The 70264-nt window shown below is 49.3% G+C and overlaps 2 protein-coding genes and 1 long non-coding RNA gene across 3 annotated transcripts; 2 read left to right on the forward strand and 1 right to left on the reverse strand.

Moving 5' to 3' along the window:
- Positions 1–13991: 13991 nt before the first annotated feature.
- LOC123394379 (ubiquitin D-like) lies at positions 13992–16240 on the forward strand. The gene is made up of 2 exons (XM_045088378.1): positions 13992–14034; positions 15280–16240. Exons 1-2 carry the CDS (start codon positions 14008–14010, stop codon positions 15748–15750), a joined length of 498 nt encoding a protein of 165 aa, XP_044944313.1. The 5' UTR covers positions 13992–14007; the 3' UTR covers positions 15751–16240.
- A 1143-nt stretch (positions 16241–17383) lies between these two features.
- Positions 17384–22050, reverse strand: LOC123394388 (putative olfactory receptor 2I1). The gene is given in 5 exon segments (XM_045088421.1): positions 17384–17996; positions 17998–18204; positions 18207–18401; positions 20863–21007; positions 21884–22050. Coding segments are annotated over 5 exon segments (1293 nt in total). The 3' UTR covers positions 17384–17417.
- Positions 22051–31787: 9737 nt separating this feature from the next.
- Positions 31788–33599, forward strand: LOC123394458. The gene is made up of 3 exons (XR_006609237.1): positions 31788–31892; positions 32806–33006; positions 33207–33599. It is a non-coding gene; the product is annotated as an uncharacterized LOC123394458 (long non-coding RNA).
- Positions 33600–70264: the final 36665 nt, after the last annotated feature.

Genomic DNA, 70264 nt, shown 5'->3' on the forward strand with positions numbered 1-70264 from the left:
CCGCCTGCACTCCCATATCTGGCGTTAGGACCAGTCTGGAGGTTGCACAGATGTCGAGTCCTGCAGATCCTGCAGTTGCTCGCCTTGGTCTGTTGGGGGGTAAAGTTGCCGCGCCATCTGGGGCAGAGTCATGACCGCCCCGTACATTCGATTCGGGCCTCGGGGATGGGCCCGGCCGTCCGTTTTTTGACTCGCCCCAATTATTAGAGGGTAATGGGTTGCCTTCTGTATCAACCACAGAACGGTATTCACTAGCCAAGTGGTTTCCTTTTCTGCACCTTGGGCATAAGTTGGGTTTAGGATATCCTGGAGATTTACCACTAGCTGCTTCACCAGGCTTCACAAACGTAACTGTTTTTATCTGCCCTTGACCTTGATATTGCATTTTTCTTTGAGGGCAGTCCCTCTTGAGGTGGCCTTCTTGGCCCCACAGGAAGCATCCTTTGGGTCTTGCTCTTGTGTCTTGTAAGGCTTGCGCAAACGCAGCAGCCATAACCTGTCCTTGAATGACTTGCCCTGAAATGTCTCGGCAAACTTTAATATAAACAGATAAATCCTTAGCCTTCCATGGCCTAATAGCTTCTCTATACCACTTATTTGCATTTTCGAAAGCCAATTGTTTAACCAGAGGCATGGCAGTATCCACGTCCCCAAATACTCTCCCTGCTGTTTGCATTAACCTATCTACAAAATCTGTGTAAGGCTCATTTAGCACCTGCAATACTTTGGACAGTTGCCCTTGCAAGTCTCCCGCCCCCCACAAGGTTCTCCAAGCTCTAGTCGCCGCTGTAGCTATTTGATGGTAAACTCCAGGTGGGTATCGACTTTGCGCTTGGGATCCCAGATAAAGCCCAGTGCCAGTTAACATATCTAAATTCCACTGAGGATTTCCTGCTGCTGCATTCCTCCTTGCTGTCTCCTGACAGTTATCTTGATTTTGTATTTTCCATTCCAAATACTGTCCCCCTGATCGTACAGCTTTAGCTAAATTTCCCCAATCTTCAGGAGTGAGGTAAAGGCTCCCCACAGCTTCCACCAAGGAAATGGTGAAAGCAGCCTGTGGCCCGTATTGCATAACCGCCTCCTTAAGTTGCTTCACCAATTTGAAGTCTAAGGGCGGAGGATACCTCTGCTGGTTCTGATCTTCCATAACAGGAAAAAACCCTTTTCCGGGACCGAGTACCTCCCTCCCATTTTCCGCTGTGCAAGCGGGACATCGACAGGCCCCCGAACAGGCGGGCCTGTAAGGGGTGGCCATTCATAAGGTGGGGCTGTAGGGCCAGGAGATGGCGCCGTGGTATCAGGTTTATTCCCTACTTCCTCTTTTAACTGCGCCATAACCTTTTCTAACTCCTCCTTCTTCTCTCAGTTGAGCCAGAACCTTCCTCACTTCTCCCTCTTTTAAAGTTTCTTCTCCCTTCACCTTCTCCTGCGTGGCTATGTCTTCGAGCTCGTCCTCAGAGAGCCCTTCGGGGCTTTCACTATCAGTATTAGAGCTTCGGAGCGGCTCTCTACGAGATTCCTCTTTCACTTGCTCTAAAACCTCTTCCCCCTGATTTATGACTTCCCGCACTGGCCCCCGCTCTGACTGCAGGCATAGTTTTACTGAAGACCACACGGCAAGGCGGCCAGCGCTGACTTCCGGATCACGCCTAAGGTCTTTTCCCAAATGCTCCCACTGGGGTATATTCAGGAGTCCTTCCTCCAGAAACCAGGGCGCTCCTCTCTCAACCTCTTTTAAAAAGGCACGGGCTGTTTTCGCCTTTAAGGGGGTGCCGTTAGCTTTAAGCAGCTCCCGCAAAGGTCCCTCCATCCTAAGTCTAGATACCTCGTTTCCCATTTTGGAAAGCTTTTCTCGGGGGCACCTGGGTGGCTCAGTGGGTTAAGCCGCTGCCTTCGGCTCAGGTCATGATCTCAGGGTCCTGGGATCGAGTCCCGCATCGGGCTCTCTGCTCAGCGGGGAGCCTGCTTCCCTCTCTCTCTCTGCCTGCCTCTCTGTCTACTTGTGATTTCTCTCTGTCAAATAAATAAATCTTTAAAAAAAAAAAAAAAAGGAAAGCTTTTCTCTCCTACTTATGGAACTTCCCTGTCAAAAGACAGACTCTGGGTGCACACGGACCTTCTCGTTGTCAATCCCCTGTCTCCTATACCGAATTTTGAGGTTCCCGGGTTTTGGCGCCACTTGTCGCTCTTGCCAGCAAGAATGACCAGGAGACACGGAGTGACAAGCTTGTGAATCTTTATTGTTCTCCCCTTACCCGGATGTTTACCCCTATTTATATCCCCTCTCCTCCAATCAGCAGGCTGTGCACGTGAAAGGGAGCGTGATCAACACTTAGCATGACAGACAGCACGCAGTGTCCACGGGCTTCCTGTTCTGCGCATAGCCAATCATCTTTCAGGTGGTGCGCAGGTCCTCTGCCTGGCCGCAGGCGCAAGCGCCATGTTGCGTATTATGTACGTAGCTGCCCGTGACATCTGTTGGCCATTGGATGTATTTTTTGGAGAAAGTTTGTTTATGCCTTCTGCCCATTTTGTGACTGGATCATTTACTCTTTGGGTGTTGAATATGCATTCTTTTTAGATTTTGGATACCAGCCCTTTATCTGATATGTCATTTGCAAATATTTTTTCCCTTTCCTTGGGTTGCCTTTTGGTTTTGACAACTGTTCTTTGCTGTGCAGAAGCTTTTTATCTTGAGGAAGTCCCAATAGTTCATTTTTGCTTTTGTTTCCCTTGCCTTTGGAGACATGTCTAGCAAGAAATTGCTGCAGCCAATGTTGAAGAGGTTGCTGCCTGAGTTCTCCTCTAGGATTTTGATGGAGTCTTGTTTCACATTGAGGTCTTTCATCTATTTTGAGTATATTTTTGTGTGTGGTGTAAGGAAATGATCCAGTTTCATTCTTCTGCATGTGGCTGTCCAATTTTTCCCAAAACCATATATTGAAGAGACTATCTTCTTTCCATTGGATCTTCTTTCCTGTTTCATTGAAGATTAGTTGACCATCCACTTCTGGGGTTTCTATTCTGTTCCATTGATCTATATATCTGTTTTTGTGCCAGTACCATATTGCCTTGATGATTACAGCTTTGTAATAGAGCTTAAAGTCCAGAACTGTGATGCCACCAGCTCAGATTTTCTTTTTCAACATTTCTTTGGCTATTCGGGGTCTTTTCTGGTTCCATACAAGTTTTAGGATTGTTTATTCCAGCCCTGTGAAAAATGTCGATGGTATTTTGATAGGGATTATACTGAATGTGTACATTGCTCTGGGTAGCATAGACATTTTTAAAGATTGTATTTATTTGTTTGACAGAGATCACAAGTAGGCAGAGAGGTAGGCAGAGAGGAGGAAGCAGGCTCCCTGCTGAGCAGAGAGCCTGATGCAGGGCTTGATCCCAGGACCCTGGGATCATGTCCCGAGCCGAAGGCAGAGGCTTTAAACCACTGAGCCACCCAGGCACCCCTAGCATAGACATTTTATCAGTATTTGTTCTTCCAATTCATGAGCATGGAATGTTTTTCCATTTCCTTGTATCTTCCACATTTATTTCATGAGTATTCTATAGTTTTTTGAGTACAAATCCTTTGCCTCTTTGGTTAGGTATATTCCAAAGTATCTTATGGCTTGGGTGCAATTGTAAATGGGATCGACTCCTTAATTTCTTTTCTTGTGTCTCATTGTTGGTGTATAGAAATGCAACTTATTTCTGTGTATTGATTTTATATCCTGCCACTTTGCTGAATTGCTGTATGAGTTCTAGTCACTTAGGGGTGGCATTTTGGGGTTTTCCACATAGAGTATGATGTCATTTGCAAAGAAAGGGTTTGGCTTCATCTTTGCTGATTCAGATGCCTTTTATTTCTTTTTGTTGTCTGATTGGTGAGGCTAGGACTTTTAGTACTACGGTGAATAGCAGCGATGATAGGGGACGTCCCTGCCGTGTTCCTGACCTTAAGGGAAAAGCTCTCTTTCTTTTCCCGTTGAGAATGATAGTCACTGTGGACTTTTGTAGATGGCTTTTGTGATACTGAGGTATGTTCCCTCTATCCCTACACTGTGAAGGGTTTTAATCAACAAAGTATACTGTATGGGGTGCCTGGGTTGCTCAGTGGGTTAAAGCCCCTGTTTTCAGCTCAGGTCATGATCCCAGGGTCTTGGGATCAAGCTCTGCATCAAGCTCTCTGCTTAGCGGGGAGCCTGCTTCCTCTCTCTCTCTCTCTGCCTGCCTCTCTGCCTACTTGTGATCTCTGTCAAATAAATAAATAAAATCTTTAGAGATAGGATGCTGTATTTGATCAAATGCTTTTTCTGCATCAATTGAAAGGGTCATATGGTTCTTGTCCTTTCTTTTATACATGTATTGTATCACCCTGATTGATTTGCAGATGTAGAACCAGACTTGGAGCTCAGGCATGAATCCCATTTCGCCATGGTGAATAATCCTTTTTATGTACTGTTGGATCCTTTTGGCTAATATTTTGGTGAGAATATTTGGATCCATGTTCATCAGGGATATTGGTCTGTAATTCTTCTTTGTGGTGGGGTCTTTGTCTGGTTTGGGGTCAATGTAGTGCTAGCCTCATAGGATGAGTTTAGAAGTTTTCCTTCCAAAAAGCTTCAGAAGAGTAGGTATTATTTCTTCTTTAAATGTTTGGTAGAATTCCCCTGGGAAGCCATCTGGCCCTGGACTCTTGTGTGTTGGGAAATCTTTGATGACTATTTCAATTTCCTTGTTGGTTATGGGTCTGTTTAAGTTTTTTTTTTTTTATTTCTTCCAGTTTCATTCTTGTTGTTTATACATGTCTAAGAATGCATTCATCTCTTCCAGATTCCTATTTTTTGGGAGGGATGTATTAGCTCCTAATGTGTTATTATACTTGTCTCTATTTCCTTGGTGTTGGTCATGATCTCTCCCCTTTCTTTCATGGTTTTATTAATTTGTGTCATCTTCCCTTTACTTTTGGATAAGCCTGGCCAGAGGTTTTTCAATCTTATAAATTCTTTCAAAGAACCACCTTCTAGTTTTATTGATCTGTTCCCCTGTTCTTCTGGTCTCTATTTCATTGATTTCTGTTTTTTTAAAAAATATTTTTATTTATTTATTTGACAGATCACAAGTAGGCAGAGAGGCAGGCAGAGAGAGAGGAGGAAGCAGGCTCCCCACTGAGCAGAGAGACCGATGCAGGGCTCGATCACAGGACCCTGGGATCATGACCTGAGCTGAAGGCAGAGGCTTTAACCCACTGAGCCACCCAGGCGCCCCTGATTTCTGTTTTAATCTTTATTATTTCTCATCTCCTGTTGGGTTTAGGCTTCATTTGCTGTTCTTTCACCAGATCATTTAGATGTATGGTTAGCTTGTGTATTTGGGATTTTTCTAATTTTCTTCAGAGTCTTGTAATGTTATGTACTTCCCTCTAAGGACCACCTTTGCTGTTTTGAACTAATGCATTTTCATTCTCATTGGTTTCAGTGAATTGTTTAAGTTCCTTAATTTCCTGGTTGACCCCTTCATTTTTTTGCAGGATGCTCTTTAACCTCCAAGTGTTTGTGTTCCTTTCAAATTTCCTCTTGTGATTGAGTTCCAAAGCACTGTGGTATGAAAATATGCAGGGGACAATCTCAGTCTTTTGGTACTGGTTGTGACCTGATTTGTGACCTGGTGTGGGATCTGTTTCGGAGAATGTCTCCTGTACACTTGAGAAGAATGAGAGTTTTCTGTTGTTTTAGGATGGAGTAGCCTGTATATATCTACAAAGTGTATCTGGTCCAATGTGTCATTCAGAGCTCTTGTTTCTTTTTGATCTTCTGTCTCATGATCTATTCATTGCTGTGAGTGGAATACTGAGGTCTCCTCGTATTAATGTATTATTATCTTCATGTTACTTTATTTTGGGTATTCATTGTTTTATATAATTGGCTGCTCCCACTTTGGGGGGGCAGAGATATTTACAATTGTTAGATCTTCTTGTTGGGTAGACCCTTTAAGCATAATATAGTGTCTCTTTACATCTCTTACAACAGTATTTGGTTTAAAATCTAATTTATCTGATACGATGTTTCGCTACCCCAGCTTTCTTTTGAGGTTCCTTGTGTGGTAAATGGTTCTCCATCCCCTCACTTTCCATCTGGAGGTGTCCTTAGTTTCAAAACGAGTCTTTTATAGACAGCACATGGATGGTTCTTGCTCTTTTATCCAATCTGATACCCTGTGTTTTTTGATTGGAGTATTTAGCCCATTTACATTCATGCAACTATTGAAAGATACAAATTTACTGGCATTGTGTTTCCTGTAAAGTCCTTGTTTCTGTAGATTATATGTTTCTTTCTGGTCTCTGTGACTCTTGGGGTCTCTCTTCACTTACAGTATCCCCCTTAATATTTCTTTTTTTTATTATTTATTTGACAGAGAGAGATCACAAGTAGATGGAGAGGCAGGCAGAGAGAGAGAGAGAGAGAGAGAGAGAGAGAGAGAAGCAGGCTCCCTGCTGAGCAGAGAGCCCGATGTGGGACTCGATCCCAGGACCCTGAGATCATGACCTGAGCCGAAGGCAGCGGCTTAACCCACTGAGCCACCCAGGCGCCCCCCCCTTAATATTTCTTGAAGGACTGGTTTGGTGTTCTGATATTTGTTCAGTTTCTGTCTGTTCTGGAAGCTCTTTATCTCTCCTCCATTCTGAATGGGAACCTTGCTGGCTAACGTATTCTTGGCTGCACATTTTTTTCATTCAGTACCCTGAATATGTCTTGCCAGCCCTTTCTGGCTTGCCTGGTTTCTGTGGACAGGCGTGATAGTATTCTGGTGCTCTTCTCTCCATATGTAAGAAACCTCCTCTCCCTAGTTGTTCTCAGGATAACGTTTTTTCTCTAATATTTTCAAACTTTACTATTACATGTCAGGGTGTTGATCTTTTATCTTTTTTTAAACAGTGGTTCCTAATTTTTTTCTTTTTTCTTTTTAAAAAAATTTTTAAAAATTATTTATTTATTTATTTATTTATTATTAATTTCTTTTCAGTGAAACAGAATTCATTTTTTATGCACCACACCCAATGCTCCATGCAATATGTGCCCTCCATAATACCCACCACCAGGCTCCCCCACCTCCCAACCATCGCCCCGGTGTTGACCTATTTTTATTGATTTTGGGAAGTTCTTCTTGCCACTTGGACATGAATGCTTGTTCTCTTCCCCAGATTATGGAAATTCGCAGCCATGCTTTGCTCCAATGTACCTTCTAGCCTCTCTCTCTATCTCTACACTTACTCTGGGATCCCATTAATTCTGACATTGGTTCCTTACAAGGCATCGTTAAATTCTGGAAGCCTTTCTTTATGGACTATTGGCTGTCTTTCTCTTTTCTTCCCCTTTCTTCCTTCCAGTCAGCCTGTCCTCTAGATCACTTGTTCTCTTTTCTGCGTCATTGACCCTAGCTGTTATAGCATCGGTTTAGACTGCATCTCATTCATATTATTTTAAATTTCAACATGATTCAATCTCATTTCTACCCTTAGATTCTGTACTGTCATTTATGCTTTTTTCAAGCCTGTCTATTAACAAGCCTATCTATTAATTACTACTGAATTCCATCTCTGATACCTTACCTATATCCATAACGATTAGCTCTGTATCAGGGAATATTGCCTCTAATTCCTCCTTTTGTTGTGAATTACACCTTCTGGTTATTTTGCCCAGAGAAGGATGGGTGAGCGAATGAGCAGAGTCCAAAATATCAACCATGACCCGAGGAAAATATACCCTAGAAAAGTCTGAAGCCACAACAGAAAAGCAAACACTACCAAAATGAAACAAAACCTAAGAAAGGGTGGGGGGAGATTATAACCTCCCAGGGTGGACAAAGCAGGGTGACCCACTTGTTCCTGATTGAATTTTGGTCTCTGTGTTAGAAGACTCCACCTCCCCAAACTGCAAATAACACAAAGCAATAACACAAAGCAATATATATATTATATAATTGAATGAAGGGAACAAAGAACTAAAATGAAGCATATACCTATAAAATGTAAAAGTAAAAATTGAAAGTTAAAAAGAGACTTAAAAACATAAGTTGGTAAAATAAATATCTAATTGAAATGCAGAAAAGCTAAAAAAAAAAAAAAAAAAAGAAATGGAAACCTTTAGACTGAAAGTTGAATGGGTTGTGAGAAAACACCTGGAGCTCAGTGTACTAGTTTCCCCCGGTGCTGGAGGTGTACAGTCTTGTGGATCCATGAAGTCCTAGTCCACCTGTTCTTCCAGCCTGTCTTCTGGGGGGGGGATATGCTGTGCTGCTTCTCAGGGGTCTTTGCATCCATGGGTTTGCCCTGCCCCTTGTCAAGGGGCTGGGCTCAGTGTAAGCTGGTTCTCTGTGTGGTTTTTGTTCCCTGGAGGCTTTCTGTACCACATCAGAGGGTCAGAGCAACAAGGGCTGTGCCTGGATTTCTGACCTAGAACTGAAAAATTGTGGCCCCCCCTCCTTCGATCAACTCTCTGGGACAAAGAGTCTTCACTTTCATTGGTGCCAAACTTCATAGACTCTTGTGGCGCATGCCCACTACAGTCTCCTGGTGGGAGTCCCAGGGACCCGAGAGTGCCAGTGCCCTTTGTGTACTTGGGTCTGCTAGCTATTGCCAGCTCACGAATACACCCTGCTCCTCTGCTCCTGGGTCACAGCTGGGTGCGGTCCTTTCCAGGGCCACCCCCACCCTGAGAGCTGTTGCCGCTCATGGCCACAGCTGTTTGACCCCTCCCAGGGGATGGTAAATGGCCTGCAAGTTCTAGTCCTTTTCAGGATGCTCAGGGAAAGAGTGGTCACCCAACTGGTCCAGCTCACAGTTTATGGTGAGCCAAGCTGAGAGTCCCTCTTGGGCTTGGTGACCGTAACCAGTTTCCCTGCTCCACTGCTTGGTAACTCTACTGGCTCAGGCACCCCCATTCCTTCTGTGTCTCCTGGGATCCTGAAACCACAATGACTCAATAGAATTCTGCCCTTTTCATCCCCTGAGCGCCTTTCAGAAAGGGATGTCTCTCATTGGAGCAGTTTCTAAGGGTTCTGATTTTGTGCTTCTGATGTTCTGTCACTTTCCAGGAGCCAGCTTATGGAGGCTCCCTCCCTGCTCCGTTGATCTTCTGGTGACTCCTCACAGATTCAGGACTCTGCACGTCCTACCTTGTAAAAAGCAGTCACTGTTCTAGTTGTGGAGATCCAGATATATTTTCTACATCTCAGGCTGGATTCATGGTCATTCAGAATGGTTTAATATATATCCAGCTAAATTCAAGGAGCCAGATGTAATTAGGTCCCTACTCTTCTGCCATCTTGCCTTGTCTTAAAAAGATAGTCTTTTAAAAAATTGTCCTGTTACAATCAGAGATCAACATACACCAACACCAAGAAGTATTTTCATCTGGATCTCCTTATCTCATATTATACACTCAAAAGGGATCTCAGACCTAACTGCTAAACTCTAAGGACTCTAGAAGAAAATTTAAAATTGGGTATTTTAAAAAAGTGGGTATTCTCCAATTTCTCTATAGATAGAGAAATTTAAAAAGCAGGATCCTGTTTTGTTTTGTTTTTAGAAATTGACTAGCTAATCTTAAAACTTTAATGGGAATACAAGGGACTGAGAATAGCTAAAACAGATTTGTTAAAAAAATGTTAAAATTATATACTCTGATTTCAAAACTCATTATGACCTTGAGAGACAAAAACAGTGTCGTAGTGATGTAAGGATAGACAAATAGAGTGATGGAATATAATGGAAATATCCACAAATAAAGACTTATATTTATAAGTTTTTCCAAATTGACCTTTAAGAGTGGTTGAATATTTTTTCACCAATCATCAATAAAGGAAAAGTCACAGTGGTTTTTGAGTGAGTTTGGGTTACATTTCTGAAGCAATATTCTAGATGTCAAAGCAGTTTTACAAGCACCTTCCTGGGGACCATTAAAGACACAGGACAGAGGCCTCTTCTCCAGGAAGGATTCAGCAGAGAAATGACCAGCCCAAGACTGCGCATCAGCGAGGGAGTCACACGGGGAGGTCTGAGATGTGTGTATCTGAGTGTGTATCTAAGATGTTTGTTTTGTGTCCTTGTGAGGTCTTCATGACCTTTTACCTTGGCTGGTTTCCTGAATTTGTCGAAGGGCAGATGGAAAGCGATCCTCCCACCTCTGAAAACATTTACTGTGGCACAGAGGGAAAAACGCCGGACTGACAGTGTGCTAGGAAGCAGGGTGGAGGTCAGGTGGTGGGGAGAAGTCCTAGCTGTGACTCAGCGGGGGACAGCCCTCGCCGCGCCCCTTGGCGTGGAAAGGAACTGCACAGGGAAGGGAGGAGAGGGAAAGAGAGAGGTCAATGTCTAGGCTTGTTATTCTGATTCCTCGAAGGGACAGTGTTTCTCAGAATCCAGATCTGGCTGGGTAGGGAAGCCCCTGAATCACTGACTCCTGGGAGCATCTGAGGCTGGCCCTTGAGGTAGCTCCCTGCTGGAGATCCCTGTGGCTGAGGCGAGTGACACAGTGGCACCGTTAACCCTCCCCGTCCTGGGCGGGCTGCCATCCTCCCCCAGCCTCTGCCTGCTGCACTCACAGGCTCTTTGCCCGTGGCTGCCCTGTGGTCTAGGCAGGTCCCCCCACCAGGGAGGCTCCTACCCGCATATGGGCCCAGACTCTCCTTGCTCATTCCTCACAAGGCTCCTCAAAGGCTCTGCTTTCCTTGGTCTGTCTGTACCCCTTCCCTGATGTGTGCCCTTCCTGTAACGCAAAGCTGCGCATGTCAAGCCCCCCTTCCTTTCCACTGGGAGGAGATGAGCAGAAGGACAGCCGTCGAGATATGCACCTGAAGACTTGCTCACCTGCTGCTCCCGATGTGATTGTGGGTGAGCTCACTGCGTGCTGCGCAGTGGGGAAACGGACACTTACCTCATGAGAAAGCTAGAACAGTGCATCAGGGGCCATTCACGAACACCTTGTGCAGCTCCTGAACTCTAGCAAGTACTCGTTAAGTGTTATTTTCCAATTTCTTAATTTACTTACTTACTCTTTTTTTTTTTTTTTTTTAGTTCATTCATGCATTCGGTAAATGCTAAGTATTTCATGTACCAGACAGTATGCCTGGGAAGTGCTAGAGATCCAAGTTAGTCAAGACACAATCATGGACCCCCTGCCCCAGGTCTCCAGTGTTTCATGGGGGCAAGTAGACAAATAAGCAGATGATCTTCCTGCTGGAGACACTTGCTCTGAGGGGCTTGGGGAGGGTGAACAATTGGACAGAGGATGGCACATGACCCAGACTGGGACAGGAGCTAGGGAAGGCTTCCTGGAGGAGGCACAGCTTACATCTTGTATCTGTGTAATCCCTGACCCTGGGTAGAGCTGGAAGGAGATGCATGCTTTGTGACCTGGTGGCAGGAAACTTGGAACCATGCACACAAGCTGCTAGACTTGCAGATCTGCCGCTCGGATCAGGGCTGCGGGTACAGCTCTGACAGACACCATCCTGAGAAACGTGGCTCCTGGGCTCTCCGGGCAGGAGCTTCTCTCGAGGTTCCCTGCTTGCCCAGAAAAGAGATCATTGCCCCAAGATGGTGTAGGCTGCCCAGGCAGGAAGACTAGAAGGGGGAGGAGGAGCAGAATGACTTCATGCTAAGCAGCTCTAGATGCCTCCTCTCGGCTTCCCTTTCCAGGAAGGAGGCAAAGGCCCCAGAAGGTAACGGGCACAGATGAAATGTGGAGTGAGGAGCCTGGGCTCGTGAGCTTCCCCTCTCTTCCTGCTGTGGACCTGCTCCCTGCTGCCGTCCACCTGCTCTGACCTTTTCTGCTCGGTTACTGGTGATGTTTCAGAATCCGCAGATCCCATTGGGCGCTGCATGCGTGGTGGGGGGCACCAGCTGCAGATCCAAGATCACAGTCTTGGTTTCTGCACAGAGAGGCTGGTAGGAGCCTGGAGAGGCCTTGAAGGGAGACTGGCAGGGGCCGCGGTTTCCTGTCTGTTGCATCAGACACTCTTCTCCCTCCCTACTCATCCTATGTGTTTGAAGGAGCGTTTATCCCAAGGTACACTCAAATACAAATTTTCCAAGTTTATGGGCATCTGATAAGAGCTTCAAATAGGAGAACCTGATTTGTGTTGAGTTTTTTGAAAGCCTGGTCTGGTTCTTGGATCCCATTACTCTACATAGGCACTTCTAGAAACCCACGTTCTCCAGGATGGAAAGTCCTGCAGTAAAATGGGATCATTTGACATCTACCGGTGCTGAAGATACAGTAAATGGCCGCTAAGGACACAGCAAAGAAGATAGTGTCATTTTAAAAAAATTTTTTATTTTTTATAAACATATATTTTTATCCCCAGGGGTACAGGTCTGTGAATCACCAGGTTTACACACTTCACAGCACTCACCAAAGCACATACCCTCCCCAATGTTCATAATCCCACCCCCTTCTCCCAAACCCCCTCCCCCCAGCAACCCTCAGTTTGTTTTGTGAGATTAAGATAGTGTCATTTTTATGGGATTTTTTTACTTTGAAAAAATTGGGAGTTCCTTTCATAAAGGCTTTCTTGGAGAATGTGTTTTGTGGCACTGTCCTGGGAGTTTGGGGGAGGACAGGGATTCCTCTGGAATGTTAGGAGGATCAGAGTAGTAAATAAATTCTCTGAGGGCACACGGCCTGTGCCCTCCCTCTTGTCTGACCCAAACCTCCAGAGCCAGGGAGGAAGGAGCAGCATGGGTGTGTGTGAGATCAGAGAGCACAGGGAGTATGGAGTGTCCAGCAGTAAAGGCGGGGAAACAGAGTCACCGCAGTGTGAGAGCCGATGCGTATTCTGCTTCATGGGAGGTGGGCTTGGCCCTTGACTGTTGGGCCAGGATTGTTCTAAGTACTGGATCTGGGCTGCCAGTTCTGGGCCAGGAATGGAAGTGTGCTAGAGAGCTCAAGACCCAGGGATGTAAGGGCCGTTTTACAAGCTGTGTTCTGAATTCTCATCAGTCATTTCATGTTCGCTGGAAAACAAACATCTCAGGTGGTGAACAGACTTGCCCAAGTTAAGGGAGCAAGTGGCACCCCGGGAATGAGATTCCTGTCTCCTCTCAGAGTAGGCTGTGTATCCTGTGTGATCTGGAGGCATGCCTCCCACTCTGCCCAGCTGGTGTGAACAGTCTGGTCACGGTGTCATCACTCCTCATGTACTCCCACCTCCTCTCCCGAGCCTCACACTCTGCCCGGCTGGTGTGAACGGGCTAATCATGGTCTCATGACTCCTCACAGACTGTACATCTTCTCCAGGGCTGCCCACTCTCCCCAGCTGGCATGAACAGGTGATCACGGTCTGATCAACTCTCATGGACTCCTGTGTCTTCTCCTGGGCCTCCCACTCTGCCTGGCTGGTGTGAACAGGTGATCACGGTCTGATCAACTCTCATGGACTCCTGTGTCTTCTCCTGGGCCTCCCACTCTGCCTGGCTGGTGTTCTCCTGATCACGGTCTGATCAACTCTCATGGCTCCTGTGTCTTCTGGTGGGAACACTCTGCCTCATGGTCACAGGTGGTCACGTCATTGCTCCTGGACTCTACATCTTCCCCTGGGCACCCTTGCTCTCAGGAAAGCCCCTGAGTGATGCATGGGGCAGGTTCTCAAAAGCAGCAGGAGAGGACCATCAAGTAGTAAAGGTCTTGAAGTGGGTGAGGGCCCAAGGCTGTAGGCTGGGCAGTCATAAGTCATGACTGGGAGGGGTGAGTTGTTAAGTGGGGACGTTCTCCAGAGAGAAGGACCATCCTATGTTTGGAAGAGGAGGGCGGGTAGAATGGATGAGAGGAATGTTTTGATCAAAGAGTATTCTCTGTGTGTATGACTAAGTCCAAGCGAAAGTGAAAGAAAATACATGACATCATGGCAGAGCAAAATAGGACTGGCGCCCAGCTTATGTATGGCGTACATAAGCTGGGCGCCAGTCCTACTCCTCAGCCTCCTGTGTCTGCTCTGTTGGCTGTAGACATGGCATCTGGTACTTCCTGCCTCCATGTAAGCTGGGGTTGAAAAGTGGGGATGCGGAGAGGGGAAGCACCGCCAAGGGTTGGGGAGTGATTTCAGGAGTCCACGAGGGACAGAGCTCGGGGAGGTGGGGGCAGAGTGGTTGGGAAGGCGTCCTGCAGGGGCTGAGACAGGCTCTGATCGCTATAGAAGCTGAAGGAAGGTTCTGGGAATAGAAGCACCTTGTTTGGCTCCTCAGGGCTCTTCTGTGTCAGGCCCGACTGGGCCCTGTTAGGGGAGGATGGTGGGAAGTGGGAGTGGGCTTTGGGCCCACAGGGCTGGATTTGAACCTATGGAAATATTTTCTGGAGCCTTTTCTCCTCCTTTTGATTAGGGTCCCTGGGCTCTTGAACACCTTCTCCTCCTAAAAGAGAGGTACACAAAACTCCTTCACTCTAAGGTGTTAATGACCAGATCCGTGAGTCTTTGAGGAGCACGTGCAGTACATGTGGGCTGGCATCGGGGGGCTGCTTAGCACAGAGGGGCGTCGGTCCTGTGAGGAAATGTCTGTGACGTCCAGACTGCAAAGATGGTTTTGAATAGAGCAGGACGGAGGCCCTGCCAGGCTTGCCAGCGACAACACAGGGTGCACTGGCCAGCTTCAGACTATGGAAGGAAGACCTCGATCTGGCCATACCTTCTGTGGGTGAGGCCCTGGTCTAGCTGCAGGAGACCATATTCTGCAATAGGTAGATAGAAACACGCAGGAAGTCCAGGGGAACAAGTCACACTGAACGCAGTGTCACCATAACGTGTGAGTCATTACACGGTCGTAGGACAGTAAGAAAGAAACCCGGAGTCCGGAGAGTATGTGTCCCGTCCAGGGTAGTCTTGGAGGGCAGTGATGAGCGTCCCATGAGCTGACGAGTTGATAATTCTCTTCGGGAGCTATTTTTAGCGTCCAGTATGTAACTGTGCGTGCTCTGTGATCGGATTTAGTTTTGGACATTTGACGACCTCTGTCTGGGTCGGAGGCGTGTGAAATGTGGGAAGTCACTGATGACGCTGGCATGGACGAGAGGCGTGGCTGCAAAGGAAAACAATGATTTTCCTGCGTTAAAAGCTTGAGATTCCCCAAGAGAAGTTCCACAAAAGGGAGGGACAGAGCCTGTTGTATAGGAGCTGGAGGACCAGGCAGGCAGGGAGGGCGGGGCCGGGCACGGAGGGGACAGTGGTGTCAAGGTGGCAGGCGTTCCAGGCACCTTGATTTGCGGTCTCTTGGCCTTCGTTGTCCAGGTGACGGTCTCTTCTGAGGGAAGGACATCCATGACCTTCGCTGCTAACTCGGATGACACAGTGAGGAAGATCAAAGAACACGTCCGGGCGAAGACCAAGATTCCTGTGCAGGACCAGGTCCTGTTGCTGGGCTCCAAGATGCTGAAGCCCCAGAGGAGGCTGTCGTCTTACGGCATTGACAAGGAGACGACCATCCACCTCACTCTGAAGGTGGTGACGCCCAGTGATGAGGAGCTGCCTGTGACTCTGGTGCAGTCCTGTGATGGGGGGCAGAGGCACCTCCTCCAGGTGCGAAGGTCCAGCTCAGTGGCCCAGGTGAAACAGATGGTCGAGACCAAGACCGCGATCGCGCCTGAGCAACAGATTGTGACTTGCAATGGCAAGAGGCTGGAAGACGGGAAGAGCATGGCGGATTACAGCGTCAGACGGGGCGCTTCACTCTGGCTGGCAGACTACTGCATTGGGGGGTGAGCCCGCTGATAGCTCTCACTCCCCCCACATCCTTTGATGATTTCCCCAATTAACAAGAAAGAGAAAGATGGAAAGTTAGGGGTGAAGTGGGAAGGAAGACTGCAGAAAAGTTTCTAACTCCATGATTTTTTGATCGAACACATTTGATTAGGTGTCTGCATTGTATATATTACTGAAAATAGAAAACAATATTTTAAGGCACAGTAGAGACAGCATCAAAGCCAGCTTGGAATTCAATCCTTTCCCTCGTCCCTCTGATTTTTAGAAAAATTCCTATTTCTTCCGTCCAACAGGATAGTAAGTTCCACATTGGGATCCAGGTTCCCCTAACTCCTGTGTTCCCACCGGCATATTTCATCTGTAATATCACTCAGTATGTTGAATTAAATTGAATTTCTGATTGTAGAGAACAGTGAAAGGATTTATATTGAAGTGTGTTAATTCCTCTGGTATGATTACAGTCTAAGTAATAAAGAATTTAGAAATTCAACTAAACTGTCTTCTCTGTCCTCATTTAACGTTGTTCGGCAGGAAATGACCCCGGCGCAGTGCGCCATCTCACGCTCTACGCCCCACGCTGAGTCCAGCTGTTCTTACTTCTGGAGACGATGGTGCGCGTGGATGACACCTACCCTGGGGACTCAGATTTTGTTCTCCAGTGTGCGGGGGTCCCTGGGGAAGGTGTGGTCGTGGAGCCGTCTCTGTCCTGCCTGCGTTCGGGTCTGGCAGGTCTTCTCTGGGGTGGGGGCATCTTTCAGGTGGGGGCTCTCAGTTGGTCTCTGGGTTGACTCCGGAGGCTGTGCCCGGGTTCTGGCTGACAGAGCCTTTTCCTGGCTCCCTCCTGCACCCCCCACCTCTGTGTCTGCTCCTCCCTCGGGAATGTGGATCTTCCTGTATCTTCCTCACTCACTCCTTTGTCACTGTCCCTCTTGTGTCTCATGACTGGTCAAGAACACATTTTTCGCACCATCTTAGACATGCCTTGTCCCTTCTGCTCTTTAAACTTGCTCAAGAACCACCTCGTGCAGAAGAGAATCCAGCTGAATCCCAGTGGCACCACTCCTACTTAGGGGAATTCCTTGTTCTGCTTTGGGCTCCAGTGCTCTTGGTGGCACTAGTGACCTGGTTAGGTGGGCATTAGGTTGGACTGATTTCCCTGGATGAGCAACTGCGGCTCCTTGTTTTGGATGGGTCTCCCGCAGGGCAGAGTCTGGGATTGCTCTGTCAACTTGGGGGACTCCTGAGGCCAGACACTGTGGGGTCTTCACGGTGTGCGCCATCAGACTGGGGGAGAGGGAACGTTAGTTGTCCTGCCGTACAGGGTGTAACCAGCGTGTGGACTCTCCGGGCATTGTCACTGGACCCCTGAGGACGGGAAAGGTCCTCTCGAAATCATGCCTTCTCTCTTCATCAGCTTAAGAGAGAGCCGGCAGGTCACTTTCCCTCCCTGAACCTGTATATGCAGCATAGCGGGATTTGCCCTGAAGCAGAGGAACGTTGGGGAGGGGAGCGGAGAATGGGGCCTCCCCACGGACCTCCGACTCCCTGAGGACACATCTTGCCCATTCTCACAGGGAAACGGACAGGCCGAGGGCTCGCTGCCTTCCCAGTGGACATTCCCATCCGTGGCCCACGGCTCACCCCTTCCTCCCGCCCCCGCCCCGCACTCACCGTCCAGCCTGCCCTCCCCCCACACTGCGCAGGAGCGTCCTGGCGGCCCCCTTCACGTGCTTGTTCCTGAGGGTGTAGATGAGCGGGTTGAGCGCCGGGGTGACCACGGTGTAGAAGAGCGAAACGAACTTGCCCCGGCCCTGGTCGTAGCGGCGCGTGGGCTGTAGGTAGGTGTAGATGGCCGAGCCGTAGAAGAGGCAGACGGCGGTCAGGTGGGACCCGCACGTGCCCAGCGCTTTGCTGCGGCCGCCCCGGGAGCGCATGCCGCAGATGGCGTGGGCCACAGCGCCGTACGAGGCCAGGATGACGGCGGACGGCAGCAGCAGGATGACCACGCGCGCAGCGAACATCCGGCGCTCGGTGGCGTCGCGGTCACCGCCACAGGCCAGCTGCAGCAGCGCGGGGAGCTCGCAGATGAAGTGGTCCAGCCGGCGGGGCGCGCACAGCGGCCGTGCGGCCAGGAGCGCGCTCTGCGCGGCGGAGTTGGCCAGGCCGCCCAGCCAGGAGGCGCAGGCCAGCGCGCGGCACCGGCGCGGGGAGGCGAGCTCGGCGTGGCGCAGCGGGTGCACGACGGCGGGCCGCGCGGTCCAGCGCCATCACCGCCAGCAGCAGGCCCTCCACGGAGCCCAGCGCCAGCGACGTGCACAGCTGGGCCAGGCAGCCCGCGCGGGGCAGCCACAGCTCCGCGCCGCACAGGCTGGCCAGCAGCGCCGGCGCCACGCTCGTCGTGAAGCCCGCGTCCACCAGCGCCAGGTGGCCCAGGAAGTAGTACATGGGGGTGTGTGCAGGCGCGGGTCGCGCACGGCCAGCAGCACGAGGGTCGAGTTGCCCGCCAGGGTCAGGAGGTAGCAGAGCAGGACGAGGGCGAAGAGGCCGGGCTGCAGCGCGGGCCAGTCGGAGAAACCCAGCAGGAGGAAGCGCTCCCCGGTGCTGCTGTGGTTGGCCTGCGGGAGGAAACTCCCAGAGGGTTTGGAAGGAGGCTGAGCCAGGGTGAGTTTACCCCCAGGGAGCTAAAGAGATCCCAGCTGCCCGGGGGAGGGGCGGGGGATCGGTTGGGAGGGAGCGGAGAGTCGCTCTCAATACAGACGGGAGTCCTAGCCCTACCTCAGCACAGCTTGGCTGATGAATTGTTTAGCAGATTCTTTGGGGGAGAAGGAATTTCCACTTGTTGGAAGAGCAGACTTAGACCGGGAGAGGGAAGACTGGCCAAGGTCACAGCTAGTGAGTGGCCCCGTGGGGCTTGTAGTCGGGCTTGTCTCCTTTCCAAATCTGTGCGTTTTCTGCTCCTCGCTGGCTTCTCACTGCACTCCTCCGGTCCAAGCAGGAATCTGATCTCCCTCCCATAGACTAGTCCTTCAGATACTGGACAGAGCCCCCCCCCCCCCCCCAGCCTCCCTCCCTCCTTCCAAAGTGTGTAGTGCTTGTGAGTAAGTGCAGTGCCCTAGTCTGGGTAGAGCTGTTACTTAAGAGATGAGAACCGTCTATGGCCTTCTTTGTTTCAGGGATTCTACTTCAGAGAATACAACCATTAGCGCTGACTACTGAGTGCTGCTCTGTGGGGAGTCTGTGTTCTAGGCTGTCACCATCATCCATGCCTCTCTGGCTTCTCCCCGTGTGGTGGTCATGATCTGGGGGCCTTGAAGCCCAGAGTCCTCTGGCAGAACAGGAAGCTAGAAGCCCTGGGTCCCACCAGCGTAATTGCCCTGGGGCAGCTGGATTATTTGATATGGGGAAGTCACTGCATCTCCCTTGCCTTCCTGTTGCACGTGTAAGAGGAGGAGTCTGACCTAGATGGTCTCCAGGGCTCCTGTCTTATAGCCTGGCTCTCACTGGCAAAAAGAAAAAAAAATTGTCCTTGAGTGAAAAGGGGACCCAACACAGAAGGCTTTAACCCTGCAGAGTGACACTGAGTCGCATTTCCTAATGGTACAGAAACCATACGGTAGGTGCGAGGACTCAATGTTACAGCGAAATCTCGCTCCTGCACACTTCCTGGCAGGGGTGCGGAGATAGATAAACTCTGTAGTCACTATTCTGAGTTTAAAAATCACGAGGCCCTAATTTTCTTTAAAATGTTTCAGGGAAATCTCTTCCCCCCAGAGCACGTCGTGCTTACTGGGATCCATTTATGCTCAGGAGACGGAACCGGTGTTCGTGGTGTGAGTCAGAGCAAGGGCGGGGGCGTCAGACCGCCCGAGCTCCAGTCTCGGCTCTGCCATCGCCCAGCGGAACGACCCTGGGCACGCGGCTTCACCTGCCCGTGGCTCCGTGTCCTACTTGAAAGTGGACTGGGTGGGGGGGTGAAGCCCGGAGAGCTCTCAGAACAGGCCCGGGACCGAGTGGGCGTCTCGTAAGTGCTCACTCTTCCCATCTGCACCTGCGAGTCAGGAGAGGTCTGTGGGCGCTCCCACTCCGGTCAGGGCCAGAGCCGGCTGTGAGTTCAGGTCTTTTTATTGACGAACTCTGGTCTTGACTCACCTGCAAGTGAGGCGATACTCCTGTCCTAAGAGGAAGGTAGGTGGGCGGCTGAGGTTAAACAGCTTGCCCGGGCCACACTGTTTGTAAATGCTTGTCAGGATTTCACCCAAAGCTCCCTAATTCCAAGAGCCTTGCTTTACATCTGTGCACATATGTTTAAGCCGGGCTCTACCCTGCCAGAGGCTGCGGAGGATGGAGGACCTGCGAACCCCGAGCTTGCTGCAGACCACGGGGGCCTCGGGGAGAGGAATACAGGCGAGAGCTGGCATTCAGGCTTGTGGCCCAAAGGTGCTAGAGACGTTGTTCTAGAGAGTCCAGTTTTCTAAGTTTGGGATCACGTGACACACACCCGTTCAGCCAGCCAGGCCCTTAACAGTTCCCCTCCAGACACACCAAACCCCGAAACCAGGCGCAGAACAGTAAAATCACTCAACCAACACCAGTACCCCATGGAACACACATTCCCGAATACTCAGACACATATGTGCACATATGTGTCCCCTCATCAAACCCTGAGGCTTCCAGAAGGCAAATCTGTCATCAGAATATTCCAGGATGTGTCCCCAAACCTCATTCGGTATTCTAGAACGTGCACGTCACCTACAAGACCATCTTCCTACCTTCATGTCCGGGTCTCCGGCACTGATGTTCCGCCGCTTCTTTCCAGATGATCAGTCGGTCTGTTGCGTCCGCTCCGGATCCTCAGAGTTGGAGATGGCCGTGGTGGGGGATGAACGAGCGAATGGCATGACTGTTGATCTCGAGACTGGGTGCCTGCGGTCAGAGCCAGGTCCTTCCTTCGGGAACAGGACATGGAGTGGCGAGCCCTTGCTTGTCAGCTGAGGAGTGAACACAAGGTCTTCAGCAGAGAAGCTGGCCCGGTCTGGAGAAGCACCGAGATTCCGGCAGAGTGGCGGTGTCTGTTCCCAGAGAGCCGGCACCAGGGTGAGACCAGGCAAGGACCGGCGTCTTGGGCCGGTCACAGGTCACCGGTGGCTGCAGCTGGCCGCGGAAACCGCCTTCCAGATTCTGAAGGCTCCGGAGCCGTGCAGCGGGGATGTTGGTGAGCCGCTCACTGGAGAGGAGGCAGGGGAAGTGATTCTCCCTGCTGTTGAGAAGAGAGAATGAGGCCCTGGGGAACCCCTGTCCCACTCCCATAATGAGCACCTGTGCGGATTTGTCCAAAGGAGTCCCCCAGGGCAAGGAGAGGAACATTCTGGAGGCAAAGGCCCTGGAGGGTGGTGTGTCCCTGGCTGCGTGGAGGCCAGAGGCAGCCCCGGCTTCCTCCCCAGCCCCTGTTCCCCTAGCATAGTGCTGTAGGGTATTGTTCTGGGGACGAGGGACCTTGAGCAGCTGCATGGCCTCAGTGACTCTCAGGGTCAGTATGAAAACGGGGGAGACAGTTCTCGTCTGTGGGAGGGGCTTGAGGTCTGGCAAGGTCATCCTCAGTTCTGACCCTCCTGTCATCGGCCTTCACCGCCACCCCTTCTTGTGGCTCTCACTGCCTTTGCTCTGTCCCTGGCTGAGCCCCCTCTCCCAGGACGGCCTGTCCTATTTCCTGACAGATCTCTCTCCACCCAGACGAGGCTTCTCTGCTCCCTCCTGCAGTCCCTCCCTTGGCTGGCGTCTGGAGGTCTGTCATGGTCCCCAAGGCGGCCTGTCTCCACTGCTCTCTCGAGCTTGGGTTCCCCGGTCAGTCCTGGTGGTTCCTGCTCTGCCCACTCCTCCTGGCGCTCCTGCCTCTTCTCCCTTGGTTATATTCCGTTGGCTAGATCATCATCCTATTCGAATGAAATCCTAATCCTACCCTGTCCCCATATTTGTTCAGCCGATTGTCGATTGTCGCTGGAGGTCAGGCCTGAACCCTCCGAGAAGCTTCGGTTCATGACCATAAAGGTTCTTTTTAATTTTCCCGCTTGCTGGAGACACACTACCTCGGGTCAGTTTACGGCGTCCGGCGTGGTGACGGGTTTCGCGGACGTACTGTGCGGTGTCTGCCGGATTGCGGTCCGTGAGCACGGGCTCCGGCTCGCACAGCTGTCGCCGCACTGTCGCTGTGGTCACAACACGCACACGCCCTCCTGCAGCAGCTGTGAGCGCACGGACGTGTTCCCCGCACTCGCCCCTCCGCACTGCCATCCCAGAACTCATCGTAACTGGAAGTTCATCCTCTTTGGCCAGCATCTCCCCTTCGGCCCTGCCCTCAGCCGCTGGCGACCCCCATTTGATCCACATACTCAGTGCTTTGGGACCCCACGTATAAATGGCACCAAGCAGCGGTTGTCTTTCTCTGTCTGATTTGTCCCACTCGACGTAATGCTCTGTCCTTCCGTGGGGCTGCACACGGCAGGGTTTCCTTCGTCATGGCTGAGGACTGTCCCACTGCATCTTCTTCATCCACGTATCCACCCAGGGCCACTGGAGTTGTTCGCAGGGCTCGCGAGGAGCGGGGCGGGGAGCACGGCAGTGCCCATATCTCTTTGAAGGAGTTCGCCTCCTTTGGATGTATCCAAAGTGGATGTATCCCCAAGTGGAATTGCTGGATCGCTGGATGTGGTAGCTTTTTCGTTGTTGGAGAACCTGCACTCTGTTTTCCCTGGCGCCTGAGCTGGTTCCCATCCCCACCACCAGGGCACGGGGTTCCCTGTTCTCCACATTTCTACCAACACTTCTTCTCTCTCGTCCTTCAGATAAGAAGCGTTCTGACAGGTGTGCGGTGATGTCTCATTGTGGCTAATATTAACGTGACTCTAGTGATTAGTGCCACCGAGCACCTTTTCACGTACCTCTTGGCATTTGTATGTTTTCTTTGGAAAACCGTCAATTCAGGTCCTTCGCCCATTAATTGGATCATTTGTTTCTTTCCCTATTTAGTTGTATGTGTTCTCCATATACTTGCATATACATATAACAGACACCTGGTTGCAAATATTTTCTCCCATTTCTAGGATGCTGTTTTGCTTTGTTGATTTCTTTTCCAGCGCTGGAGCTCTCTATTATTTTACTATTTATTTATTTGTACTTGAAACATCTTGAATGCAGTGGTTCAAATTACTTCATAAATTTCCTACTTATTACTATTGATTACAATAAAAACTTTGCACACACCCCAATGGTAAAGTGTAACCCTTTGATTTTCTTCTTTTTTGGGGGGGGGGGTAATGATTTTATTTCTGTATTTGACAGAAAGAGAGAGCACAAGTAGGGGAAGCAGCAGGCAGAGGCAGAGGGAGAAGCAGCCTCGTTGCTGAGCTGGGAGCCCGATGTGGGGCTTGATGCCAGGACCATAGGGTTTTGACCTGAGCTATAGGCAGACACTTCACTGACTGATGGACCCAGGTGCCCCAAAATGTAACCCTTTTAAATAATTCACACTCAACATGTGTTTTATTTCTTTTCCTCACTAAATAAGTTTTTATGTATTTTATTTTATTTTTTTATTATGTTCAGTTAGCCAACAGATTGTACATCATTAGTTTTTGATGTACTGTTCAACGACTCATTAGCTGCATGTAACACCCAGTGCTCACCACAACACGTGCCCTCCTGAATACCCATCACCTGGTTATCCCCTACCCAAACTCACTCCTCTCTGTAACCCTCAGTTTGTTTCCTATGATTAACAGTCTCTCATGGTTTGTCTTCCTCTCTGATTTCTTCCCTTTCAGTTTTTCCTCCCTTCCCCTGTGGTCCTCCACACTATTCCTCCTGTTCCACATATGACTGAAACCATGTGCTTGACTTATTTCACTCAGTATAATCCCCTCCAGTTCCATCCATGTTGATTCAAATGTTGGGGGTTCATCCTTTCTGACGGCTGAGTGATATTCCATCATGTGTATGGACCACATCTTCTTTATCCATTCATCCGTTGAGGACATCTCGGCTCCTTCCGCAGTTTGGCTATTGTGTACATTGTTGCTATGAACATTGGGGTGCATGTGCCCCTTCTTTTCGCCCCTATCTGTATCTTTGGGGTAAATACCCAGGAGTGTGATTGTTGGGTTATAGGGTAGCTCTATTTTTAATGTCTTGAAAAAACTCCATACTGTTTTCCAGAGTGGAAGGACCAGCTTGCATTCCCACCAACAGTGGAAGAGGATTCTTTCCCTTTTATACACATCCTCTCCAATATTTGTTGTTTTCTGTCTTGTCAGTTTTGGCCATTCTAACTGGTGGAAGGTGGCATCTTAATGTGGTTTTGATATGTGTTTCCCTGACAAGTGTTTCCCTGATTGCAAGTGATGTGGAGCATTTTTCATGTGTCGGTTGGCCATGTGTATGTTTTCTTTGGAGAAGTGTCTGTTCATGTCTTCTGCCCCTTTCTTGAGTGGATTATTTGTTTTCTGGGTGTTGTGTTTGAGAAGTTCTTTATAGATCTTGGATACCAGCCCTTTATCTGTAATGTCATTTGCAAATATCTTCTCTGATTCTGTGAGTTGCCTCTTGGTGTGGTTGACTGTTTGCTTGGTTGTGCAGAAGCTTTTGATCCTGATAAAGACCCCAAAGTTCATTTTTGCTTTTGTTTCCCTTGCCAGAGATGTGTCTTGCAAGAATTTGCTGTGGCCAAGGTGGAAGAGGTTGCTGCCTGTGCTCTCCTCTAGGATTTTGATGGATTCCTGTCTCACATTGAGGTCTTTCATACATTTTTTTAAACATTATTTTATTTTTTCAGTGTTCCAAGATTCATGGTTTATGCATCACGCCCAGTGCTCCATGCAATATAGGCCGTCTTAATACCCACCACCAGACTCACCCAACCCCCACACCCTCCCCTCCAAAACCCTCACTTTATTTCTCAGAGTCCACAGTCTGTCATGGTTTATCTCCACCTCCAATTTCCCCCAACTCCCTTCTCCTCTCTTTCTCCTAATGTCCTCCATGTTATTCCTTATGCTCCACAGGTATGTGAAACCATATGATAATTGACTTTCTCTGCTTGGCTTATTTCACTCAGCATGATCTCTTCCAGTCCCATCCATGCTGATACAAAAGTTGGGTATTCATATTTTCTGATGGAGGCATAATACTCCGTTGTACATATGGATCACATCTTCTTATCCATTCATCTGTTGAAGGACATTTTGGCTCTTTCCACAGTTTTGTGACTGTGGCCATTGCTGCTTAGTACATTGGGGTACATATGGCCCTTCTTTTCACTATCTATATCTTGGAGGTAAATATCCAGCAGTGAAATTACAGGGTCTTCATCCATTTTGAGTTATCTTTGTGTATGGAGTCAGTGAACGGTCCAGTTTCATTCTTCTGCATGTGGCTGTCCAATGTTCCCAGCACCATTTATTGAAGAGATTGTCTTTTTTCCATTGACTATTCTTTCCTGCCTTGCTGAAGATTAGCTGACCATAGAGTTGAGGATCCATTTCTGGGCTCTCTATTCTGTTCCATTGGTCTATGTGTCTGTTTTTGTGCCAGTACCATATGTCTTGATGATCACACCTTTGTAATGGAGTTTGAGGGTGGGAATGTGTTGCCCCCAGCTTTGGTTTTCCTTTTCAACATTCTCCCAGCGATTTGGGGTCTTTTCTGGTTCCATATCAATTTTAGGATTGTTTGTTCCAGCTCCATGAAAAAGTCAATTGTATTTTGATAGGGATGGCATTGAAAATGTAGATTGCTCTGGGCATCATAGACATTTTCACAATGTTTATTCTTCCAATCCATGAGCATGGAATGCTTTTCCATCTCGTGTATCTTCCCCTCCATTTCTGTCTTAAGTGTTCTGTAGTTTCTAGAGTATAGATCCTTTCCCTCTTTGGTGAGGTTTATTCCAAGGTATCTTACAGGTTTTGGTGCTATGATAAATGGAATCAACTCCTTAATTTCTCTTTCTTCAGTCTTATTGTTAGTGTGTAGAAATGCAAGCGATTTCTGTGCCTTGATTTTGTATCCTGCCATGTTGTTGAATTGCTGTATGAGTTCTAGTCATTTGGAGGTGGAGTCTGTTGGGTAAAATATCATGTTTTCTGTGAGGAGAGAACTTCTTTGCCAAGTTGAATGCCTTTTATTTCTTTTTGCTGTCTGATTGCTGAGGCTAGGACTTCTAGTACTGCGTTGAACAATAGTGGTGAGAGTGGCATCCCTGTTGTGTTCCTGACCTTAAGGGAAAAGCTCTCATTTTATCCCCATTGAGAATGATATTTTCCACGGAGTTTTCATAATGACTTTTATGATATTGAGGTATGTTTCCTCTATCCCTACACATGGAAGAGTTTTCATCAAGAAACCATGCTGCATTTTGCCAAGTGTTTTCTCTGCATCAGTAGAGAAGGTCATATGGTTCTTGTTCCCTCTCTTGTTACTGTGCTCTATCACACTGATAGATTTGCAGATTCTGAACCACCCTTGCCGCCCAGCATAACTCTCACTGGTCCTGGTGAATCATTCTTTTAACGGACTGTTGGATCCTATTGGCTAGGATCTTGTCAAGTATTTTGGCTTCCGTGTTCATCGGGGATCTTGGTCTGAAATTCTTCTTTTGGATGGGTTGCCTGGTTTTGGGATCAGGTAATTCTGGTCTCATAGGATGAGTTTGGAATTTTTCCTTCTATTTCTATTTTTTGAAAGAGCTTCAGTAGAATATATATTATTTTGTCTTTAAATGTTTGGTAGAATTCCCCTGGGAAGTCATGTGGCCCTAACTTCTTGTTTTTCGGGAGGCTTTTGATTACTGTTTCAATTTCCATGCTCGTTATTTGTCTAGTCAGATGATCTATATCTTCCTGTTTCACTCTTGGTAGCTTGTACGTTTCTAGGAATGCATCCATTTCTTCCCGATTGCTTAATTTGTTGTCATATAGTTGCTGGTGATAATTCCGTGTAATTGTTTCTATTTCCTTGGTGTTAGTCATGATCTCTTCCATTTCATTTATGATTTTATTGATTTGGGTCCTTCCCTTTTTCTTTTGAATAAGTCTGGCCAGAGGTTTATTGATCTTACCAATTCTTTCAAAGTACCGGCTTCTAGTTTCGTTGATCTCTTTTACTGTTTTTCAGGTTTCTGTTTCATTGATTTCTGTGCTGATCTTTATTATTTCTCTTCTCCTCTTTGGTTTAGGTCTTATTTTCTGTTCTTTTGCTAGGATCTTTAGGTGTAAGCTTAGCTTGTGCGTTTGGGATTTTTCTAATTTTTTGAGAGAGTCTTAGATGGCTATGTATTTCCCTTTTAGTACTGCCTTTGTTGTATCCCATAGGTTTTGAATGGATGTTCTTTTATTTTCATTGGTGTCTATGAGCTGTTTAAGTTATTCTTCAATTTCTTGGTTGACCCAATCATTCTTGAGCAGAATGTTATTTAACTTCTAAGTGTTTGAGTTCCTTCCTAAGTTCTTCCTGTGTTTGAGTTCCAGTTTCACAGAATTTTGGTCTGAAAATAGGCAGGCAATCATCTCAATCTTTTGGTATCAGTTCAGGCCTGATTTGTGACCCAGTATGTGGTCTGTTCTGGAGAAAGCTCCATGTGAATTTGAGAAGAATGAGTATTCTGTTTTTTTTTTTTTGAAGGTGGAATGGTCTGTATGTGTCTGGGAAATCTATCTGGTCCAATGTGTCATTCAAAGCTCTTGGTTTTTTGTTGATCTTCTGCTTAGATGATCTGTCTATTGCTGAGAGTAGAATGTTGAGGTCTCCTAATATTTATGTATTACTATCAATATGTTTCTTTATTTCGGTTAAAGATGGCTTATGTAGTTGGCTGCTTCCATGTTGGGGGCACCGATATTTACAATTGTTAGGTCTTCTTTTTAGATAGACCTTTTAATTATGATATAGTGTCCTTCTGCATCTCTTACTACAGACTTTAGTTTGAAATTTAATTTGTCTGATATAAGAATTGCTACCCAAGCATTCTTTTGAGGTCTGTTGGCATGAGAAATGGTTCTCCATCCCCTCACTTTCAGTCTGGTTGTATCTTCATGTTCAAAATGAGTCTCTTGTAGACAGCATATGGATGAGTCCTGTCTTTTTTTTTTTTTTTTTTTTTAAATTTGACGGACAGAGATCACAAGCAGGCAGAGAAGCATGCAGAGAGAGAGAGGAGGAAGCAGGCTCCCTGCTGAGAAGAGAGCCCGATGCGGGGCTCGATCCCAGGACCCTGGGATCATGAACTGAGCTGAAGGCAGAGGCTTTAACCCACTGAGCCACCCAGGTGCCCCTATAAACTAATTTGATTTTCTATGTACACCCTCATATTATCTGTGAATAGTCAGAATTATCCCCTCAATTCTTATTCTTTTTGTTTCTCTTGCCTTATAGTACTTGGTAGATTCTCCAATGCAATGTTGATTAGAGTAGCATCCTTTGAAGTTTTTCTTTTTTTTTTTTTAAAGATTTTTTATGTGATAGACAGAGATTACAAGTAGGCAGAGAGGCAGGCAGAGAGGGAGGAGGTGGGGAAGCAGGCCCCCTGCTGTGCAGAGAACCTGATTTGGGGCTTGATCCCAGGACCCTGAGATCATGACCTGAGCTGAAGGCAGAGGCTTAACCCACTGAGCCACCCAGGTGCCCCTCACTTGAAGATTAAAAAAAAAAAGGTTTTATTTATTTATTTGACAGACAGAGATCATAAGTAGGCAGAGAGGCAGGCAGAGAGAGAGGAGGAAGCAGGCTCCCTGCCAAGCAGAGAGCCCGATGTGGGGTTTGATCCCAGGACCCTGAGATCATGACCTGAACCGAAGGCAGAAGCTTTAACCCACTGAGCCACCCAGGTGCCCCTCACTTGAAGATTTTAATATACCTTTCTCCATATCTGACAGAAAAGTAGACAAAACATTGGTAACTAATGTGATGTAATTGGCATATATGGAACATTACATAGTTAGTGCAGAATACATTATTTTCAAGTGGTCCTAGGATATTTCCCCAAGTAGATGAAATGTTGGGCCATGAAGCAAGTCTACGCAGTTTAAAGCCTGAAATTAACTAGGTTATATTCTTAGACCACAGGGGAATTGAGCCATAGTCATAATGAAAAGAAACCAGGAAGTCCCTCAATGTCTGAAAATTAAATGTAACTTTGCTGCATATCCTACGGGAGAGAGAGGGAAATCCTCCACCTTTCCTGCCTCCGAGCTCGCAGACAATCCCACTCTGTCTGTGAAGAGCAGTGCGATTAGCTAGACAGGGGTTAAGCCTTAGGTCAGAGTTCTGCCTGCCCCAGCCACACCTGGCAGCCTTGGCCTGTGGTCTCCCCAGAGCCGCCCTTTCTGGTGGCCCTGAGCCAAGTGGGACAACATGGCCGTGTGGAAATGGGAAGCTGCACAGCCCTAGTGATGACGGCGCTACTGTATCGTCCTCACCAGTGCAACAGCACGCTTTCTGAGTGAGATACGGCACAACAGCAGGTTCCTTCTTTAGGGGTTGAAAATCATCTTGGGATTCATCCATTAGAAATACGGGTTCAACATGGGTTCTTTCTTCTGGAAAAGCAATAGACTGAAATAGCCATCATGGCTTCCTGAGCACCTGTCTGGAGAGCCAGCGCACCGGCTCTTTGTGGGATTCTCCCTCGTAAACATCCAAACTATGATGTAAATATTATCAGTCGCATTTTCTAGATGGTTAGACAGGGGCTCAGAGATGATTCGAGTCACAGAGGATTTGAGTGTCAGAAACCTACGTGGGATCCCCAGACTAACTCCAAATCCCTTGTTATTCCATACGTGGTAGTATTTCCCTCTTATCTCTGGTATTCTGGGTCAGGAAACATGTCAGGTCTCAGGATTTTCTTGTGTGGCCAAGTGGAGCAGATTTTGTTGGACTTTTTACCTCTGCCTATCATGATCATTATGATAATTATCTCAGTGGAGGACCTCTGAGTAAGATACCCAATGATTCCTAGGAATAGGGACATTATAATTGATATTATATTCTATATATTATATTCTATATATCATATATCACATATTGTTAATGTAACATTAATATAATTATTATATACTAATCTAGTAATTGTATTTATATAATATATAATATAATATTAAAATGATATTAAGTTGATAAATTAATAATTAAATTTCTATTAAAATGACATTAAAATTACTGAAAGAACTATCTTTCTAAAATTGATTCAGGATCTGGTATTTTCAGAGTCTGCTGTAAGACAGGTCTGAAATAGGGGCCCCTGGGTGGCTCAGTTGTTAGGCGTCTGCCTTCAGCTCAGGTCATGATCCCAGCATCCTGGAATTGAGCCCCATGTCAGGCTCCCTGCTTGGCAGGGCCCTGTTTCCCCCTCTCCCTTTCCCTTTGTCTGTGTTCCCTCTCTCACTGTCAAATAAATACATAAAATCTTAAAAAAAAAAAAACAGGTCTGAAGTATTTTTAAAACACAGCTCAGCTGCCTTCTACAAAGTGAGACAATGTTTATAAACATTGCTAAAATACTCCCGTACCAACGATTACTTACTTGCCAACCATCGTAGTGTTTACATGGTATGACTATGACTTCCATTAGTCAAAATCTGCAGGGAAAGAACTAAGACGGTGTATCCAAGCTTTAGGGGGGCTTCATGTTTAAGTTAGTGTTGAGACAATGAGCTACTCTGTTTTATTCTGTAGTCCAAGGGAATGGTGCCAGACATCTCTAAATACTGGGAGGTTCTAAAATTCGGACTTGAAATTATCTGTGTGCTTCAGAGATGTGGTCAGGAGCAGGGAAGGAGCCCAGTGTCTGTGGCCTGTGTTGACCATGGAACAGGTAACTTCTGTAGGCATCATTTTTATTTCTTGATACTGTTTTTAAAGGTGCTTTTGTCTCAAGTTCTTCTCTTTAGTAGTAATTAGAATGAGAGTGGAAATTTCTGTTTTTTACCATCCATGGACCCAGATCCTGGGCTGACAGGGAAGCTATCCTTTACCATTTCACCAAACTCACAATGACTGGGCAAAACCTCAGAGCATGGGCCCTATTTCTGCCCCAAGCCCATGTTGTATATCTGCTTCCAGAAGAAAAAGATAATCCAAAAATGCCATTGCAAACATAAAGAGAAGAAAAAAAAAATGAAAGAACCTCTCCCGCTCCCATACGATTAATGTCATACGGTCATGTACATACTGGAAACACAAGAAAAAGTCTGTAACTTTCTAGAATGTGCTTCCTCCTGATGATGTGTAAGTCTGTATGTAAAACAAAACAGAGCGAATATAGAAACCTGCCCTAATGTTCCTCCCCCGGAGCACTCCCTTCCTTGTGAAGATTGTGTCTCCCAGGCAGCTGTCTTGCCTTGGTTCTGAATAAATCTCTCTTTTTCTCTAAAATGTTTAAGAAAGCTTGTCCCTTTAGAGTCGATGATATGCTTTCTTTTTAAGTGAAAAACCAGTGTTCCTGGGCCACACCTCCAACAGCGCAGAAGGGCGGCTGTTCTCGTTCATCCTGGAGCTTCCCTGCAGAACCGAGCGTGTGTGTATTTTCCAGCACAAATGGACTCATCCTAGAAGGATGCTCGGAAGGGCTGAGAAGCTCTCTCCACTCCATGGGTGAGACCACAAGGTGAAGCTCCTCCCGCTTAGAGCATTACTTTTTGGGTCTTAAAACTGCGTTGGAAATGGGGGAAACCGTCGCATTTCCCAAAGCCCAAGCCTGGGAGGGTGTAAGAGCAGCTGAACTTGCTGGGAGCCAGGAACTGCTCCGCAGACAGGGCCGCGGCGGGAAGGGAAGGGGCCGGGCTCTGGGGTGGTCTGCAGTCCTGGGGGTCCGTGGATGGGGCCGGCTGTCTGAGGGCCCTGCCCGCGACCCGCCAGTGCCTGCCGCGCAGAGCCAGGGGTGGGGGCGAGGAGGCGCAGTGGGGACCACCTGCCGTCGTAAGGAGGCGGGTGTAAGGGCAGCCGGGTACAGCCGCCATCCAATGGGCTCGGGGCACAAGCCTCCTCGGCCAATTACCGTGTGGGGGGTGGAGCTCCCTCTCTGCGGGCGCCTCCGGAGCTGCGCTGGGCTGCAGAAGGGGGACCAGCCAAGGCGGGCTCTGAGGGACCCTGGCCCGGTGAGTGCGTGCGGTGTGGTGGGGTGGGGTCTGGGGCTAGTGTGCGCCCTGGGTGGGAGGCAGGGTCCTCGAAGGGCACATCAACGGAGTTCACTGTGGGGACATCTGAGTTTTCTTTTTCCCTTGAAAATTTCTTCTGCCTGATACGCATCTACTGGCCGCATCCCCCGGCCGCATCCCCCGGATCCCTGAACTCCAGGGCGCCCCCTCACCCAAGCTTTTGTGGGATGGGTTGCGGACATTTCAGGGTTTTCCGTGTTCCCCAGGAAGAGTGCATGCAGAGACAGCTCACGGTCCCCAACTTCAGGGGGTGCCCCGTTCCCTGGCACAGTGCAGGTAATGGGCCCTGAGCAGCACCGGAGTTCAGCAGGGTGTCACTTTTTCCCTCAGGCACAGGTGTGGCGCTAACAAGCCCCAGAGCCACCCCCGACTTCAGCATTGTTTCCTGTGTCCCCTGGGAAGGTGGTAATGGGCTGTCAGGGTCTGTCAGGAAGGTCCTCCAGGTTCCTGCCCCCCAGGCACAGGCGTGACGGTAACAAGCCCCAGAGCCACCCCCCCAGCTTCAGCACTGTGCTCCCTGTCCGTGGGGGATGGTGATAATGGTCTGCCAGGATCCTGTGGGAGGATCTTCCAGGTTTCTCTCCCCTCAGGCACCGGCACAGAACCATCCCCAAGATTCATTGTGCCCTTTGTCTCTAAGTTTGGTGGTAATGGCCTCCCCGTGCAGGTCTCAGAGCCCAGGGGTGGGGGTAGGGGGGCGGACCAGACTGGACTCAAGTTGCATAAGGAAGCAATGAGTTGGGTGTTTTTTTGGAAGAGTGACTTCACTTCTCCAAAAAGGACAATGGCTTTGGTTGAACTTAGAGCGAAGCTAATAACTGTTTAAGAAACAGGTGTGCGTCTCTCCTCCCAGGAATTGGAGCAGGTGTGCCGGCCTTAGGTCAGAGGTGCCTGCTTATCCACACCTGACAGCACTTCTCCACTCTGGCTCCATGAGGCCCGAAGTTTTTGAATCAGCATCTGAGTCAGTCATGCATCTTGTCTCAGGATGTTGGCGTTCCAAGAAGGCAGCAGATACGTTCGTCGCAATGCCATATTCATGTCCGGATGGGAGGTAGAAGCTCTCTTTCACCCCAAACCTCCTGGGCTTTCTCTTGTCTCCAGTGGAGCCACAAAGTCTCACTAAAGCAGTGGTCAGCAATCTAGAGGGGCTCCAGGGGTCCTGAGTTTCCCCGAAGGGAGCACCTGGCAGGGGATCTTGTTGTCTCTGTTTATTTCTGGCTCACAGAGGTGTTTGGAACATCTCTTTCCTAGGCAATCCCTTGGATTTGAAAGGGAAGATGAGATGGACTCGGTGTGTGTTTGGAACCTAGAATGCATTCCTTCATCGAACAGTGTTGATTCCATGGGTCCTAGGCTGTGGGGAATGGCCGGCATCTACAGTGAGGTGGCTGTTGTGGTCAGATGCAGACTTTGATGATGTCATTTTTCAAAGGTGAAGTTTCATAATTGATTAGTCTTTTCATCAAAAGAGTTACAATTAGGGTCAAGGGAAGATTAAAAATTATTCAAAGTAGACATTTACCATTTAAAAGGAAAGCTTGACTTTCTAGTTTGACTCAGTGTATTGTCTAGCTATTTGGACGTGCTGTATTTTCTCTGCAGTTTCCTTGGTGGTGGAGTCAGAATGATGAGGGAGCAGGAGGCTGGCTGAGGACAAAGCAAGAGCTGGCGCCTTGCACCCCCCCCCTTCATCCGCTCCCCTCCATAGGTGTAGCATTCCTCAGGCACCCCTGACTGCCATAAAATGATAAATAGTTAACTTGCTGAGATCACAATCCTGCAAGACAGGAGTCTCCCTTGGTTTGCAAATGCCCTTGAGATTACAACAAAGAAGTTACCTTATCAATAGCCCAATTTCCAAAGACTCAGATCTCAGTTCCTCAAGCCCTAATGTCACCCTCCCCTCCATAAAAACCGAAGGAGGCGGAGGTAGAAGGAAAAGTAAATAAAGTTAAATTTCTTCTAAACCTAAATCTCATTAACAAGGATGCTTGATAGCAGGAATGTAACATTCCACCAGACTTCCAATTGTCTTTACTTGATAGCAACTAAGCCTTCAATATCCTGATAGTATTCTTTGCCCCAATAGCCCTTCTGAACACCCCTTTGTCCTCACCTACCCAACTCCTGTGTATATAACCAACCACCCCTCACAACCCGGGGCAGACGCATCTCCGCCTGCCCACGGGCTCTGTCCCCGTGCTCTAATAAATCACCTTTTGCACCAACGACGTCTTAAGAATTCTTTCTTTAGTCGTCGGCTCCGAACCTCCTCACCCCACCGAACCTGACTTAGGTTCTGGGACTTCATCATTTTTGGCAAGCCAGCCAGGAGTTTGTGAGTCTTTACATTTGGACTCTGAGCTTCGGTGCAAAAAATTGGTGAGTACTTTCTCTCCTTTTCCTGTACGCTCATTCCAGGGCTTTTTCAAGGAGTATGGGCTTATTGGAACACTTGCATGTCAATTGCTCAGGCTGTAATCCTCTAGCCTGTGGCTACTCTATGGGGAGGAGAACGTCTGCCTTTTGGCTGTAAGCTAGTACCCTGGCCGGAATGGCAATAAGGCCCAGAAACTTGATGGCCTCACTCTATTCCTGTTCTTATAGAAAGTTGTCTCTCTTGGGGACGGGACAGCCAACTAAGTCACCAGGACGGCTGCCAATCTTAAGACTCCTGTGTGAGGTTTCCTCCTGATTGATCTAATGTGATCCCCTCCACATGCCCGGTCTAGACACTTCTGGCCGCAGGACCTCCACTGGGAGCCGGCCGAAACCAGTACCCGATTGAATTAAAGCGCAAACCGGGGACCGTTTCCTAGGGAAGTTGGCTGCAAGGGCCACATGTGCTGGAATGTCGCATAGACCATGATGGATTTCAGTCTTTACTGTTTCTCGTCAGTGTCTTCTGCAAACCGCCTAAAGCTATGAAATTGAGTAATTTCCCTTGCCAAAACTTCTCTAGCGTTTTTGTGGGTTAATATGGCAAAACAGTATGCAGTCTTCAGGACAGACAATGGCATGGCACAAGCATTTTAGTCCATTCACCAGGCACCCATCTGTAGCCTAGGATGCGATGGGGAAGTGGAGGGGCGCCGGCACCCCTCCAGGGCCTCTTACGGCAGGAATGCCTTCTAGGGAAGGCAGGATGGTGATCAATAGCGTATCTTGAGGGATGCCTCAGGTCGCTTTTGACACCTAAAACCTCTGACATAACCTGTGTGGGACGCTACCCAGGAGTCAGGGGGGATTTGGTAATGGACCTTCTTTACTTTTCTGGAAGCATGGCCTCAGTAGGCTTCCTCAGTTCCCAAGGACTCTACCGTGGGGTGCCTTTTAACCCACTGGAAATAATTTGGATTGCAAAACTTAGGAAAGGACCGAGTTCCTGTAACACTGCATGGCCTCAGTGGGATCTATCCGTTAGATCTCCTCTGCAGGAAGCAGAGCAAATGGACCTAGGATACCTTCACTGCTCATACCTAGGCCTTCATTGCTCTACACCAGGACCCCAGACTAAGGGGCTTTTGTGGAATGTGTTTGCCCAAATGAGTCAGCTGTAAACTTTCTCCTGACATATTCAATGATAATTACGTAAATAAGCCTTCTTCTAGTAAACCCAGGTTGCTGGGCCATCCCTAGCAAAGGGGACTCTGGCTTTATTTCTCTGTTTCTCTTAATAGATGTGGGGGCTTCTCCCTCACTCACTTCCCGTGTTAATGGCTATAACTGGAGCCAACTGGGGTTGGTATAACTCGAGACAGAGACCATAAGGAATATTCCCAAGCAGCTGCCGAAACTCTCTCTGTGTTCTCTGGCCTGACTTGGACTGCCTAATCCCTTCCCCCTTGCTGGTGGGAAAGCATGGCGTCTGCTCTTCTGTTGGGGCTTGTGAGCTCTAAAACCGGGAATCTTTTCTCTGCCTCCTGGCAGCGCTTTGTTTCTTCTGTTTCCCCCTTATTGTGTTTCTGTACCAACGCACGTGCAGCCTGCATGACTGGCCTCTAGATCATGCACCACGGCTCCTTCTCTCTTCACTGTCAAGGAGCAAGAAGAGCACCCCCTGGACCTAACACCCCCACTCCAGATCTTCCCACGCATGTCTCAGGTAAACATTCAAAGTGGAGTGGGCCCAGGTGGAACGTAAATCAGTATTGGAACTAAGTTAAGTTTGTTGGTTTAATTAAGATAGATGCATCTTTGAAGTTAACAGCAGTAAATGTGAAGCTTTATTCTATCGAAGTTTACTAAAGGTCAAATAAGCTCATGTTATTTGTTAAAATTTGTTAGCAAAGAAATACGACGAAACTGACGAAACTGATGGTTAATTGTTGTCTCAAAGTCCTAATGGGTAATTGCTGAAGTAACTTTCAAAGTCTTTGGTAACCTGAAAGTTTTTTAAAGTTTTGCTTGGATGACAAATGGAATTAACCGGGGCAGCCGCATCTCTGCCTGCCCACGGGCCCTGTCCCCGTGCTCTAATAAATCACCTTTTGCACCAACGACGTCTTAAGAATTCTTTCTTTAGTCGTTGGCTCCGAACCTCCTCACCCCACCGAACCTGACTTAGGTTCTGGGACTTCATCAAGAAGGAGAGGCTTTGGGAATTCTCCTGGATAGAGGCACGCTGGTGGCTTCAAGGGGCTTGGCAGAGGTCAGGAGCCCTGGGGTGAGTTCTGGAACTGTTTGCCTGATGCTGGGTGAGTCAGTTGTCCCACAGAGTTTCTGTTTCCTCCTTAAGAAGTTGCTGGCAGGTAGCATCTATGGAAAGGCTTTTTACACAGAAACTATTCTACATAATGAAGAGCAAATAAAGCGAGGTGATTTGGGCTTTATTGTTCTGTAAATAATAGTTTTAAAACCCCCTGTCATAGGCTATGGTATTTCGTTGCACAGGGAGTTCTCAGGAAGCTGCAGTGAAAGATTCAGGTCTCAGAGCAGGTTCACTGAAAAGAAATAAAAATAAATAAATAAAAACTAAAAAAAAATAAAGTAAAGCACAGCCTCAGAGCTGTAACAGGGCACAGTGCCCCCTTGGTGAGGGGGAGAAATGGAGGAGGAGTGTAGGTTATTGAGTTGTTCGGGGAGTGACTCGTTGTGCTCCCAGAGAAAATCTCCCCTCCCTGGGGGGGCGGGTGGCTGCTCACCTGGTGGCCCGTCCTGGGCCCTGAAACCTGACCCAGTGAGTCCCTCGTGACTAGAACTGGGGAATTTATGAAGAACACAGAATGAACCCTGGAGGGCGCCTGCATCCTTTGCACTCAGACAACTCCATGGAGCAAAGGAACCCATTGCCGGTGAGGCGTGTCAGGATCCCTGAGGGTCTGGACTTTGCTGCCTGCGAAGAGGTTGTGTCTTCATCCTCATCTGAACCAGAGCCGTGTTGTCTGGTTACGGAGACCCAGACCTTTACGTGACCACGTCATCTTTATTCTTGTTATTTTAAGCAATATAGACATTGGCTTCGAGATCCAAATACCAGAAGGAGAAACACAAGGTCAGACACCTATGAGGACTGAACTTGTGGCCCCTCTCGCGAGTATGGGCGGTGCGGGGCGGCCCGACGCGGGGTTCTACTTGGATAGAAGTGAGCTGTGCACGCGGAGCGCTTCCTTCTCTCTTCTCCCTCCTTCTCCGAGGGGAAAGTGGAGTGGTGTCTGGGGCTTGGTTTCTGATGTGAAGAAACGGGACACTGGAGACTTGAGAGCCGTGCTCCTGCGGGCGTGCTGCTGCGTGCCCAGTGAGTGAGGGTCTGGCGCCGGACTGGGAAGTGTTGGTGTCCGAGGGAGGATGAGGATGCGGTCCGAGTTTCCCGCACACAGAGCCGCTCGGCTGCTCTGCCCAGAGGGACCCGTTCCTGCCTTTTGAAGGGCAGCCTGAAGGTGGCTCGAAGCCCTCGGGCACTGGAGGAATGCTCTGGGAGGCACCCCTGGGCGGGCCAGTGTGGACAAGCCCAGGGGGTTCCAGAGCTGACGACGAGCACGTTTCCGAGGCCGGAGACGGCTTCTCTGCGAGCCGCGCTGCGCCGGGGAGGAGAGCCGCCTCCGGGTGTCGGGAGTCCCCGAGTCCGCAGGCGTGGGCCTGGCCGGGGCGTCGGGAGCCATGGTGGTGGCCTTCGCTCTGGACGCGCAGGCCAGGTTGCTCCAGGGCCGGGGCTGTGCTCCCAGCCGGCCCTCCTGCGGCAGACGGGTAGGAAACGGGCTTCCTGTCGGCGTCTCCTGTGCTCCTCCCAGCAGGGCGCTCGGTGGGAAGCGGCCCACAGGCAACTGGGAGAAAGGAGGAAGTGTGGTAACTCCCAGCTCTTCTGGGTTGTTCTGAGCCAGGTGAAGGAGCAGGTTTCCGGGGAAGGAGATCGTCTGTGTTCCGTCTGCCTGGGAAGGCGCCTGTCTCAGTGGACTTGCTGGTGTTTGTGTCCAGGAGAACTCTGAACTTCTACCCCCTCAACAAGCTTCTTTCTTTCTTTCCTTTTTTAAATGTAATTCAATTTTTTTAGTGTTCCAAGATTCATTGTTTATATACCACATCCAGTGCTCCATGCAACCCGTACCCTCCATAACACCCACCACTAGGATCAACGATCCCCTCTACCCACTCCCCTCCAAAACCCTCAGTTTGTTCCTCAGAGTCCACAGTATCTCATGGTTCATCTCCCCCTCTGTTTCCCCCCCCATTCACTTTTCCTTTCATTTTCCTAATGTCCTCCATGATATTCCTTATGCTCCACAAGTAAGTGAAACCATATGATAATTGACTTTCTCTGCTTGACTTAGTTCACTCAGCATCATCTCCTCCAGTCCTGTCCATGTTGACACAAAAGTTGGGTATTCCTCCTTTCTGAGGGAGGCATCATACTTCATTGTACATATGGACCACATCTTCTTCATCCATTCGTCTGCCAAAGGGCATTTTGGCTCTTTCCACAGTTTGGCAACTGTGGCCATTGGTGCTATGAACATTGGGGGACATATGGCCCTTCCTTTCACTCCATCTGTATCTTTGGTGTAAATACCCAGTAATGCAATAGCAGGGTCATAGGGAAGTTCTATTTTTAATTTCTTAAGGAATCTCCACACTGTTTTCCAAAGTGGCTGCACCAACTTGCATTCCCACCAACAATGTTAAGTGGGTTCCCCTTTATCCACATCCTCTCTAGCTCTTGTTGTTTCTTGTCTTGTTAATTTTGGCCATTCTAACTGGTATAAGGTGGTATCTCAATGTGGTTTTGATTTGAATTTCCCTGATGGCTAATGATGAAAATTTTTTCATGTGTCTGTTAGCCATTTGTATGTCTTCTTTGGAGAAGTGTCTGTTCCTGTCTTCTGCCCATTTTTTGACATGATTATCTGTTTTTTGGGTGTTGAGTTTGAGAAGTTCTATATTGATCTTGGATACCAGCCCTTTATCTGTAATTTCATTTACAAATATCTTCTCCCATTCTGCGAGTTGTCTCTTTGTTTTCTTAACTGTTTCCTTAGCTGTGCAAAAGCTTGAGGAACTTCTTTTGGAAGTTCCAATAGTTCATTTTTGCCTTTTTTCCCTTGCTTTTGAAGGAATGTCTAGCAAGAAGTTGCTGTGGCTGAGGTCACAGAGGCTACTGCTTGTGTTCTCCTCTAGGATGGATTCCCATCTCACATTGAGGTCTTTCATCCAATTTGAGTTTATCTTTGTGTATGGAGTCAGAGAATGGTCCAGTTTCATTTTTTTTGCATGTGGCTGTCCAATTTTCCCAGCACCACTTATTGAAGAGACTGTCATTTTTCCATTGACTATTCTTTCCTGCCTTGCTGCAGGTGAGTTGACCATAGAGTTGAGGGTCCATTTCTGGGTTCTTTATTCTATTCCATTGGTCTATGTGTCAGTTTTTGTGCCAGGACCATATTGTCTTGATGATCATAGCTTTGTAATAGTGCTTGATGTTGGCAACATGTTGCACCCAGCTTTGGTTTTCTTTTTTCAACGTTCCCCTGGTGATTTGGGGTCTTTTCTGGTTCCATATCAATTTTAGGATTGTTTGTTCCAGCTCCATGAAAAATGTCAATGGTATTTTGACCGGGATGGCATTGAAAGTGTAGATTGCCCTGGGAAGCATAGACATTTTCACACTGTTTATTCTGACCCATGAGCATGGAATGCTTTTCCATCATTTCGTGTCTTCTTCAATTTCTTTCATGAGTGTTCTTTAGTTCTTCAAGTACAGATCCTTTACCTCCTTGGTTAGGTTTATTCCAAGTTATCTTATGGTTCTTGGTGCCATAGTAAATGGAATCAATTCTCTAATTTCTCTTTCTATATTTTCATTGTTTATGTTTACTAAATCAGCTGATTTCTGTGCATTGATTCTGTATCCTGTCACATTACTGAATTGCTGTATGAGTTCTAGTAGTTTGGGGGTGGAGTCTCTTGGGTTTTTCATATAAAGTATCATGTCATCTCTGAAGAGAGAGAGTTTGACTTCTTCTTTGCCAATTTGATACCTTTTATTTCTTTTTGTTTTCTGATTGCTGTCGCTGGGACTTCTAGTACTATATTGAACAACAGTGGTGAGAGTGGGCATCCTTGTCGTGTTCCTGATCTCAAAGGGAAGGCTGTTAGCTTTTCTCCATTGAGAATGATATTCACTGTGGGTTTTTCATAGATAGAGATTTTATGAGGTTGAGGAAGTTACCTCTATCCCTATACTATGAAGAGGTTTAAAAAAAATTATTTATTTATTTGATGGAGATCACAAGTAGGCAGAAAGGCAGGCAGAGAGAGAGGAGAAAATTGGCTCCTTGTGGAGCAGAGAGCCTGATGTGGGGCTCGTCAGTTAGATGGATTCCTAAGTATCTTACAATTTGTTGTGAAATTACACATAGGATGGACTCCTTAATTTCTCCTGATCTCATTGTTGCTCTAGACAACTGCAAGTGATTTCTGTGCATTGATTTTATATTCTGCCACTTTATGGAATTCCTGGATGAGTTCTTGCAGTTTTGGGGGTTGAGTCTTTTGGGTTTTCCACAGAAAGTCTCCTACTGTCTGCAAAGCGTGAGAGTTTGAATTCTTCTTTGCCGATTCAGATGCCTTTTGTTTCCTTTTGTTGTCTGATGGTTGAGTCTAGGAATCCTAGAACTACGCTGAACAATAGTGATGAGAATGAGCATCCCTGTCGTGTTCCTGAACTGAAGGGAAAAGCTCTCAGTTTTTCCCCCATTGGGAATGTTATTCGTTGTGGGCTTCCCATCAATGACCTTTATGATGTGGAGGTATGTACCCTCTATCCTTACATGCTGAAGAGTTTTGATCAAGAAAGGATGCTTTAATTTGCCAAATGTTTTTTTTGCATCTATTGAGAGGATCCTATGGTTCTTGTTCTTTCGTCTATTAAGGTAGTGGATTCCATGCATTGATTTGTGGTTGTCGAACCACCCTTGCAGCCCAGGCATAAATTTGATTTAGTCACGGGGAATCATCCTTTTAATGGGCTTTTGGATCCTATTGGTTATTATGTTGGTGAGAATTTTTGCATCCATATACATCAAGGATAGTGGTTTGTAATTCTCCTTTTGGGTGGGGCCTTTGTCTGGTTTTGGGATCAAGGTAATGCTGGACTTGAAAAGGGTTGGTTCTTTTCCCTCCATTTCTATTTTTTTTGGGAGTTTCAGAAGAATAGGTGTGAAATCTTCTTTAAATGTTTGGTAGAATTCCTCTGGGAAGCCATCTGGAGCTGGGCTCTTGTTTCCTGTGGGATTTTGATACTGCTTCAATTTCGTTGCTGGTTATGGGTCTCCTCAGGTTTCCTTTTCTTCCCAGTTCAGTTTTGATAGTTTCTATGTTTGTGGGAATGCATCCATTTCTTGGAGACTGCCTGATTTGTTGACATAGACTTTCCATCCTATGTTCTTTTAATCGTTTGTATTTGTTTAGTGTTGGGTGTGATCTCTCCTTGGTTCATGATTTTATTGATTTGGGTCCTTTCTCTTTCTTTTTGGAGATGTCTGGCCAGGGTTGTATCAATCTTGCTAATTCTTTCAAGGAAACATCTCCTAGTTTCATTGATTTGTTCTACTGTTCTTTTGGTTTCTACTTCATTGATTTCTGCTCTAATCTTTATTATTTCTGTTCTCCTTCTGGGTGTAGGTTTGATATGCTCCTCTTCCTCCAGCTCCTTTAGGTGTAGCGTTAGGTTGTGTATTTGAGACCTTGCTTGGTTCTTGAGAAAGGCTTGTAGTGTGATATACTTCCCTCTTAGGACCACCTTTGCTGCATCCAAAGAGATATTGTGTTTGGTTGTGTTTTCATTCCCTTGTATTTCCATGAATTTTAAAAATTCATTATGAATTGACTGGTTGACCCATATTCATTCTTTCAGGATGCTCTCTGGCCTGCATGTATTTGATTGAGTTGTTTGACCCATTCATTTTCCTCTGGCCTGCATCGAGTTGTTTTCGACCTTTCCTCTTCCGATCGAGTTCCATTTTCAAAGCATCGTGGTCTGCAAATATGCAGGGGATGATCCCAGTCTTTTGGGATGAGAGTGAACATGGCAGCTTCCCAATCTCTCACCCTGGAACTGAGAGCTCGGGCCCCACTCCTCAGTGCGCCCTCACAGAAAAGCGGTCAAATCTTCATGTCTCCCTGGTCTCTGTCCACACTCCGTGCTCACTGGACCTGAGACCAGGTATATCTGTCTCTGGCACATGACCCTGTTTGGAGTCTCAAAGCCAGCAGACGCCTACTGCATGCTTAGACACCACTCCTCCTGGGGGAGAGGGGGCTCTCCCCAGGTGTGCCGCTTCTTGGGCCCCTTCTCACAGAGCAGTGGCAAGACTGTGCCATGGATCACAGTTGATGGCAGCCTCCAGCTTAGAGCCCGCTCCTGGGCTTACTCTTTGCAGCTCACTTGGGAGCTCTGCTGCCCTCAAGCACCCCTGGTCTTCCTGGGACCGCAAGGATCCTGAGATCACACTGTCCCATTGAGGGTTCCAACCCTGCCCAGCGGCTAGAGCGACATCCCTCACCAGAGCAGACTTCTAAAAGCTCTGGTTTTGTGCTCTGCTGCCCCTAGCCCTGGCAGTAGCCGGCGGACAGAGGCTCCTCCCCGCAGGGTTTATCTTCCCAACTATCAGCTTAGACTCACTCCGCTGTACGTCCTACCTTGTGGAAAGTGGTTGCTTTTCCATTTGTAGAGTTGCTGGCATTCTTTTATAGGCTCTCGCTTGAATTTGCAGATGTTCAGAATGGTTTGATGGCTATCTAGCTAAATTCCTTGTGCCGGATGAAATGAAGGTCTGTTACTCCTCCGCCGTCTCGGACTCTCTCTCTCCTTCTTTCTCCAGAGTGCTTTGGGTGTTCGGGGTCTTTGGTGATTCCATATAAATTTTAGGACTGTCTTTTATTTCTCTGAATAATGCCATCGTAATTCAGGTAGGGATTTCATCCCAAGTGTAGATTGTGTTCGGTATGGTGCAGATGTGAACATTATTAACTCTTCCAGTTAATGAGCATGGCGTATGCTTGCATTTATTTGTGTTGTCTTCCAAACCTTTGGCCCATACATTCACCTACCACTACGCACACATTTTCCTTCCTTTTTTGCCATGTGTTCAGGATAGCAGGTCTTCCTCATTCTTGATTACTTTTATTCCCAGGTTATTTTTTGCATGGTGCAATTGTCAATAGCATTGCTTTCTTAATTTCTCTTTGTGAAAGTTGGTCATCAGTAAACAGAAATATAAGTTGGGGCACGTGGGTGGCTCAGTCAGTCAAGTGTTTTCCTTCAGGTCATGTCACGATCCTGGGTTTCTGGGAATGATCCAGCACTGGCTCCCTGCTCAGCAGGGAGTCTCCTTTTCCCCCACCCTCTTCTGCTCCCTTGCTATGCATACTCTCTCTCTGTCAAATTAATACAAAAGAAAGAAATGTAACTAGTCTCTGTATATTGACTTTGTATACTGTGGCTTTACTGAATTTGTTTATTGTAACAGTTTTGGTTTTTTTTTTTTTTGTGGACTCTTTAGGGATTTCTGCATATGGTATCATGTCATCTGCAAATAGTGACCATCTTTTCCTATTTTCGATTTTTTTTTTTTTTTCGTCTAAATGGTTTGGCTAGGGCTTTCAGTATGATGATTGAAAGTGGTGAGATGGGCATCTTTATCGTGTTCTTGCTGGTAGTGGGAAAGTTTTCAGCATTTTACCATCGAGTATAACGTCAGCTGTGGGCTTTTCATATAGGCCTTTGTTTGGTGGAGGTTTGTTCCCTCAGTACCCGGATGGTTTAGAGTCTCTATCATAAATGCGTATTGAATCGTGTCAAGTGTCTTTCTGCTCTATTGTAACAGTCCTAGGATTTTTATCTTTTATTTTGTTAAGGTGATGCATGCTATTGGTGGATGTGCAGGTGCGGAGTCATCCCTGTGTCCCTGCAATAAATCCCACTGGATCGTGTTGTGTGATTCTCCTGATGGGTTGTTGAATTAATGTTGCCGATAACTTGTTGAGGATTTTTGCATCTCTGTTCATTGGGGATAGTGGCCTTTCCTTTTCTTGTAGCGTCCTTGTCTTGTTTTGGTAGCAGGGTAGTGCTGCCTTCATAAAGTGAGTTTGAACGTATGCCCTTCTCTCCTTTTTTTTTTTTTTTAAGATTTTGTTTATTTATTTGACACAGAGAGATCACAAGTAGGCAGAGAGGCAGGCAGAGAGAGAGGGGGAAGCAGGCTCCCTGCTGAGCAGAGAGCCCGATGCGGGACTCCATCTCAGGACCCTGAGATCATGACCAGAGCCAAAGGCAAAGGCTTATCCCACTGAACCCCCCAGTTGCTCCTCTTCTCTCCTTTTTAAAAAAGCAGTTTGGGAAGGGTTGGTATTAATTCTTCTACCATCTGACTAAAATCCTCAGTGAAACTGTCTGGTCTTGGGCATTTGTTTCCTGAGAGGACTTGATTATTGAATCAATCTTTTTACCAGTGATCAGTCTGTTCAGAATTTTTTTTTTCCTTCATGGTTCATTCTAGGTTGTTAGGAATTTATCCATTTCTTCTATGTTGTCCAAGGTATTAGCCTCTATGTACTCAGTACTCTCTAATGATCCTTTGTATTTTTGGTTATTCATTGTAATAGCTCATGTTTCTATACTTTTTTAAAGTTTTTCACATTTTTAATTTAAATTCAGTTAGCCAAGGTAGTTTTTGACATAATGGTCAATGATTAATTAGTTGCATATAACACCTAGGGCTCATCATCACGTGTCCCCTCCTTAATATGCATCACCCAACTACCCTCTCTCCTAACTTAACTCTCCTCCAGTTTGTTTCCTATGATTAAGAGTCTCTCATGGTTCGTCTCCCTCTCTGACTTCTTCCCATTCAGTTTTCCCTCCCTTCCTCTGTGCTCCTCCATGCTAGTCCTTGCATTCCACATGTGAGTGACACAGTATGATTATTGTCATTCTCCGCTTGACTAATTTCACTTAGCATAACCTCTTCTAGTTCTGTCCATGTTGATGCAAATGGTAGGGATGCATCCCCTCTGATGACTGAAGACTATTCTTTGGTATGCATGGACCACATCTTCTTTGTCCATTCCTCTCTTGAAGGACATCTCAGCTCCTCCCACAGTTTGGCTATTGTGGACATTGCCGCTATGAACTTGGGGAGCATGTGACCCTTCTTTTCACTGAATTTGTATCTTTGGGGTAATTACCCAGGAGTGCAATTGGAGGGTTGTAGGGAAGCTCTATTTTTTTTTTTTTAAAGATTTTATTTATTTGACAGTGAGAGATCAAACACAAGCAGGGGGAGTGAGAGAAGGAGAACAGAGAGCTGAGCAGAGAGCCTGATGCGGGGCTCGATTCCAGAACCCTGGGATCATGACCTGAGCCGAAGGCAGATGCTTAACAACTGAGCCACCCAGGTGCCCTGCAGCTCTATTTTTAACTTTCTGAGGAACCTCCATGCTGTCTTCCAAAGTGACTGTGTCAGCTTGCTTTCCCACCGACCGTCTAAGAGGGTTCCTTATTCTCCACATCCTTGCCAACAGTTGTTGTTTCCTGTCTTGTTAATTTTAGCCATTCTGACTGTTAGAAGGCGGTATCTCATTGTGGTTTTGAATTCTCTGATGACAAGTGATGTGGAGCGTTTTTTCATTGTCTGTTTGCCATTTACGGGTCTTCCTTGGAGAAGTGTCTCCTCCTGTCCTCTGCCCATTTACTGAGTGGATTCTTTGTTTCTTGAGTGTTGAGTTTGAGCAGTTCTTTGTAGATCTTGGATACCAGACCTTGTATCTGTCATGCCATTTGCAAATATCTTCTCCCATTCTGTAGGTTGCCTTGTAGTTTTGTTAATTGTTTCCTTTGCTGTGCAAAAGATTTTTACCTTGATGGAGTCCCAGAAGTTCATTTTTGCTTATGTTTCCCTGTCCTTTAGGGTCATGTCTTGCAAGAAGTTGCAGTGCCCAAGGTCAAAGTGGTTGTTGTCTGTGTTCTCCTCTAGGATTTTGATGTGAGACAGGAATCAATTATCTTTCTTTGCTGATTGTATTGGAGCCCTCTCTCTTTCTTGGTGAGTCTAGGTAAAAGTTTGTCAGTTTGGTTTATCTTTCCAAAAAAGGCAGTTCGTATTTTCGTTGATATTTTGTCTTTTTAGTCTCCATTGGATTTATTTCCACTTTCCATTTTGTTATTCCCTTCTATCTACTGATTTGGGGCTGTGTTTGTTTTATTTTTCCCATTTCTTTCCTATATATATTAGGTTGGTTACTGAGGAGCTTTCAGGTGGATTGATGAGGAACTGAATTTCTATGAACTTCCCCCTTAGAGCTACTTTGGCTGCACCCCATAACTTTTCATAGATTCTCTTTTTCATTTGTCTCATAGTACTTTCATATTTTCTTTTGATTTCTTATTTGGCTATTGGTTGTTCACTAGCATGTTGTTGAATTTCCACATATTTCTGACTGTCCCATTTTCTTCTTGTGACTTGTACTTCTTGTGATTTCTACTTTCATACTCTTGTGGTTGGACAAGATTTGAACCAGAGCGTGAAGGGAGCTTTCAGTTTAAAGGTTACTTTGCTGGTGTATTTTCTGAGGGCAGACCATGACGTCTATGGGGACAGGGTTTGTGAGACTGGGGCAGGGGTGGTTAGCTCTTGTTAGATTACTGATTACTACCATGCAGGCTGTGTCCTAACACTGTAGCCCTGATGGACTTGTACTTCCTTAGATACATTTTCTAGGAGGTGGAGGGTGGCCTTCTCTAACAGAAAGGTCCCATATGGGTTCATGGCATGGTCCCAAGTCAGCAACCAGGATGTATGGTAAATTTGGGGACAAGAACACGACTTTCTGTTGGAAGTGACAGAAACAGAGCATGGTGGGTTTCATGGCAATAGTCGAGGTCCCAAGTGACCAACTGGGGGTTGGTGGTGGGTGGGGTAGTGGGGCCTGTGGATCTGTCCCCAGAACCTGTGGAATTGAGGGACACCCTCCTGTGTTGAGTTGTGTGGAGACAGGTAGACAGCAGTCTCTGGCCAGGCACGAGGGTCACACTAGACCACCACCAGAGGGACCGTGTGTGGTGGGAGCCACTGCTCAGTTTCCATGAAGACTGTCGGGATCTGGTGACTGTGGATCCTGGCAGCAGCACGGGGGGAGGAGGACGGTGGTGCACACTCCCTAGGGTTGTGGTCAGCACTAAACTGGAGTCCACTGACGTGAACTGTGCCTGGCACAGAAGGCGCCCAGTCACTGTAGCTGTGGGCGCTGTGCCTGTGGCACTTTCCTGCCAGGGGCTCCCATGCTGCCACCTCCTGCTTCTCATCATCTTCATGATCATGAGCCTCTGCTCTTGCCCCATGGCCCCCCAGGGTGTTGCCTTCCCCCCAAGTTGCCCTCATCCTCTGCCCTGTGCAACCCGATGCCAGGGTAGCCTTCTCATGAGGCAGCACTGCCAGACCCCTGATGGAACACTTCCATCGGTCCCCTGTGAGGTGAGGACGATGTCCTGCCTGGAAGGAGGCGGCAGGTCCCCAATCAGGAGAGCCACGTCTCCCTTTTCAGCCTGGCCTGCCCGCCTCTCAGTCCTGTTTTGGGAAGCTGTCCCCAGTTCCTGAGATGACAGCTCTGACCTTAATAACAACATTGTTTTCTGTGTCTGCATGCCTTCGTTCATCCATGGCTTGTCTGTCGAACTTCTCAGTGAGTTTTCAGCTGTCCTGCAGGGCTGTCTGCTCAAAGAGGCGATGGCCTGGGAGGGGAGCCTTCGCTGCCACCTCCCTCACCTCCTCCGAGCCCCGGAGCCAACAGTCCCACGAGGGACCTGCGGAGGGATTGAGCCAGCCCATCCTGAGCCCAGGCTGTGTCAGCTATATAGACTGATGTGTGCCAGGGGTGGTGGGCAGCTGGCACGAGCCAGGTGCAGGCAGTTTCTCTTTCTCATGCCTTCTGCCCTCTGAGCTCCCAGAAGAAGCTCAGAGCAGCCTCCGCACCCCACATCTCGAGATCCCTTTACCTGTGCCTCCTGCATTCAGCTGGTGAGCTTGGTGGTTTCCCGTTGCTTCTGTCTCCCATAGCCGCACCCATGGCAGTTTGTGGATCAGGGGAGGGATCGTACCCTTGTCTGTGCTTGACCTGCTTCCTATCTGCACTAGCTTGTCCGCCTTTGTGTCTCCAGTGGATGTGCTTGGAAGCTCGTCCACAGGGAACCTGTTAGCCAGATGGATCCCGGGAACAACCACTGAATTAGTGATCCAGGAGAGAGAACAAACCTGCTCTGAAACCTGTCCCTCACTCTGTGACCACCGCATCCTAAAACAGAAACAGGGGTGCCTGGGTAGCTCAGTGGGTTAAAGCCTCTGCCTTTGGCTCAGGTCATGATCCCAGGGTCCTGGGATCGAGCCCTGCATCAGGCTCTCTGCTCAGCGGGGAGCCTGCTTCCTCCTCTTTCTGCCTGCCTCTCTGCCTACTTGTGATCTCTGTCTGTCAAATAAATAAAATCTTAAAAAAAAAAAAAGAGAGAGAACAGAAACAGTGCTAGCTTTCTGGATTATGCCGTGGCTTCTATCTCTGCTTACACACTCGTGAATGCATAGGTGCTGATCCTGGACGGAAGGGACCGTGGCTCCTGTGGCCTGGGATAATAGGGAAATACTAATAGGGAAGATAGAAGGGAAATAATAGGGATAATAGGGAAAATAGAAGAATTCAGTGAAATTTGAATTCCAGACCGAGATGGAATGAATATTGTGGAGGAAATTCTCTCAAGTAGGGGATATGAACGTTGTGTACCAAAGCTTTTTTGAATAAGTTACCGAAAGAAAAATCTTTTTTGTTGTTTATTTTCATTACAGGCCAGTTAGCATGCGGTGTTGTATGAGTTTCAGGGGTGCAGTCGCGGGGGTCGGTAGCTCTCCGCGTCACTCGGGGCTCACCGAGGGCAGATGCTCTCGGGCCCCTTCATCTGCCTCGCCCGTCCCTCCCGCCGCCGCCCGGCTGCTGACCGTCGCTTTGTTCTCTGTTGTTAAGAATCTGTAGTTTGGTTTGTCTCTTTTTTCTCCTTCATTTATGTTTGTTTTTCTTCAATTCTATGCAAGAGTGACGTCCTATGGTATTGTCTTTCTCTGACTAATTTCACTTGGAATACTCCTCTCTACATCCATCCGTGTGCCTGCAAATGGCAAGGTTTCACTCTTTTTCTGGCTGAGTAATATTCCTGTGTCTGTCTGTGTGTGTGTGTGCGTGCGTGTGTGTACACATCTGTCATCTCATTTATCATTTTATCCGCAGACACTTGTGTTGCTTCCGTATTGTGTCTTGTAAATAATGTTGCAAGCAACACAGGGGTGCGTGTACGCTTTTGAGTTATTGTTTTCATATGCTTTGGGTAAATGCCCAGTAGTGTGGTTGCTGGACCCCAGGGCAGCTCTGTTTGTAACGTGTGCAGGGCCCTCCATGCTGTTGCCCAGAGTGGCTGCAGCACGTTGCTTTTCCACCAGCAGTGCACGAGGGCTCCCTTTCCCCACATCCCTCCAGCGCCCGTCGTTCCTTGTGCCATGGACGGGAGCATTCTCACGTCTGTGCTAATATCTCATTATACTTCTGATTTGCATTTTCCTGAGCTTGGGTGATGCTGAACTTCTTTTCATGGGACTGTTGGCCATCTGTACTTCTTTGGAGAAATGTCTGTTCATGTCTTCGGACTATTTTTTAACTGGATTGTTTGTTTTATGGGTGTTGAGTTGTATTCACTCCACATATTTAGGACATGGTCCCTTCACTGTGCAGGATATTTGCAAATATCTTCTCCCTTTCAGTAGGTTGTCTTGTTATTATTATTATTAGTTCTTCCTAGTTCTTCTGCTGTGCAGAAAATTTTATTGTGATACAGTCCCAGTAGTTTAGTTTTGCATATATTTCCTTTGCCTCAGGAGACAGTCTAGAAAAATGTGGCTTTGGTCCATGTCAAGAAGTTACCGTCTGTGCCCTCTTGTAGGATTTTTATGGTTTCAGGTCTCCCATTGAGGTCTTGAAACTGTTCTGAGCTTCTGTGTCTGTATGTAAGGAAGCAGAATAATTGCATTCTTCTGGGCATAGCTGTCCAGTTTTCCCAACTCCGTTTGTTGTAGAGACTTTTCCTTTTCCTTTTCGATATTCTTGCCTGCTTTGTGGAAGACTAATTGGCCACACAATTGCGGTTTATGTCTGAGCTTCTCTCCTGCTCCCCAGGGCGCTGCATGCATTTTTGCGTCAGTGCCATGCTGTTAGGATGGCCACAGCTGTCGTACAACTTGAAATCTGGAATTGTGGTTCCTCCAGCTTTAGTTTCTTCTCAACATTGCATTGGCTGTTCAGTATCTTCAGTGGTTCCGTTCAGATTTTTAGGAGTGTTTGTTGGAGTTCTTTTTGTTTAACTTCAATTCAATGAGTCAACTTACAGTCCATCATCAGTTTCAGATGTACGTTCGATAACAGATCGGACGTGTATGCCGCCCAGTGCTCACTGCATCACGTGCCTTCTTAATGCCCACCGCCCAGTTACACCGTCCCACATCCACCTCCCCTCCAGCAGCCCTCAGTTCGTTTCTGAAATGAAGGCTCTCTCGTGGTTTTTCTCCCTCTCTGATGACTTCCCATTCAGTGTTCCCTCCCTTCCCCTCTGGTCCTCTGTGGTGTTTCTCCTATTTCACACATGAGTGAGCCCATGTGCCGATTGTCTTTCTCTGATAGCCTTAGTTCGCTCCACATAGTACCCTCCAGTTCCATCCAGGGGATGTGATGGTTTGTCTTCACCCTCTCTGATGGCTGAATAACATTCCATGGTAGATATGAACCACATCATCTTTATCCATTCATCTGTCCATGGACATCTGGGCTCTTCCCATAGTTTGGCTAGAGTGGATAATGCTATAATGAACATTAGGGGGCAAATGCCACTTCTTTTCACTCAATCTGTATTTTCTGTAAAGAGAGAGATCAGAAGCAGGTGGGGGGGGGGGGAGCAGTCTTTCTCCTGAGCAGAGAGCCCAATGTGGAGCTTGATCCCAGGACCCCGAGATCACAACCTTAGCTGAAGGCAGAGGCTTAACCCTCTGAGCCACCCAGGCACCCCACAATCTGTACCTCTGTGGTAAATACCTAGTAGTGTAATTGCGGGGTCATAGGGTTGCTTTATTTTTAAGTTCTGGAAGAAACTTGATTAACATGTGGCAGAGTGGTGGTACGAGAGTGCATTCCCACCAGCAGTGTAAGACTGTTCCCCTGTCACCATGTCCTCACCAACATCTGTTGTTCCTGCCTCGATAATTTCAGCCATGCCAGCTGTTATAAGGTGGGATCTCACTGTGGTTTGGATTTGTATTTCCCTGATGGCTATTGCTGTGGAGCACTTTTTCATGTGTCACTTGTAAGTCCTTTGGTAGAAAGGTGTGTTCGTGTTTTCACCTATGTCTTCAGCTAAGTTAGGGGTAGTCCCAGGAGCATGGAAGGTATTGTCTGCTTAGTGTGGAGACCTTCAGAGACATCTGAATTGAGGGCTAGAGTTAAGGAGAGTTTCAGGCCCAGGCTCTGTGTTCAGTCTGGTATGAAAGTATAATGCGCAGGGATGGTTCGAGATGCCATTCAGATTTCTCCTGCTCTACATCCTTTCTGCAGTTCCAGAGGGCATGATTTCTGACTTTGTTGTAGGATAAGCCCTTTGCTTTGCTCAGGTGTCCCCATTCCCTGGGGATTTGGAGCCAGGCCTCTGGGTGTGGTCCTTTAAGAAGCCAACCTAGCGTTAGGATTGGAGCCTAGGGTCATGGCAGGTTCAGCCTGGCAGCTGTGTGGCAAGACTCTCAGAGGGCTGAGTTGTGGGCATGGACCAAGGTGAGTGTCAGGCTCCATGTTTGTGTCCAGAGACCACTGAATGTGTGGGTGGCCTCAGGTGGGCATGCAGATTTCTCCTGCTCTGAATCATTTCCGGAATTCCAAATGCCAGTTTTTCCTTCTGGGTGGCAGGCAGAGTCCTCTGAAATTGCTCAGGTGATTCCAGTCCCTGGACTGTGGTGCCAGCCCGGTCTCTAGGGAAAGACCCCTTGGAGCTCAACCTAGGGTCAGGTTTGTGGTCAGGTTTAGGGTTAATATTTAGGGTCCTGGGTTAGGGTGAGGGTTTAGGGGCTTGCTAGGGTTAATTTATTTGCCTTTAATACAAGATGTCCATGCTTAAGTGGGACATTTTCTTAGAGTATTTTACAGTGAGTAAAGTTTAGCACGTAACCCAAATAGTTACAGAGAATGAAATGTTTCAAAGCAACACTTAAGACAATATTTTTTGATATTTATGTTTTATAGTCAAAATAAATAAAAATTGAATTGTTCTGTGACTCTTCTCACAGATGAATTTGCTGGCTCTGTCTTTCTGGTCTTGGCTAAAATCATCTTCTCAGTGGGCTTCCTCAGTGGGCGTCTCTGAATAGGACGGTTCTCTTAGCGCTTAGCCTGCACTCCGTCCTATCGTTGGTTCATTGATTGTATCCCACGCTCTTTGCAAGCTCCCAGGTGGGACTAGAGCTGTCCGTCCGCACTGAGTAGATACTCCATGAATATTTATGAACTCAACAAGTATGGCTTTCTTTTCAATAAGAAATATCCATGTTTTATCAATGAATTTGTTACCGTATCAGAATATATCTGGAGAAAGCTACTGCTCCACGACGGTCCATCTGTCAGGGCTGTGGCTTCACTGTGTCCTGCGGCCTGCTGCCCCCACTGGCCGGGATGCTCGGGACCCGTGTGTCAGCTCAGCTTCAAAACGTAGGGGTGAGTTCTGTGAAGCTGCTGGGAGGCACTGGGGGGCTTACACTGCTGAACACCACGGCTCATGTGGGGCCAGATGGGACATGAGCAACTCTTTATTCCCTAGATTTTCCATCTTCCTCTACCCTCTGTCAGCATGTGGTTTCCCTACAACCGTGTCTACAGACAAACTCTGAGATGGCCTATGGCTTGGGACTCCACTGACATCCCAGAGTCTCGTTACAACCAGTGTCAGAGGTTTCTGTGGCCCTGACATGACCCTTGTTCCCAGATAGGCCCCATGAAGAGTCCCACGTGAGTTGAGGAGTGCAGGGAAGATCAATGTGTGATCGCGGCTCCAGCTGAAGCTGCTCTGGGGGATCCCGCTGGAGGCCGTCTCCAGGCTCAGTCTGGCTCCTCCGCTGATGTCCAGTACGACCCAGGAGAGTCATGTCATCGAACTTTGAGGCTTATTATTCCTAAAACAAGGAAATGTTTTTAGATGAATTGATTCATGCAAGATGATGGAATGAACCCCGAGAAAGTTCTGGGTGGTCTCCAAAGTGGATTCTGAGGAGTTCCTACTGCCATGGTCCCCACTCCTACTGAGTTGCCTCTTTGGACACAGTGGCTGTTCCATAGAAATTCCCCAGGGTGACAATGGACTAGCTAGTGTCTTCAGGGTGTGCCCCCATGCCATCTGATGCAGATGAGGGGCCATGGGCAGTTCTGAACCCAAAGCAAGGTTTTGGCTGTGCTACCTTACTTGCACAAAAGCAGCAGTGCCAGGGTCAATCCTTCACTGAAGCAGCCGGGCCGGCTTAGTGAGGACCTTGCCCTGGACACTAACCCCGTGACTCTGTGAGGGCGCTCGGAGTCCACAGTTATGTCATGCAAAGCGGCAAGTGATTCTGCATCAGGGTAGATGATGCAAGGGTTAGTTTCCCAGCAAACATGACAAACAAAAATACAAAGTAGTTAAATGCACTCTATATTATGGCCTTGAAGGGAAAAGTGAACGATCTGGTCAGAAAGAGGAATGGGAGGTCCAGGAAGCAGGCTGGAGTCGTCCTGGGTAAGGGATGTCCTGGGTAGGGGGTGTCTTGTGGAAGAAGGGACCAGGACTAGTCGCGGGTTCCAACAGCGCAGCATCAAGTGTGCGCTGGGCCTGGCCCATGACCCCCGGGGGCATTGGGGGTAGTCTAGCTCCAGAGGATCTCCAGAAGTGCAAATTGGCCTGCGCAGAGCCTTCCTGGTCTGTCTTCTTGGTTCCTGAATGTGGCTCTTTCTCTGCTTCTGGAGGCTGTTGATTGTCCTTTGTTTTCCTCTGAGCTGCACTATTCTGTGTGGATTCAGTGCTGTGAGCGGACGCCCATTCTTCCTGCAACGAAGTGGAGTAGAAGTCGTGCTTGTCTCCTAGGTAGACCTGAAGAGATTCAACAGTCATAGCCTTTTCCCAGGTCCCTGGGCCGTCCTCTACTCGCCAACTCTGAGATTTTAGAAAACGTCTTCTATTCTGAACAGGTTGAGAGAATTCGTTTTTTTTTAATTAGTTAATTTATTTTTTATTTATTTTTAGCATAACAGTATTCATTTTTTTTAGTATTCATTATTTTTGCACCACACCCAGTGCTCCATGCAATCCGTGCCCTCTATAATACCCACCACCTGGTACCCCGACCTCCCACCCCCTCACCACTTCAAACCCCTCAGATTGTTTTTCAGAGTCCATAGTCTCTCATGGTTCACCTCCCCTTCCAATTTCCCCCAACTCCCTTCTCCTCTCCATCTCCCCATGTCCTCCATGCTATTTGTTATGCTCCACAAATAAGTGAAACCATATGATAATTGACTCTCTCTGCTTGACTTATTTCACTCAGCAGAATCTCTTCCAGTCCCGTCCATGTTGCTACAAAAGTTGGGTATTCGTCCTTTCTGATGGAGGCATCATACTCCATAGTGTATATGGACCACATCTTCCTTATCCATTCGTCCGTTGAAGGACATCTTGGTTCTTTCCACAGTTTGGCGACTGTGGCCATTGCTGCTATAAACATTAGGGTACAGATGGCCCTTCTTTTCACTACATCTGTATCTTTGGGATAAATACCCAGTAGTGCAATTGCAGGGTCACAGGGAAGCTCTATTTTTAATTTCTTGAGGAATCTCCACACTGTTCTCCAAAGAGGCTGCACCAACTTGCATTCCCACCAACCGTGTAAGAGGGTTCCCCTTTCTCCACATCCTCTCCAACACATGTTGTTTCCTGTCTTGCTAATTTTGGCCATTCTAACTGGTGTAAAGTGGTATCTCAATGTGGTTTTAATTTGAATCTCCCTGCGGGCTAGTGATGATGAACATTTTTTCATGTGTCTGATAGCCATTTGTATGTCTTCATTGGAGAAGTGTCTGTTCATATCTTCTCCCCTTTTTTTGATATGATTATCTGTTTTGTGTGTGTTGAGTTTAAGGAGTTCTTTATAGATCCTGGATATCAACCTTTTGTCTCTACTGTCATTTGCAAATATCTTCTCCCATTCCGTGGGTTGCCTCTTTGTTTTCTTGACTGTTTCCTTTGCCCTGCAGAAGCTTTTGATTTTGATGAAGTCCCAAAAGTTTATTTTCGCTTTTGTTTCCTTTGCATTTGGAGACATATCTTGAAATCCTAGAGGAGAACATAGGCAGTAATCTCTTCGATATCAGCCACAGCAACTTCTTTCAAGAATTAGTTTGGTTTTTAAAAATCCAGCAAAGTCAAACTTTTCATATTCTCTACAATGATCTGTAAACATTGAATGAACAAGGTTTGACAGGATGAAGGAGGAACTGGCTTTGCAGTGGGGTCAGGACAATGTTTACTCACTGTTGCCTTCATGTGGCCACTCTCCAGATGGCACGTGGCCAAATGTGTTCCCATTTATTGAATTCAAGGGAGAATAAGACCAAAAAAGGTTGGTCCCTGAATTCCTTAGCTTCTAAAAACCATCCTCCAATTTATGAACAATATCCTAAGTCGAGTATCTCTTAGCTAGATATTAGGTTAGGGTCAGGGTCAAGTTGCATACATTAACTATGGACAGATTTGTGTATGTCAATGTCACCTGCCTAAGGTGTTTTTACAATACAGTGGGAGAGGATAGAGTCACCAAAGCACTGAGCACATTCTCTGTCCCCGGAAATAGGTCACTAAACACAATTATTGTTTCATCTTAGCTGAGGACCAGGAGCTGTGCTATATAGGTCCTCAGCAGGGAGCATCTGTGGCCAGCGGGCCATCTCCCTCCGACAGCCACACCCAGCTCAGCAATCCTCTGCTCTGCTCAAGGGCAGCAGACAGATGGACTGGGTGCAGGTGGGGCTCCCTCCCGGCTGGCATGGCTCGCTTCCGACAGGTAGCGAAGTGGGTCAGCTCACTTGCATGTGACGTGTTCTTTTGGCTCCTTGCTATCAGCCTCCCTTTTCTGTCACCCTGGTCCTGAACCTTTAGTTCCTGTGAGAACGTGGGTTTGCTGATTTCTGTTGACATGTTGAAGTGTAGGTGTGTGCTGCCTTTGTTCCTGTCATGCGGTTGGACATGAGGGCGGGAAAAGTCATCCTACTCTGAAAGCAGCCAAAAGAAATATCAAGCGTGCTCTGCCCAGCACCATAGGTTTGAAAGCCACAACCAGCTACATATTTAATGTTCTACACAGTCAGCTTTAGGGACTCGTGGACGCATGTGACACGAAATCGTACTGAAAGAAATCTTGTTACCAAAGTTTTGCCTTGCAGAAGATGTTTAGGGACATCACCACCACACAGGTACTCATCTTGTTCAGGCCAATACCATGAGCACATTTATGGTTCTCCTGAGGTAGCAGAGGATCTAACATGTGTGGGCTTCAGGACGAGTCTGATTCAGCCCTCAGCAATGATATGGAGCAACTGGCTTCCTGGGCCTTGTGTTGCACTGGCATGGGCCTGGCCTAGGCCACTTGTGCAGTCACGATGGAAAAGCCTAGCTTTTTTCATCTTCCTTTACCCTCTGTCAGCATGTGGGTTTCCCACCAACCATGTCTTTGTAGACAGACTCTGAGATGTTCCATGTTTGGGACTCCACTGATGTCACAGTCTCATTATAACCAGTGTCAGAGGTTTCTGTGGCCCTGACATGAGCTGTTCCCAGAATATGCCCCATGAAGAGTCCCATGGGAGTCTAGGAGTACAGGGAAAAAAGTGCTAAGGTGAGATTGCTGTGGGGCTGGCTATTGCCACGGGATTGTTGGTGGTCAAACGGGGCATCAGATTCCGAGTTTGTGCAGGGGGCCACCAAAGTTGGTGGTGGCCTCAGGGGCACATGCAGTTTCTCCCATTCTGAGGGTCCTGGGCAGTTCTAAGTGGCACATTTTCCTTCTGGGGGGCAGGTGGTCCCATGGGGTGTGGCTCAGTGGTCCCCAGTATGGAAGGCTTCAGTGCCCAGACTCTGTGGATGGAAGCATGAGAACCCAACTAAGGGTTGGGGTTTGGGCCTAGGGGCTTGGCAGGGCCTGCCGCCACTGAAGGGGCTCTACGGGGGGCTGAGGACAGGCTGGGCTTGGCCAGCTTTCAGAGGCGACCTGGGCCAGGCCTTCACCTGATGTTTAGAGGGCTTTCTCATAGGCATCAGGTCGCAGCCACATGGGACCCCAGGCCAGCCCCAGCAGGCTCCCCCAGAGGGCCCTGGCGCTGGAAGCACGTTCACCAGGGGTTTCTGGCTAATTCTTATGAGCATGTTGATTTGGGCAGAAAGCTCATGAGACTTGGCCAGCATTGGTCAGCGATTCTGGCTGTGTGCCAGCCCTGTGCTGGGAGTGCTTTCTTGCTAGGTGAGTGTTTGGGCCATTTGGGAATGAGTCAGGCTCATGGGGCTCCCACTGGGCCTCCTGCAGAGGCTAGCTCCCCAGGGGCATAGTTGAGGGGGTGGGTGAGGGTGAATGTCAGGCTTAGGGTTTTTGGCCCGAAGTGGGCTCCGAAAATAGGGGTGAGCAGAGGGGACGTGCAGATTTCTCCAGCTCTGAGGGTTTTGCCCAGTTCCCAAGGGCACAGTTTCCTCCTGGGTGGCAGGCAGTGTCCTGGGTGTGGATCAGGGTCCCCTATCTGGAGAACTTGGGGTGGCCAGGCCTCTGGGGATAGAAGCCCAAACCCAACCCAGAGCTAGTGTTAGGGCCTAGGGGCATGGCAGGTCCAGTATGTCAGCACTGAGGTGGTATCGCCGGAGGGCTGAGGAGAGGGCCGCCATCAGACAGGGCGTCAGCTTCCAGGTTTGTGGCCAAGGGACCTGCCGAAGGTCAGGTGGTGGTCTCAGGAGAAAACAGTTTCTCCTGTTATGAGGGTTCTGCGACGCTCCAAAGGGCACGTTTTCCTCCTGGGTGGCAGGCGGACTCCTGAGGTGTGGCTCAGGGGTCCCCAGTCTGGAGGGCTTGAGGGTCAGGCCTCTGGCAAAGAAAGCCTGGGAACCCAACTCAGGGTTTGGGATCGGGCCTAGTGGCATGGCATGCCCACCGACCAGTGCTGTATCAATCTCCCGGGATGCTGAGTAACGGGCGGTGTTGGCTGGTGTTCAGAGCTGATCCCATGCACTTGTGCACCAGCATGTAGAGGGCTTTATCACAGGCTTTGGGTGACACCACAAGGGACTCCGGGCCGGGCCTAGAAGCAAGTTTGCCAGGGTTTTCTTGCCAATTCTTGCAAACTTTCAGCCAAATCGACATTGATTTGGGCAGAAAGCTCGTGAAAATTGGCCGGCGCTGGGCAGCGATACTGGCCATGCGCCAGTGCCATACTGGGAGCGCTTTCTTGCTAGGTGCATGTTGGGGTCATGGGACACTGTCAGCTGGGCCCATGCAGCTCCTTGAGACCCCCATGGAGTGAGCTTCCTGGGGCAGATTTGAGGGAGGGGGTGAGACTGAGTGTCAGCCTCTGGGTTTTTTGCCAGAAGGGGGCACCAAATGTGAGGGTGGCCTGAAGGGGGCATGCAGGTTTCTCTGGTTCTAGTGTTTCATGTAGCTCCCAAGGGCACGGTTTCCTCCCTGGTGGTAGGCAGATTTCTGCGGTATGGCTAAGGGCTCCCCAGTCTGAAGGGCTTGGGGTGGCCAGGCCTCTGGGGATGGAAGTCCAAAATTCAACTTAGAGCCAGGGTTTGGGCCTAGGAGCTGGGCAGATTTGATCTGCCTGCACTGAAGCAGGATCGCCCGGGGACTGAGTGGAGGGCGGGCATCAGACGGGGTATGTGGCTGCAGGTTTGTGGCCGGGGGTTGGGGGGCTGCTGAAGGCGGTGGTGGCCTCAGGGTTCATGCAGGATTTTCTGGCTCTGAAGGTGCTGTGCAGCTCCAAAGTGCACGGTTTCCTCCTAGATGGCGGGCGGACTCCTGGAGTGTAGCTCAGGGGTCCACAATCTGGTGGGCTAGGAGGCCAGATCTCTGGGGATGGAAGCCTGAGAACTCAACCTCAGTTAGGGTGAGGGTCTAGTGGCAAGGCAGGGCCCACCTGCCACCCTTGAAGCGAGCTCCTCTGGGGATCTGAGGAGAGGGTGGGTTTGGCCGGCATTCCGAGTCTATCTGGACTGGGCTGCACATAGTGTTTCGAATGCTTGCTCGCAGGCATCGGGCTGCAACCACGCGGGACCCTGGGCTGGGCCCAGGTGCCTCCACGGAAGTCCCCCGCCGCTGGAAGTGACTTCCCCGGGGCTTTCTGGCCAATTCTCATGAGCTTTCTGCCCAAATCGACATCAGTTTGGGCAGAAAGCTCGTGAGAACTGGCTAGGGTTGGGAGAAGATTTGGCCACACACCATCCCTGTGCTGAGAGCGCTTTCTCGCTAGATGCATGTTGTGGCCGTGAGAGATCGTGAGCCAGGCCCATGCGGCTCCAGCTCCCTGAGGCCCCCGTGAGGGCAGAGGACAGAGTTGAGTTAGGGTGTGTGTGTGTGAGCCTCAGGCTCCAAATTTTTCTTTTTGGTGGAAGGTTTGCTGAGTGGGCATGCAGGTTTCTCCCACTTTGTTTCCCGCAGTTCCCAAAGGCACGGTTTCCTTCTGGGCAGCAGGCGATCTGTGGTATGGCTCAGGGTTCCCCAGTCTGGAGGGCTTGAGGGCCAGGCCTCTGGGGATGGAAGCCAGAGACTCCAACCCAGGGTTAGGGTCTGGGCCTAGAGAAATGGAGGCCCTACCTGCTGGTGCTGGGGTGGGCTCCCTGGGGGACTGAGTAAAGGGCGTGTTCGGCTGGCATTCGGGGGCGACCTGGGCTGCACATGCACCCACCCTTTAGAGTGCCTTTCTGTAGGCTTCTGGCGACATCACACAGGACCCCGGTCAGGCCCAGACAGCTCCCCCAAAGGCCCCCCAGCTGGAAGCAAGCTCACAGGGTTTTCTGGCCAGTTCTCATGAGCTCTCTGCCCAAATAGACATTGATTTGAACAGAAATCTGGTGAGAATTGGCCGGCGTTGGGCGGTGATTAGGGCCACGTGCCATCCCTGCGCTGAGTGCTTTCTCACTAGGTGCGTGTTGTGGCCCTGCACGACTGTGAGCTGGGCTCACATGGCTCCCAGAGGTCCCCCACAGAGGCGAGCTCCTCCGGGACAGAGTTGAGTTAGGCTGTGAGCCTGAGCCTCAGGCTCTGGCTTTTTTGGCAGAAGGGGGCACCAAATGTGAAGGTGGCCTGAGGTGGACAAGCAGGTCTCCCCTGCTCTGAGTGTTTCTTGAAGCTCCCAATGGCACGGTTTCCTCCTGGGCGGCAGGTAGAGATCTGCAGTATGGCTCAGGGTTCCCCAATCTGGAGGGCTGAGGGCCAGGCCTGTGGGGATGGAAGCCTGAGAACCCAACCCAGGGTTAGGTTTCAGGCCTAGGGGCATGGCAGACCCCATCTGCCTGCTGAGGGGGGTCCCTGGGAGGCTGAGTAGATGGCGTGTTTGACTGACATTTAAAGGTGTCCCAGGCAGCATGTGCACCCGCCCTTTAGGGTGCTTTCCCGTAGGCTTTGGGTGACACCACTCGGGACCCCAGGTCAGGGCCAGGTGTCTCTCCTGAAGGCCCCCACGGCTGGAACAAGTTCGCCAGGTTTTCTGGCCAATTCCCATGAGCTTTCTGTCCAAATCAACATCTTTTTGGGCAGAAAGCTTGTGGGAATTGGCTGGTGTTGGTCGGCAAATCGGGCCGTGTTTCAGCCCCGTGCTGAGAGTGCTTTCTTGATAGGTGCGTGTTGGGGCCCTGTGAGATCGCAAGTTGGGCCCACGCAGCTACCCGAGGCCCCCCGCAGAGGTGAGCTCCCCAGGGGCAGAGTTGAGGTGTAGTGTGTGAGCCTGAGCCTCAGGCTCTGGCTTTTTTTTTTTTTTTTTTGGCAGAAGGGGGCACTGAAGGCGAGGATGGCCTGAGGCGGGCATGCAAGTTTCTCTCACTCTGAGTGTTTCCCGCAGCTCCGGACAGCAAGGTTTCCTCCTGGGCAGCAGGCAGAGTCCTGCAGTATGGTTCAGGGGTACCCAATCTGGAGGGCTTAAGGGCAAGCCTCTGGAGACAGAAGCCCGAGAACCCAGCCCGGGGTTAGGGTTCGGGCCTAGGGGCATGGCAGGCCCCACCTGCTGGTTTTGAGTTGGGATTCCTGGGGATCTGAGTAGAGGGCGGGTTTGGCCAGAATTTGGAGACTACTGTGGTCACACTTGCACCTGCCCTTTAGAGTGCTTTCCATAGATTTCTGGCAACATTATGCAGGACCTTGGACCAGGCCCGGGTTCTCACCTGAAGACCCCTGTAGCTGGAAGCAAGATTGCCGGGTTTTCCGGCCATATCTCATGAGCTTTCTGCCCAAATTGATGTCGAATTGGGCAGAAAGCCCGTGAGATTTGGCCAGCAATGGGTAGCGATTCAGGACATGCACTGGCCCATACTCAGACCACTTTCTTGCTAGGTGCGTGTTGGGGCCCTGCAAGTCTGTGAGCTAGGCCCATACAGCTCCCACAGAGGCGAGCTTTCCTAGGGAAGAGTGGAGTTAGGGTGTGAACCTGAGCCTCAGGCTCTGGCCTTTTTTGGCAGAAGGGGGCGCCAAAGGTGAAGGTGGCCTGAGGTGGGTATGCAGGTTTCTCCCACTCTGAGTGTTCCCGGCAGCTCACAATCACAGTTTCCTCCTGGATGCCAGGTGGAGTCGTGCAGTATGGCTCAGGAGTCCTTGATCCGGGGGCCTTGGGACCCAGGCCCCTCGGAATGGAAGCCAGTACACCCCAGCTAGGGTTAGGGTTAGGGCCCAAGTGCATTACAGGCCTGATCTGGGGACACTAACGTGGACTCCCCTCAGGGTTGAGTTGAGGTCATGCGTCCAGTGCCATGGCAGAATTTGGCTTCATGCCAAGGGGGTTGCCAATGGTGGGGGTTGCTTTGGGGGGGCATAAGTTTCTCCCCCTCCTAGGGTTTGGCACAGCTCCCAAATGCAAGGTCTCCTTCCGAGTGGTGCATGGATTCCTGGGGTGTCACTCAGGGGTCCTTAATCGGGGGAGCTTGGGGGCCAGGCCTCTCGGAAAGGAAGCCTGAAAACCCAAACTAGGGTTAGGGTTAAGGCCTAGGGGAATGGCAGGCCCGATCTGCCGGTGCTGAGTTGGGCTCCCCATTGGGCTGAGTTGAGGGTGTGAGGCAGGTGGCACATCAGAGTCTGGGTTTGGGTCCTGGGGAGCGCAGATGCTGAGGGTGGCCTCGGGGGGCATGCCGGTTTCTCCTGCTCTGAGGTTTCTGTGCAGCTCCAAATGGCACCATTGTATCCTAGACAGCCAACAGAGTGCTAGCGTGAGTCTCAGGCATCTCCAAATTGGTGGGATTGGAAGCCAGCCCTCTGGGTATGGAAGCTTGTGTACCCCACTAGGGTTAATGTTAGTGCCTAGGGGCATAGCAAACCCAATAGCTTGGCGATAAGGCAGGTCCCGTCAGGGCTGAGTTGAAGGTATGCATCCAGCACGTGGCAGAATCCGATTTTTAGACAGGTGGCTGCTGCTGATGGGAGTCCGGGGCATGCAGGTTTTTCCCCCTCTGAGGGTTCAGTGCAGCTCCAAATGCATGGTTTCCTACCTCTTGGCCGGTAGAGCCTTGTGGTGCAGCTCAGGTGTCCTTAATCCGGGGGGCTTGGTGGCCTGGTCCCTCAGAATGGACACTTGAATACCCAAAACAGGGTTAGCGCCCGGGGCATGGCACGACCGATCTGCTGGCATTGAGGTGAGCTCTCCTCAGGGCTGAGCTGAGAGCATGCATCCGGCAACATGGTGGAATCCTGTTTTATGGCCAGGTGGGCTGCCGATGGTGGGGGGTGGCTTTAGGGGCGCATACAGGTTTCTCCACCTCTGAAGGTTCGGTGCAATTCCAAATGGCATGATTTTCTACCACGTAGCTGGCAGAGTCCTTGAGTGTTGTTCAGGAGTCCTTCATATGGGGGGCTTGGGAGCCAAGACCCTTGGTAGGGAAGCCAGGAAACCCAAACTAGATTAGGGTTAGGGTCTAGGAGCATGGCAGGCCCAATCTGCTGGGCAGAGGCAGGCTCTCCGGTGGGCTGAATGGAGGGCGGGCATCAGGAGGCTCATCGAAGTCTGGGTTTGTGTTCAGGGGTGGCACAGATACTGGGGTGGCCTTGGGGGGGCAAGCAGGTTTCTCCCACTCTGAGAGTTATCTGCAGCTCTGAATGGCATGGTTACCTCCTGGGTGGCAGGCAGACTCATGGTATGTGTTTCAGGGTTCCCGAATTTGAGTGCTTGAGGGACAGGACCCTGGGGAAGGAAAACTGAAAACTGAAAACCAAGGGTTAGGGCCAGGGCCTAGAGGCATGTCAGGCTTGATCGGCCAGTGCCAGGGCAGGCACCTCAGGGGACTAAGTAGCAGGAAATGCTTGTCTCGCCTGCACCTGACTTGAAGAGGGCTTTCTTGCAGGGTTTGGGCCACAACCACTCAGTTCCCTGGGCCAGGCCCAGGTGGAGGCCCTGCAGACATGCGCCTCAGGAAGCGACTTTGCCAGGGATTTTTCTAACCAATTCTCATGGGCCTTCTGCCCAAATAAATATCAACTTGGGGCATTTGGGGCCTTTACAGGCCTGATATCAATTTGGGCAGAAGGCAAGTGAGAATTGGCTGGTGTTGGGTGGCATTTTGGGCAGCGCTGGCGCCTGCAGTCTAGAGCACTTTATTGCTCAGTGTGTGTTGTGGCCATCCAGGAACACGGTCCAGGCCCACGCAGCTCCTCCGAGGGCTGACACACAGGGGAGTGTTCCAGGGACAGAGTAGAGGGAGGGGTGTGGCTAGGCATCAGCCTCCGTTTGTGGCCTGGTGGTTGCTGAAGGTGGGGGATGGCCTCAGGGGTGGCATGCAGGTTTCTCCCACTCTGAGTGTTTCGCACAGCTCCAAGGGGCACGGTTTCCTCCTGGGTGGCAGGTGGTCATGGGGTGTGGCTGTGGGGTCCCAAATCTGGAGGACTGGAGGGAAAATCCCCTGAGGACGGACGCCTGATTCCCAACCAAGGGTTTGGCCAGGGCCCAGGACATGGCAGGCCTGATCGTCCAGTCCCAGGGGCGTCACCCAAGGGGGCTGAATAGTGGGTGGTGTAGGTGTCCCATGCGCCTGGCCCATAGAGGGCTTTCTCACAGGGTTCAGGCCATGACCACTCGTCGCCCTGGGGCCAGGCCCAGGCAGTGGCCCTGTACACAATCGCTGCAGAAGGCGAGTTCACTGAGGGTTCACCAGCCAGTTCTCATGACCTTTCTGCCCAAATCATTGGGCAGAAATCTCGTGAGAACTGTGCGGTGTTGGGCCATGATTCGGGCCGCACTGGCACCCATGGTCTAGAGTGCTTTCTCGCTAGGTGCCTGTAGCGGCCATCCAGGAACACGGGCTGGGCCAACGCAGCTCACCTGAGGGCGGACACTCAGGGGAGCTTTCCTGGGGCAGATTTGAGGGAGGGGTTCCAGCTGGGCATCATCCTCCGTGTTTGTGGCCTGGTGGGGCGCCAAAGGTGGGGGGTGGCCTCAAGTGGGGCCTTCATGTTAATCCCTCTTTGAGGGTTTTACACAGCTCTGAACTGCACAGTTTCCTACTGGGTGGCTGACAGAGTCCTGGAGTGTCTTCCATGGGTCCTTAACTTGGGTGGTGTGGGAGCCAGGCCCCTCAGAATGGAAGCCTGAAAACGGAAACTAGCGTTAGGCTTAGTGTCAAGGGGCATGACAGGCCCTATCTGCCGGTACAGAGGAGGACCTACTGATGGACTAGTTGAGGACAGGCATCAGTTCAGAGTCTTGGGGGTTTGGGTCTGCGGGGGCATAGATGCTGGGGTTGCTTGCTCTCTTGGAGTATGCAAGTTTCTCCCATTCTGAGGTTTCTATGCAGTTCCAAATGGCACCATTTCACCCTAGGTGGCCAGCTAAGGGACTGTGTGAGTCTCAGGCATCCCCAGTCTGGTGGGCTTGGGAGCCTGCCCTCTGGGCATGGCTCAGTGGTTTGGGCTGCTGCCTTCGGCTCGGGTCATGATCTCGGGGTCCTGGGATCGAACCCCGCATCGGGCTCTCTGCTCCGCAGGAAGCCTGCTTCCCTCTCTCTCTCTCTCTCTCTCCCTCTGCCTGCCTCTCTGCCTACTTGTGATCTCTGACTGTCAAATAAATACATAAAATCTTTAAAAAAAAAAAAAAAGAAGTCTGTACACCCTACATAGGATTAGGGTTAGGTCCTAGGGGCACAGCAGGTCCAATCTGCTGGAGCAGAGGTGGGCCCCCCAGGGCTGAAATGAAGGCATGCATCCAGCGGTGCAGGGGAATATGGCTCAATGGCCGGGGGCCACTGATGATGGAGTTGGCTTTAGGGGACATGTAGGTTTCTCCCCCTATGTGGGTTCAGCGCAGGTCCAAACAGCATGGTTTCCTACCCCGTGGCTGGCGAAGTTCTGGAGTGTCACTCAAGAGTCTGTATCTGGGGAGCTTGGGAGCCATGATACAGAGTCCTGTATCTGGGGAGCTTGGGAGCCATGTCCCTAAGAATGGAAGACTGAAAGCCCAAACTAGGGTGAGGGTTAGGGCTTAGGGATCTCCAGGCCTGATCTGCTGGTGCTGAGGCAAGAACCCTGGGGACTGAGTTGAGCACAGTGGTCAGAGAACACATCAGGCTGTGAGTTTGTGACTGGGGGGGTGGGGCGTTGAGGTTGGGGTGTCCTCAGGGAGGCATATGGTTGTTCAATTCCTAGGGTTCTGCACGGTTTGCTCTTGAGTAGCAGGGACAAACTGGGGTGTGGCTCAGAGGTCCCAATCTGGAGGGACAGTGTCCGTGTGGCTTTAGACCTGTGGAGGGTTTTCGCAGCTGCATGGAGTCTGTAGAAGGATCGGCAGTACCGATTCACGCCACTGGAGGGCGAGATGAGCTGTGGAGCAAGAGAGCATGGTAGGGTGCAATGCTGCTTGCCACCACCGGTGGGGTCTGGAGACCGGGGCACCCAATTCAACCCATGATGCCTTTGCAACCTAGGGGTTGAGTGTCTGTTTGGAAAAGTCTCTTTGCTTCTCCAAAAAGGACAAGGGCACTGGCCAGCTTGAGAAGGAAGTGGATGACCACTTAAGAAACAAGCATGTGTCTCTCCTTCTCCCAGGAATCGGAGCAGGTGTGTAGGCTTTAGGTGGGAGGCGCCTCCATATCCGCACCTGACGACCCTTCTTCGCTCGGGCTCCACGAGACCTAAAGTCTGGAAATCAGAGTCTGAATCCGTCCTGCAGCTTGTCCCAGGACATCGGCATTCAGAGAAAACAGCAGGCCAGTGGGGCACAGTGGCACATCCATGCCAACATGGGAGGTCAAAGTTCTCTTTCACCCCAAACATGCTGGGTTTTCTCTCATCTCCAGTGGAGCCAAAAAGTCCCATGAATGCAGCTGTCAGCCATGGAGCATGGGTGCTAGGGTTCCTGAGTTTCCTTGCAGGGAGCACCTGGCAGGGGATCACATTTTCTCTGCTTCTTTCTGGCTCTCAGACATATTTGGAACATCTCTTTTCTAGGCAATCCCTTGGATTCAAAAAGGAAGATGAGATGGACTCGGTGTGTGTTTGGGACCTAGAATGCGTTCCTTCCTCGAACACAGTTGATTCCATGGGTCCTAGGCTGTGGTGGAATGGCCGGCATCTAGAGGGAGGTGGCTGTTTGTGGTCAGATAGAGACTTGGCTTCTCCTTTGTCCAACGGGATGGATCCTAATGGATTTGTCTTTTTTTTTTTTAAGATTTTTATTTATTGGACAGAGAGATCACAAGTAGGCAGAGGGGCAGGCAGAGAGAGAGGAGGAAGCAGGCTCCCTGCCGAGCAGAGAGCCCGATGCGGGACTCGATCCCAGGACCCTGGGATCATGACCAGACCCGAAAGCAGAGGCCCAACCCACTGAGCCACCCAGGCAACCCCTGGATTCGTCTTTTTTATCCAAAGAGTTCCGATGAGGGCAGAGGGAACATTCAAAAGGATCCCAAGGAGCCTTGGAGGATTGAAAAGGGCAGCTTGACTTTCTACTTTCACTCAGTGGACCCTCTAGAGAGTTGGCCATGGCATCCTTTCTTTGTAGTAACATGGGTGGTGAAGTCAGAAGGGGGGTCTTTGGGAATTCCCCTGGATAGAGGCGTTCTGATGGCTTCCCCGGGCATGGCGTCAGGAACCCTGGGGTGATTTTCTGGGGCTGCTTGCCGGACGCTGTCCGAGTCACGTTATCCCCCAGGTTTTCTGTTTCCTCCTTAGAAAATTGCTAGCAGGGAAGGTTCTGCATCAGGAGGAACGCTCCTGCACTGTCGGTGGGCATGTGGGTTCTTGAAGCCCCTCTGGAAAAGAGCACGGTGGTTCTTCTGAATGCTAAAAACAGAACAACCCTAGAAAACAGCAGTTGCCCTCCTAAGAATTTCCCTCAAGGGCACAAAAATGCACAACCAATGGGGTACAAGCACCGTGATATGGACACCAGCATTATCAACCATAGCGAAACGATGGAGGGCGTCCCAATGTCCATTTGCTGATGAGCGATATATATATATATATATATATATATATATATATGATTGTAGACATCTAATCTCCAACATATCCTAACTGGAATAGGAGCCAGGTTCAGAAAGAATGTAATCTTACCATTTGCGAGGATGTGGATGGATCTAGAATGGATTTAGCTAAGCCATATCATAAGAAATGACCAATAGCCTATCATTTGCCATCTATGGAATTTCAGAAAGAAAAGATGAACATAGTGGGGGGAGAACGAGAAGTAAGTGAGGAAAGACTCCAACATAGAGCACCAACCGAAGGTAGCGAGAGAGCAGGGGTGTGGAGGGGAAGGATTCATTGGGTGATGGCTCTTAGGGAGGGCAGTCATTGTGATGAGCTCTGGGTGTTCTGTGCAGGCGAGGAATCCTGAACTCCTACCCCTGAAGCGTCGGAACGAACACTGCATGGAAAGGAATTGGAATGGAAGTGAAGGAGGGAAAGAGGAAGACCTTGTTCTACTTCATGAGGACGGAGGTAAAAATGGAGTGATTTTCACTCTCTTGTTGTCTTGATGATCATTAGCAAACATACTGTGCTACGATCCACTAGATTCTGTTTGCATAAGGCGCCCTCAGAAAGCTGCCAGGAAGTTCCAGATGTCAGAGCGTGTCCATGTTCCATGGACATGTTCCTTGCAGTTCGCCCAGGTACAAAGGTAAGTGGAGAGAAATAGGGCAGAAGAGGAAAGCAGCCGTGAAGCAGGCAGGAGGTAGCCTTCCCCTTTGTGAAGGAAGCCTTGGGCCGATGTCCATTGAGAAGAAGGAGAGGGGAACCCAGAGTTTTTGGCAGGCAGGGGAGTTCCAGGTCTGCCTCGAGCTGACAGGGGTCCCTGAAGAGAGCTGAGGTAGGGGTGTGGCATATCCGAACTGCTGATCTGAGGGTTGGATCCGCGAGGAGCCGAGATGAGGATGGTGGTCAGGTGGCGCATCATGCTCCGGGGGCAGCAGAACGAGGGTGAGGACTCATGGGGACACGGCATTTTTCACTGGCTCTGAGGGCCCCGTGCATCTCCAAACAGACTGGTGACCTGCTAGGTGGCTGGCGGCCTCCTACAGTGTGACTTCAGGTTTCCCAGCTAGAGAGTTTGCGAGAGAGGTCCCTGTCGAAGGAGGCTTGAAAACACGACTTAGGTTCGGGTCGTGGACATGGGGAATGGCTACACTGATCTGCCAGTGCCGAGAGGGCACCATTCGGGGTTGACTTCAGGAAATGGATCCTGCAGTGCGGCAGAATCTGGGTTTGTGGGCAGGGTAGAGGTGGTTTACAAGAGAGACCAGGCTGGTTCTGCTCGAACTCGGGATCAACATGGAGAGGACGCTCGTGGGAATTGGCCAGAATTGAAAGGCCCTGAGGACTGCCGTGACCCCAGTGGCCAAGGTTGCTTAACAATCGGGGCAGTTGGCGTCCAAAAGAAAAAAGGGCCAATACGCAGGGGCAGGGGAGCGTTCCTGGAGCAGAGCTGAGGGACTCTGTCTATTCATCCCAAGGATGGGGCTGACCTCCATGGGGGCACGCAGGTTTCTCTGGCTCCGAGGCATCTCCGAAGCAGTGAAAGGCACCGTGGGCGCCGGGGTGGGAGGGGCAGGCGTGGCCACCTGAATGAGGATTCCCCAGATAGAGGCCCAGAGGGACAGGACCCCAAAGCGGAAGGCTGGGGAAGCAGGCGAGGTTTCCAGCCCGGCCTCGGGGCGGGCCCGGCCCCATGGGACAGCAGCAGGGAAGGGACCCACGCAGGCCGAGGAGCAGGAGGTGTCGGCCTCTCCGCAGCCTGCCTCACGGAGGGCTTCCTGGAGGGGTAAGTGCTCGAGCGCTGTCGATGCAGGGCCCGGCCGGGGCGGAGGGGGTGGGGGGGCGGCCCTGCAGACGTGCGGCGCCGGAAGCGTTTTCCGGCCAATTCTCACGGTTTGGGCAGAACGCTCGTGAGACTTGGCCGGCGTTGGGCAGCCCTGCGGACCACCCTGCTCCGCGTGGCCCACGGCCCTTTCTTGCCTGGGGCATGGAGCAGCCACCCGGTTAACGCACCTAAACGGGGCGGCCCACCCG

Source organism: Mustela putorius, unplaced genomic scaffold (genome assembly GCF_011764305.1).
Source record: "Mustela putorius furo isolate JIRA1106 unplaced genomic scaffold, ASM1176430v1.1 tig00000095_pilon_pilon_pilon, whole genome shotgun sequence".
NCBI lineage: Eukaryota > Metazoa > Chordata > Mammalia > Carnivora > Mustelidae > Mustela > Mustela putorius.

Excerpts from the sequence above, each read along its gene's own strand:
- LOC123394379 (XM_045088378.1), top strand. The coding sequence starts at position 14,008 with ATGGCATCTGGTACTTCCTGCCTCCAT. Across the intron at positions 14,035-15,279 it reads CTGGTACTTCCTGCCTCCAT|GTGACGGTCTCTTCTGAGGG; the intron begins GTAAGCTGGGGT and ends TTCGTTGTCCAG.